Source organism: Heloderma suspectum, chromosome 1 (genome assembly GCF_057233095.1).
Source record: "Heloderma suspectum isolate Gila_16-S chromosome 1, 16-S_ref, whole genome shotgun sequence".
Classification (NCBI taxonomy): domain Eukaryota; kingdom Metazoa; phylum Chordata; class Lepidosauria; order Squamata; family Helodermatidae; genus Heloderma; species Heloderma suspectum.
The window spans coordinates 305,697,053-305,762,130 of record NC_139458.1 but is presented as its reverse complement, the minus strand read 5'-3'; the positions used below and the strand labels follow the sequence as shown (position 1 = coordinate 305,762,130).

At 44.5% G+C, this 65,078-nt stretch overlaps 1 protein-coding gene across 1 annotated transcript; it reads right to left on the bottom strand.

Annotated features, from left to right (window-relative positions):
- Window positions 1-5,527: 5,527 nt before the first annotated feature.
- On the bottom strand, window positions 5,528-49,920 carry HTR1E (5-hydroxytryptamine receptor 1E). Its single transcript, XM_084827056.1, has 2 exons — window positions 49,349-49,920; window positions 5,528-7,024 (listed from the first exon to the last, which is right to left on the bottom strand). Exon 2 carries the CDS (start codon window positions 6,863-6,865, stop codon window positions 5,771-5,773), a length of 1,095 nt encoding a protein of 364 aa, XP_084683182.1. The 5' UTR covers window positions 6,866-7,024; window positions 49,349-49,920; the 3' UTR covers window positions 5,528-5,770.
- Window positions 49,921-65,078: the final 15,158 nt, after the last annotated feature.

The following is a 65,078-nucleotide window of genomic DNA, read 5'->3' as shown; positions in this document are numbered from 1 at the left end:
GTGGCATGTCTACTGAAATCCTTGCTTCTATGCCCTTATCAAAAGTGATGGACCCTTGCTCTCTTTTACATTTGGTCACCCTATCTGGAGAAGGCTGAGAGGACCTGTGGCTGCAGTTTGGGGATGCTACAAATCATGACACACTGTCAGGGCCAGCCCAAGACATTTTGCTGCCTGAGGTAGAACAGTAGATGCCCCCTGCCCTCAAGTGAAGGTACATAGTACCCAAGGCTGGCCAAGTTATTTGGGTACCTGGGTACCTATTTTGTACCAATACAAAATCCCACAAGCACCTGGAAGTAAAAACACAGCAAAAATAAATTAAATAACTAACAATATGCTGCCCTTTCATGAGAGCCCAAACCTGCTGCCTGAGACAACCACCTCACTCTGCCTTATGGCCCTGCACACTCTTTTGCTCATTTTGCAACAGTATGCCCCCCGAAAATCTGAAGTCTTGCTTTATGCACTGACAAGATGCCACTAGACTCACCCACCTTGGTATGGGAAGGTCACAGCTACTTAATGAATAAGGGAATAGTCTGAAGGCACTTGAGACAGCCACCTTGCTGAAGCTAAGCAGGTTCGTGTCTGGTCAGTGCTTGGAGGCGAGACCACCTGGGAACCACATGTAGCCACCTTGAGTTCCATGATGGAAGAAAGGTGGGATATAAATGTAATGATGATGATAATGATAATAATAAATCAAAATAAGATCATGAGAACTCTAGTGGGGCTCCCATAAACATTCATTTCCCCCACCTCTGGCCCTGAAACACCAAAGAATCAGATGCTTCCAATATTTTCTGTTTTCTTCCTCTCATAGCAGCATCAACCCATTTGGGGGAAAGGATTCCACTGTAGTTTCAAGACTTGCAGTAACTTTTGCAGAGTGAAAACAACAAAGAGCCCTGTGGCACTGTACAGACTAACACATTTATTATGGCACAAGAAGCTTTTGTGGTACAGACTCATCAGATGTGGAGTGATTCTCCATTTTGCCCAATGGAGGACATCTCCTCTCCTTCACTCCCAGTGCGCTGCCATATGTCTAGTTCAGGCCAGCTACTCAATTTTGGTATAACTGAGAGGATCTGCTGTCACGGGCATACAGAATTCCCTTGGCAACAGCTGCTGTGAGTTATGGTCACTCATATGAGGTCACTCAGGCAGCCCCAAAGAGAAATCCCAGCTGTTGCGCGCCTGGGGCTTAATGGCTATGTATCGCACGGGCTGTATTGATTCTCTCTTTAACTGATGTCAACATAACATTTTAATGACTGAATCCTGAATATTAACTGGCCCTGCCATTGTTTGCTTTGATTAACTGAATAGGGCCAGTGTTTATTCTCAGTAGCTTGAGAACACGTCAAGGCATCGTCAGTAAATACTTCAGTCTGAACAAATGGAGGATGGTCTTTGTTTTAGGGTAATCAAATAGCTGTTTTCAAGGCAGAATCAATGGAAATGCATCATTCCATGCTAGTTTTCTATTTCAGCAAGAATCTATATGTCCACTGTTTGTTTATTTTTAAAGCTCATCATTAGATCCCATGGAACTGAGGCCAAAAGCTTGATTGGGTCTTTCTTTCCAGAAAATCAGCAAATGCTCTACATCATATGAACTACTACTACACAGAAAATGTGTACTAGAGGCTGAGCTGTTGTACATCAGAAGTCTCAATCCTTTTGGGTCAGTGGGCACACTGGGAATTAGTGTCATGGTTGCTCTCACAAAATGGCTGCCATGTGGGGAGTTGCCCATTCATAAAATGACTACCATGATGGGCATAGCCAGTCACAAAACACTAATTTCCCAGAAGGCAAACTGGAGAGACGAGAAGAAAAGTAACTTGTCCCAGAACTTAAATACTGTCAGGAGCGCCCTAGCTGCTTCTTGCAGTCCCCACCAATAGCCAACTCAGGACACAGACGACGAGGAATTTTTTCCGAGACCTTATTCCTTTATTACTTTATGACTCTTTCAGATACTAATCACTAGCGACAAAGCAAGGAACAGCACTGGGGAAAGATAGCAGAGCAGCCTAAGCTCCAGGTAAGGCAGTTGGTCCCCGTTTGAAGGAGAACCGCGGGAAGACCCTGAACTTATGGGCTAGGGAGAGATCCTCCCTCTTTCCCTTGGGTCCTCGGGATGCGACCGTTGTTTGCGCGCCAAGCGAGCGCTACACCTCCTTTCTACGCCCTCCATCTGTCGTCGCTCCCTGCGTCTGCGCCGACCGTCCAGCAAGCCCCCATCCAGCACTCTCTCGCTGCCAGGGTCACTATCTCTCCCAGGAATGCTGGCAGGAGGAATATCTGCCAGCTGCTGTGCTTGTGAGAGATGAGCGAGCTCCTCTCCCACAGATTGCTGTTCCTCCTCAGAATCAGAACTGCTCTGAAGCTCTATTGGCTCAGTTGCCACCCTGACAAATACATGGAAAAACTGAGCCTGAGCTCCAAAACGCAAAAATACTCCTTTGAACTCAAATAGAGATGGTGCTTGAGGGCAACTCTTTCTTATGCAGCGTGCCAGCATCCCAGTTAATCCCCCCACCCCAATCTTAAGAAATAAAATTAAAATCAGGAGGGGCAGGGAGACAGGCAGGTGCCAAGAGAGGTGCCCACAAGCACCATGCTGGAAACCTCAGTTCTAAGCCAAGGGAGCTGTCTGTGGGCACATTGGTGCCAATGGGCTCCACGTTGGAGACCCCTGTTTTACATAATCTAGAAGCCTTCCCTCAAGTCGGCGACTGTGTTCTGGGCATCTTGGCTTAGATCTGAAGATCTAGAAGTAGCACTCCACACATGCAATGGGGCTTTTCTGCTCTCCTCCTCATTACAGCTCCCTCAGTCCCACAAGAGCTGCTTCTGAGGGTCAAGATACCCTCCAAAATGGGATGGTTGCAGGGGAGTGGGGAATTGGCAACAATTGAAGGACACTGCGTGTGAGAGGAAGGCTGCACCATCCATGTTGTCATTGGTGTAGTGGTACATTTGGAAGTGCAGGCACTCATCATGCCAGTCCCCATGGCCACGCCCCCAAGGATTGCCCCCAAATCCAGGCAGCTGCATTGAACCATATCAACAAACAATTTCCAGCACTTTTCATCTCCATCAGGAGCAGGTCTTTTGTAAAAATGATGGTCTTAATTGCCCATTCAAGACCAGGCCATCTCCAAATACTTTGCATTACTACAGGGAACAATATAAAATTAAATACCCCCCCCACCACTACTGTGAGGATGGCAGCTAAGCTCAGAAGAAACAGGGGATTCTGTGTGTGGGGGGGTGGGGGGTGGCAGATGACATCACAGTCCTGCTGCTGGCACTGTGTTCTTGGCTCCAATGCGCGACTGCATGTTGTAATCCTAACATGAATGCTAACCTGCAAAGTGGGGACTCACACAGAGGCTGAAACATGGTAATCTGGAGAAAGGATGGAGAAAGCCCATGTGATGACTATTAGTTCTGGTGGCACATCTGCATACTTTGCCTTGAGACTAGCTACACTCATTGCCAAGGGGTTCTTCAGACTGTGACCCAGTTTGCATGATCGCATGATTAACAAGACATGGCAGGCTGTTAACAAGCCATAGGCTGCTGTTGGGTTACTTGAAGGTTGCTGCCTGCCCCCCCCCCCCGCAGCCATGCTGCCCAGGTTCAGATAACATGACACTCTGCACCAGAGAGGCTAAATAGGGAAATCTGGCTGGCAAGAGACTTACTTCCCTCGCTGCGATCACGTGAACTGGCCCTTTGTCTTGAAACAAGTCATCTCTTCTCTTAGTCTTCCTTTTGCATGGCTGAGCAGCACACCAAATGTCATGTGCCAAGGTGTACCCCACTGGATCTGGAAGGTTAGCATCCCAAATATCAGCCAGGCTACCCTCCAGTCCATTATGTGCAAACTAGATATAACCAGATGCACACACCCTCCCACCATCGCAGAAGGGGAGCAGGTAGAAGCCATGAAGGCCCCTCCTCCCTCAACTGTCACCACCAGCAGCCATTCCAGCAGGCTGTACAGAGCGAGATGTCAGAGAGCTTCAGCTATTGGGTGGTATAGAAATGAAATAAATAAAAAGCAGCGCCATCCCACCAGCCTGGCTGAAAAGCTGTTTACGTTCTCCTCTTCCTTCCTCATTCCTTTTTCCTTGTGTGTCATGTATTTTTAAATTGTAAGCCTGCAGGCAGGGACTGTCTTGTTTTACTGATTGCATGTAAGCTGCTCCAGGGGCATTTTGGACTTAAGACCAGGATAACAATACTATAAATAAATTAAAAACATAAAAATAATACAGTAGACCCACTGAAATCAACGGGACTTCTGTTAGTCATGACTGTCTGAAGTCCTATTGATTTTGATGGGTCTGCTCTAGGTATGAGTAAATCTGGATCTAACCCACTTTGCCATTGCCTTTGACTCAGGAGGACATGTATAATGTGGTAGTGGCACACTTTTAATGCATCATCTGGGTTAGCCCTTAGAGGTCATGCCTAAATAGTCCTTTGAAGTGTTTCTTTTGATAACTGGTTTGGACTGAAGCAGTCAGAAATGAAGATGTATCATCCCATTGTTGTCATGCTTTTTAGAAAAGGCGGCGTTGTGCTAAGCTGGTATTTTAATCAGGTAATCTCAAGCCATCTGGCAAAGAATAAACATCTCCTTAGTTTTAATTATGTACAGCCTTAGGCCCAGTGCTAATTAGCAGTTTGAAAGGAGGTGGCGATGCCAGAGAGGGGGAGATCAAAGATTATGGCGTTACTGAATATTACAGTTTACATAGCAATTGCTGAAGCTTTTGGCACAGATGTGGAGGCAGCTGTAAAGAACAATTAGCACCATTTCTGAACCCACAGTAACATTCCTTATAATGAGTGAGGATTATCCATGGCCTTTCAATATTCTGTATCAGATCCTTAATTCTGCAGGAGAAATGTGACTACTCTCTCCAGAGGGTGGTAGCAACTTCATATTTCTATCTTACAATTGCCATGACTTGATGTGTGTATATGTGTAAGTCTTCAGTAATATCCCATAATACATTTATATTGATTTTCAAAAATCATAATATATCATTTATATTGATTTTCAGAAATCTATGTGGTCATAATATGGTCATATGCATATATGGCAGGGGAGAAGAACCTCAAGCCTGGGGGCTAAATCCAGCAATCCTGCAGTCCCAATTCAGCCCTCTGGGGTTTCCCAGATGGCCACGCCCTTTCCCTGGGCCCACCCATCTTCACTCCCCCCCTCCCTGCCAGGTCTTGGTGCACAGCAGTTGATATTGGAAAGACAGTGCAGGAGTAACTTTCAGGCCAGGGCTTCATGGAGGAGAGAGGAGGGTGGATTGATATACAAGATGAGTGCATCAACCTCCCACTGTAAATAATGGCTAATGTTCTGGTGTATGCATGCCTGAGATCCATTATTTATTGGAAGTGGTTTAAACACATTTTTTAACTAGTCCTTTTATTTTGCTTGTGCTGCATTAAAAACAGAGAAAGAGAGGATGATACTGTGTAATAAAATGTATTTGAAACTCATGGCATAGAAACTCAAGTACTCATGGTACAAAGAGGTAGAAATCAGCACGACAGATTTACAGGCTAAAGAGAAATTAAGCTGAAAGACAAGCAAAACAAATCCTTTTTAATGAGCCACTCCCCTCAAACCCTAAAAACAAAACCCGCAAATGAGCTACTAGGTTCAGTCCCCCACTCCTATTTAAGGCCAATAAGTCACACTGTAGCTGCCGGAGTCATTTTAAGAGTGTTCCCAACACTTGACGAGCTTTTTAAAGGCAAGTTTAAAATCTTCATTAAAGCTTGTGTACAACAGGGGATTGATAAGGGAATTCACATAGCCAAGCCAGGTCAAAAAGTGAGCCACTTCTGAAGATACGGTGCTTAGCCCGAGGCCCACAATGAGCTCTTTAATAAAAAATGGCAACCAAGACAGAATGAATGCACCTAAAATGAGGCCAAGAATACGCGCGGCCTTTCGTTCCCGTATACTGGAAATCTGTTGGCGGTCTCCAACCAAATCCAGGTCATTGTCAAAGGGAGGGGTCCTCACGGAAGCATGCATCCTGTCAAATTCTGTGGTTGGATCAGATGTGGAGAAGTCTGAGACACAGAACGTCTGTGTGAGCTTACAGCTGGCAAACGAGTTTTGGCTGTCAGTGCTCCTGCTGCTGAGATGTCGGCTTGAGCCACGTTTTTGGTAAAGGCTCTTTGCGGCATGATAGATTCGGTAATAGACAATCAGAATGAGGGTCAAAGGGATGTAAAACGCCCCAAATGTCGAATAAATGGTGTAGATAACATGGCTATGTTGAATCTGACACTCACTGGAATTGGTGTTATTGTGGTGGTTTCTCCAAAACAAAGGAGGCATAGAGATGAAAGTGGATATCGTCCATACTGTGCCGATCATAATGCCAGCTCTCTTAGCAGTCCTCTTCCTGGCATATTCAATAGCATCTGTAATCGCCCAGTATCTATCCAGTGCAATGACGCAAAGATGAAGAATTGAGCATGTGCAGCAGGTCATGTCTATGCTCAGCCATACCTCACAGAGAAAGTAGCCCAAAGTCCACCTTTCCATCACGATGTACGCAATACTCAAGGGCATGACCAAAACAGCAACAAGCAAGTCTGTGACAGCCAGAGAACAGATTAAGTAGTTTGCAGGCTGGTGGAGTTTCTTCGTGGTGCAGATTGCTGAAATGACGGAAGAATTCAGCAGCATTGTCAAGGTTGTAATTATGGAGAGACTCAAGGTAATAAGCATGTTTTCAGTGATGGTTTTGGATCTGACAGCCACATTGGCTTCAGGAGTGAAGTTTGTGTGATTCATCTTCTCTGGCCCACACGAATTGTTCACTGCCTTCTAGGTGTTGATAATGTCAGACATAACATTCCTCCATTCCAAGGAATATTTCAGACTTGACATTTGAAATCTTTATATCCCATCTTTTCCAGATTTAGGCTCTTTTCCCGCTAGCTTGCTGCTTTCCTGGAAGATGAAATATATATCTGTTAATAACAGATCTTCTGTTTTATTGACTGATTTATGAATTAATTAATGAAATGAAAGCAATACTTAAAATTAGTGTAAAGAAAAGTAATTAAAAACAAAAGAAAAAGAACATAGAAAAAATCAAACTGCATTGATCAGCCAAAGGCCTCATCAGTGTCTCTACAGAAAGGTTTGGTATAACAGGAAAGATTTCTCAAGCACTTAAAACTAAAGTGAGATGTAGGGTGCTTCCAGATGAGGCTTTTCTTGTGCAATTGCGCTGCCTTGTTCACAGAATTTTACAAGACAATGTAAAGACAAGACTAGACATCAAGACAATGACGCCTTCAACAGACCAGTCTCTATAGAAAAAGTAAATGGACATACATCAGACATCAGAACTGGCAATATTCAAAAGCCAATGGAAAAACATGTCAGCTTCCCATGATACACTGTCACTGACCCAAAAGTAGCCATTGTAGAGCAAAGAAACTTCAAAGAGAGATTAGCGTGAGAGACTGCTAAATTAGAATTCATCAACAAATTTGATTCTATCACCAGAGGATTGAATCGGGATAAAGCACTTCAATCACACACTGTATGTGTTAATTGGCTTATCTAATTCCAGGGTGTTTGTGTTATCAGCAGCAACAGTACAGTGGATGACCACTCTTAATAATGTGATTGTCACTGTCAGTACTTTCTGTATTTAATTTCCTTCTAACTGCAGTGTTCACATTTCTTCCCCCTGCACCACCACCATATATACTGTATTTATATCTGAAAGTCTCAACAGTATTCTGTGCATCTTATGAACTGGGCTATAGCCAAGAAAGCTTGTGCCAGAATAAATTTGTTAGTCTTCAAGGTGCCACAAGACTCTTTGTTGCATTTGATAATTTTGTTTCTCAGAAGAACTTTAAGTTGTGGCTGTGTTAAGAGATTTTTGCAAAACTGTGCTATTTAAAGTGCTCATTTTGCTTGTGCTGTCAACATGGTGATGACATGCATGATTCTCTATAACATATCACTGATAGCTATACTACACAGTAGTGTCTACAGACTTGAGTATGGTGTCACTGCAGTCCGGAGTGATGACATGTCACAGTTATACCACGTAACACAGTGGCTTGGATCTAGATCTTGTCTTCCACAAACAGAAGGGTTCTTGCTGTCGACAGAAGGTTTTTGATCCAGAACAGCACTTCCACTGGTAGAATGGGGAGGAATCAATGTTCACCAATTCCCCCACCCCTGCAGCCCCCTATGTTTCCCAAGAAACTGCTCTGGAGGGTTGGGGAACATCATGGGAGGTTGTGCTGGTGGCTGCGGTGGGGGCGGGGAGAGAATCATCAAACATCTTCTCCCACTTCCTGCTGGCCAGAGCATCCTGAGTGTGCTCCCATTGGCAGGAGCAAACTCTGGATCCAACCCTGTCTCAGGTACATATTTTCCTGCTGACCAGGCTGAATGGGAGTGATGTAAGCACTGAAATGCCAAATTTTTTAGCCAATGTTCAATGTAAAGTAGATTAAATTGTCCTGCAATGCAGCACAACATGACCAACACTAGGGAGCTATCTATATATAACCAGTTCCCACAGCCACCTACAAATTTATTACAACAGCTGCAATGGCTGGTTTTAAGTTTTGATCAAGGATGATCCCTCCTGGATTCCTTTCAAATTCAGCTCATTGAAATATTCTTTGAATAAGCCACATGAAAGATCCATTCAGATGTAACATTTTCCAACTTATCATGAGTGTTATAACATGTGTACTGTACAGATGCAAGACACGATGTCTGAACTGGTCTTTGATCCTTAACACATTCATACCAGAGTCAAATCTGAACCGCCTCCTTCAATGCCACACAAAATCCAAAGTATTACAAATACATTCCTGCTTTTACTTCAATAGGTGTCGTCAAGTGAAAAATTGTTTTAGAAAAGCATGCTTTAGGTAATGCATGTTAGCTTTTCATAGTGCGCTTTCACATTCAGGCATCAGTCTTTTTTTTTTTTTAACAATCTAGAAACAGTACATTAAAATACCATTTTTATAATAAGGTGCTCTCAAGAAAAGATTTTAAAATATTTTTTAATAATTAATTTTTATGTACCCAGCCCATTAGTGATTCAGGAGCGTATGCAGTTCCCTCAAATTATTGCTGATATGCCACTTATCCGGCTGGGTGTATATTGGCAGAAGACAATCATACACTTTTTGTTTTTAAGTTTATTGTTTTTCTTGTTAGACACGCACAACTGAAGTGAAAGTTTAGCAAACACTAAAAAAAATCAATCATGTTTTAGAACTATTATGTAGGGATTTCAGAGAAATCTGCAACAGAATCAAATGAGTTTGGATTTTTATGAATTTGACTTTTCCCGTCAGGCAGATTCCACAAATCTGCAGACCATTTTTCTAATCTTTGGGAATTTTTTGCAAATTTTGTCATAGAAAAATATGCAAAATTAAAACAACAGCCAAAAATACACATTTTCCCCATAGGCTAGAGCATGAAAATGCATATTTTGGGGGGGATTTATGTATTTTGCTGGAATTTGCACATTTTTGCACATGTGAATTTGCACAAATTTGCATTTATGCTAATTCTGAAACTTTAAAAAAATCCAATTCCATCAAAGGGCAATGGCAGAAGGTGCCTGACAACCTGTGAAACACAGACAGAATTGATTTTACATGATCTGTACACCCCTACTATTATGTGACTTTGTGCCTTCGGATGCAATCCTATGCAAGTTTAGACAGAAAAACATCCTACAACTTCCCAGCATTCCCCAGCCAGCATCCCCCAGTTGTGGGATGTTTTCTGTCTAAACATGCACAGGATTCCATCCTTCATATTTGATTTTGTACATGACTAGGAATTATCACTGTTACCAAGGAGGTCCAGCATCTGGATTCTGAGCCTTGTTTTAGGTTGTCTTATTCTAAAAATGTGACTTCCCAGTTGTAAATCTTCAGAATAGAAGCAAAAAACAGGGGCTGCGTTAGGATAGCAGAAAGTGGCCAACTGGTTGCTTTTACATTTTACTGAAGATCTTCCATTGCTTTCAGCAGGGCCCTTGCAAAAGCTGCACAGGGAGGAGAAGGCTATCAATGGCTACTCATCACAATGTCTGTGTATCACCTCCAGTGTCAGCCCTGGATTCAGAACTGAGTTGGGCTATGACCAGGTTGATTTTAAATGTCTCCTGGCAAGAAGTGGCAAACTTAATGAGAACTGGGTGAATCCTAAACACTGTGGCACAGTTTTGTGGAGGGACTAGATTGAGAGGTCCAGGGGCCATTTATGCCCCCCTCCATGGATGCCCCCTGTGGGGTGCACTCTGCAGGGTGCTGCCACAGTCTGGAGGGTACCCTGAAGAAAGAAAAGATGTGGCTGTTTGCCACCTAAACTTAGTGCTACAGAGAGCTAGAAGAGCCAAATTTAGCTTGCAAGCAATCTAAATTTGACTGTTTTAGTGCTTGGCAGTGCTCAAACCATCATTCCCCCACCCCATTTTTTCCCGTCACCAAATTTGGCAGCACTGCGGGAGCAGTGTGGGCCACACAGGAGGCAGTGGGGGCCACATCTGGCCCATGGGCTGTGTGTTGTTGCCCACCCCTGGACTGGAAAATCAAACTCTTTAGGGATTAGAGCTAAGTTCTCCTGCATAACATTGCTGTATTCAATATATAACTAAGGGTGCAATCCTATGACCACTAGACAGTGGCTAGAGGGCCAGAGGATTGGTCAGTTTCTGGAAACCGACCTCAGAGCGCGTGCTCTGAGGTTGGTTCCTGGAGAACTGCCTCCGCACCTCCTCCCCCACTGCTTCGTAGGTGGCCTGGATTGTCCCTGTGCTCTGCACTCATAACAGCAGGGCGGAGCAAGGCAAAAGGAGGCGTTCCTGGGGGCGGGGCAGGGAGTGTGGAAGTGCCAATATGACACTTCCTATGTGTCATACAGCCTCCCCACCCCGCGCTCCAATGTCTTGCAGCTAGACAGCCAAAAGCAGCCATCTAGCCATGAATGCAGGGCAGCTGGAGCGTGGAGACAATCCCCTCCACACTCTTCCCACTGTGCATTGGATAGGTGGTCACCTCTGAGTTCAGGGGTAGCTGCCTATCCACAAAGAATTGTTCCTTCCCCCTCTTATGATCCTGAGGTTTGGTATGGTGTGTTTATATAATGACAACAAATTATTGCAGTTCCTTTATGTCCTGGGAAGGAAATAATTATTTTGGGCTTGGCGCAACAGCGTGATTTGCTATTGATAGGAGGCTTAGTGGAAAAATGGGCAGGAACTTGATGTCAGACATGGCTGTGGACATGGGCACAGTGTAAGGCAAGGCAGATGTGAGGCAAGGCACAGCCAGAGGGCCAAAAGGCACCACGAGAAAGTCAGGAAGTATCACCTGACCTGCTCTGGCCTACTGCTGTTAAAAGGGTTCATAGTTGTTCAGACAGTTCCTTCCTTTGGTCAGAGCTGGATCATGGTAGTGCATAGGCTGACCTTCTGCCTGACAACTCCCTACAGCAGTCTTTCCTAACTTGGTCCGCTCCACATGTTTCAGACTACAACTGCCAGCAATCCTGAGCATTGGGCTTGCTGGTTGGGGCTGATGGAAGCTGAAGTCCAAAACATCTGGAGGACACCAGGTTGGGGAAGACTTCCCTACAGGGCCCACTGTAGGCTCAAATCCCAATACCTGGATGTGCTTCTATAGATTTTGGATCCAGATCTTATATAAAAAAGAAGGGCTCAATAAGGAGCTTAATGCATCAGTTGAATTGTTTAGGGTTGTCACTGATGTTTTAGTTGTTCTATAGGGATGTGGTATTTTACTGATAATTGTTTTTAGCTGTTTTAAACAGTTTTAATTTTTTCTGTGTTTTAATTTTGTTGCAAGTCACCTTGATGATGATGATGAAAAGCATGAAAAGCAATACTGAAGGGCAAATCTTCAAAAGTTCCCATAGAGCAGTCTGTAAAAGACACCTCTGAAATGTATTTAAATCAAACACAGTTAGAATGGTTCTACTTTTCCTCAGGGAAGCATGATCTTTAAGACACAGCACTTTTTATAGAAGGAGTTAAAAAGAATAAATTGCCCCTAAGGACGGAAGAGCGGAAGCATGTGGACAGCCAGTTCTTAAACAAGGGAGTTGCTTTCAGTTTACTCACCTGTAAATCAGGATGGGAGAGATTAATCTGGGCTGCAATAAGCACTGGAATTCATTTTCAGTATAAGAAGTCAAACACGAAATAGGACATTCATGTACTTCAGTCTTTGCTAAAGAAAATGTGCCTTTCCTGCTTGTACTTTTTCTAAAAGTTGTCCCCAACCAGTCGTGTCCGACTCTAGGGTGCGGTGCTCATCCCCGTTTCTAAGCCGAAGAGCCAGCGCTGTCCGAAGACGCTTCCGTGGCCATGTAGACAGCATGACTGAACACCGAGGTGCACGGAACGCTGTTACCTTTCCCGCCGAGGTGATACCTATTTATCTACTTGCAATTTCTTGCTTTCGAACTGCTAGGTTGGCAGGAGCTGGGACTGAAGACGGGAGCTCACTCGGTCAGGCGGCACTCGGGTCTCGAACTGCTGACCTGCCGACCTTCCAGTCTGCAGTTCAGCGTCTTAACCACTCAGCCACCGTGGTCCGTGGTACTTTTTCTAGAACCCTACTATTTTGTATTTTATAATAATATGCTGGAATCTAGAATTAAATTCACACTTCCTAGTGGTTAGTCCCCTCCCATGGGAACATAGTCAAATTGCATAAACATCATGCCATCTTTCACATGGAAAGTAGCAGGCTACTCAGCTCCAGCTGCTTCATTTCGACTGTGTTAGCCTACAAGGATCTGTTTAAGAAGCTGAGACTTCCGTCTTGCAAATCATGCATAATTGGGAGCGCTTTGTCTCTCTATCTCTATAGACTGTCTGAAGGGGACTGTACCTCAGAAAAGGTACAGCGTGTCTCTCCCTTTTCTGGGTTTATGGGTCAGAGGCCATGCACATGGAGCACTGTGACCTGGAGACAGAAAACTGGATAAGGGGATGGTGGTCGCACATCATTAGCTTTGAGTACTGTAGGCAATGTAAATTGGTATGGGCTAACTATACCAGCTGGCTGGCTCATATGGACCTTGACTTGACAAAATGAATATTTTACTTGCATGTCCACTTTCAAAGTATTTAATTTAAACATATAATCCTGCTGTTGTTCAGGCCTATGGTTCGAAGCAGCATTCCACAACCTGGCGCCCTCCAGGATGTGTTGGACTACAACTCCCATCATCCCCACTGCTCATAGCCATGCTAGCTGAGGATGATGGGCAGGGCTGGCATCAAGGGTAGGCATGGTTGGGCACCTGTCAAGGGCACACACCGCAGCAGGGGCCCACTGACAAGAGCCCCCTGGAACTGCTTCTCCTTCCTCACCACTGCAACTTCCTGGTTCACCTGCCTCTCACTCTGGTCCAGGCAATGATGGAGGTGAGGAAGAGGAGGAGCAGTAGATGCCACTGCCTGCTTGCTCATTGGCTCCCTGTCTGTCAAGCAAGCAAATGGCAGCAATGATGAGAAAGAGGATGAGAAGCGATAGCAGCTGGTGACAATGGCAGTGGGGAAGCACACTCACCGGGGGAGGGGGCCCATTGTGGGTGTCTTGCTCAAGGGCCCTCCAAAATCTGGAGCTCGCTCTGACAATGGGCATGTGTTGGACTACACATCTCGAGGCCTCCAGGTTGGGGAAGGCTGGTTCAGAGCATGCTCTTTCTTGCTGTCCAAGGTCCTGAAGCTTGAACTTGTAGCCGCCTATATTTACATTACCTTGACTTTCTTTAACAAGCCATGCTTCTTGAATTCAAGCTGTATCTCCTATATCCATTTCCCATTGTCTGGGAAATGTAGGTTTCATGGCTAAAACCTTGCTGCTATACCTTCTTCTAAAATGCAAACATGGGGCTGCCTATATTTTGAATAAAATTAAAGACAACTACACGAGAAGCCTACAATAAAGGCTATTTTAAAAGGAGACTGCAAATTAAGGACGAATAACCCACTTTAGCCTTGCTACTGAAGGCACAGTAGCACAATTACTTTACACATCTAGAGCTCTGGGTGTTTTGTGATACACACTCATAGAGATCTCCTTCACAAACCCCCCACATTTATTTCAGTGGAGGAATCACATCCATGCATGCATCACTTTGCACGTTCAGAACTGCCTCCTCCTCTGAAATGAATGGGGAGCTTTTCTGAGGGGGGATCCATAGAGATTGCTGCTAACCTAGACTTCATATGCCTGCTTTCTATATTCCCCTTCTATTTTAACTGAATCACACATTGTGACCCTTCCCGGACATTGCCTTGATCATAGTTTTTCACTGGTGGATAGAGCCTTTGATGTCACTGTCCCCGTTGGGGGAATTTACACTTAAGACAGATTTATAATGCTGCCTACTGGCAAGCCCCTGGATATTAGAAGAGGGCTCCTGGAAATGGGAAACTTGACGATTCCTTTCAGTTTTGTTTTTTATGTTTGCTGGCATGGAACCCTTCCTTTTGGTAAGGTGCTCCCTTTAAACCTTTTCCTAATTTTTCAGCACATCACAAAATGTATTAGAACAAGGGTGTTGAACCTCAGACTTGGAGGTCAAATCCGTCCCATTTGGGGTCTCTATACAGCCTCCTGGAGTTTCCCAGATGGCCACACCGCATGCTCCATGTCACCAGGCGGTTCCTGCTCCCCCCCCCCACATATCATTTAGTTGTTTCTTGGCTTTTCTGAATTTTTTTCACTTTCTAAAAAGTTGAAATGCCTCTCTTAAGGCTTAGTTGCTGGCGGAAAGAGCTCTAAACTAAAATATGCTGGTATTTTCAGTCCCACCCCTTTTGCCTTTGGCATCCCCCCCCCCCCCCGCAATGCAGCCCCAGAGTACTTCTCCCAAATTGAATTTTGCCCTTGAGCTGAAAGAGGTTCAACACTCCTGTATTAGAACTTGTAAAGATATGCTGGTGCAATTCAGCACTGAGAGGCAGGGCAGAAGCAAGAACAGTGAACACACGATTCTGAGACAGGTAAGCAAATGAATACAGGATACGTGCAAAGACTATCTGGGGTCAATTGGAGAATAAAAAGTTCAATGAAATTGGATAAGACTGCTGGTGCAGACAACCAATATGTGGGCAAAGCAGTAGACACAATAATGCAGCATCTGCCAAATAAATACTATTACTGAGCAAGGTAACTTCAGGGCCGCATCTATATGGCACTGCTTTGACCACCGACCATGTTGCAACTGTGCAGCAATGAGGCTTCAAGTCAGCATGCCCTGTGATACACTCGCGATGTACTGCGCACTTCCCTTACAGACTCGCCGTGCCTTTTTTGCTATTTTACTGAAATGTGCAGCTGGGCAGTCCCGTGGGCGTGGGGGTGCAACACTCCAATGGCTGTTTTGTATTTGAGGGGTTCTGCTGTGTCTTTCCATCCCTTTTTAGGGAAAAAGTGGGTGTTTTGTGCTCCTTCATTTCCGCACCATCAGTTTGTCAGTTCCCCAGCCTGAGACTCTTGCGATGGTTCGCATTCACATGCATGAGCGCTATGTGCCTAGCCATCGCTCCAAAATGGTGGCCAGAGTGATGTTGGTCCTTTCCCAAGACACCACCTGCCCCAGCCCTTGGGTACTGAGTCCACAACCGTTGCGAAGATCCGGAACTGCAGAACTGTGCGAAAGTGTGATTAAATAGATGAAAACGCCCCTCTGTGCCTCTGTACCTGTGCAGCTGCGAAGGGATAAGGGGAGTAAAGGGGCATCACAGAGTGATGCAGGCACTATGCATGCATATAACATGCCCACTGTAAGATACAAAGTCAGTTCGGGGAAGGAACAGACAGGGGACCCTGCAGCAAACCCCCAATTGCAGTAAAATGACTGCTTGGAACTCTGCATTTTCTGGGCAAAAACCACGGATGGCTGCGAAGTCGTGACTACGTCATCTATCATGAGGGACCTCAACTTGCACCCGCCATGGAGTAAAAGTGCAGTGTAGATGGGGCCCAGGAGGAAACGTATTCTCTACATTTACTCTGTGGCCTGGGCAACCGATGTAGTAAAATATGGTAGGATTGAGATACTAGAATCTTGAGGTAGTAGAATGGACTGTACCATTTTCGACAGCAGGTGAGCAATATGATTTTTAATGCCCCCCCCAAAGTGTAAAAACACTCCCACCTAGAAGAAAAGTAACATACCAGGCTCTTGCTCAGCTCTCTGTCTGCTGTGCTAGTTTTCTATGTAGGGAAGCATTCAAAATATTATTTCCCTCACTTGCAGTCTGAAGTGGTACAGTCCACTCTGCTACCTCAGGATCCTGTCACCTCATTTTCAACTCTACTGCACGTGTAGCCTAGCTTCAGTTTCAAACTGGATGTGATTGAAGACTGACTTGAGTACACATACACGCACCGCACATAGCATGCCAAGTGAACTAACATGCATGTGTTAAAAGTGTCGCTTTGGACAGACCTGGATCAGGTTCATGGAGGGACAGCCTGGAGCTGATTTTATGATGCATATGTGGGGCAAGTGGGTCAAAAAGGTAACTGTGAGGATATATGGAGCATCTCTACACCAGCCTAAAATCCTGCATTTAAAACGGGGCTTTCTGCTTCCGTTTTAAATGCAGGATCATGACAGACTCCCTGTACATGCACTTCGCCCCCTTCCCCCCCTTATCTGAGTCTTCCATATGTTTCATTTGTCTAACTTCTCTTATTGTGCTTTTCCTTTTCCACAGAAGGAGCTCAAGCAGAACTCAAGCATGGTAATTTGATAGCTCATTATCTCTGATCTTTTAAAAAATGGAATAAAGGTCAGTGCAGGAGACAGCCTGGAGGTTAACAACATCATCCAAAGGGCCTGCACACTTCCATGAGTAACCAATCTCAATAGCAGGATAAAAGCTCCATGTGAAGAAGCCCATAGATTGCTCCATTCTGAGGTGATTGGTGATACACATCCATCCCATATTTGATAGTATGCATTTGCTGCATGACTTACTGACATTTTGAGCTTCATCCAAGAAGGTGCAATGACTTCAAGTGGGGGTCCCTTTTTTCTTAGCGCCTTCCCACAAAGTAGTGATAACACGTATGTGTCAGCGCAGAGTCAGTGGTTAGCATTGTTAATCTAGAAGCCATTTAACATTTATTAATGCCAGCAGTGCAGTATGTACTGTACACATAGCACAGATGTGTCGTAGTCCCTACCCAGAGAGCTTACAAAGTAAGTATTTGCTTCTAATTCTACTATCTTTGACTTATATAAACATGTCCTTAGTTACATTCAACATAATCCAGAAGCTGAAAAAGATGGTATCTATAAAGCTCAAAGATACTTTTGACCTTTTCAGACAACAGCATTTTAAATATGGAGGTCACCTCACACCTATACATTTTCTACTTCAGGCCTTATATTGCTGCTTAGAGACGTGCCAAGCACTAATATTTACCTCAGAACCAGGAAACCTGACATATTCAGCTTTGGGAAAAATAGCGCTAGCTGAATTAACACAGAGATAGCCAAACTGAACAAGTTAAATGTCACTCAGTACAATCACTTTTCATCTGAGTCAATATTTGCATCTTTGTTACTACTCTTCTGCTAATAGGGGCCATTCCCTTTTGGCGTCTGCTTTTCTTTTCTGAACTACATATCCCTTTATTTTATTTTCAATACTTTATCCCATCTTTCTAAGATCTATTTCTGATCATCCAAATGGGGATGAGGTAGGACTAGGCAATGAGCGTTCAGTGGGGCATAATGCTAGCCAGGCAAAAGGGCTATGAAGGAAAACATACATGCCAGAAATGTTTGGAGAGGGGCACCATATGCAGTTTATATGCTGTTGCTAGAAGTCTCTGAGCCAAAACGGGGGAGTTAGGGTGCTTGGTTGTAAAGGAGAACATAGATATAGTGGGCATAACAGAAATCTGGTGGAATGAAAACAACCACTGGGATACAAGTCATGTCTGGATACAAACTCTACAGCAGAGTGTTGAGCCTCTTTCAGCCCAAGGACCAAGAGAAGCTTTTGGGATCACAGTCCAGTGGTGGGTGGGGATGAAAGCAAAAGCAGTGGGGTCAAAAATACTCCAGATGTCACCATATTGTGCCTTAAAGCTCTTATTGCCAATAGCCAAGCCTTAGGGGAGGCATTTCAACCTTTTAAAATGCAGAAAAACGGTGCAAGTGCTAGGAAACAACCAAATGATTGAGGATTGGGGGAAAGGGAATGGGACCAGGGCAGGGATTGATTTGACTTGATTTATACCCTGCCTTTTCACCAAAGAAATGGTGCTCAAGGCCATTTCAAGGATATCTGGATCAGCCTAGCTAGCATGATACCAGTACCAAATACTAATACTACAAAGATAGTATAGAATCAAAAAGTGGTGCCTAGGTTGGTCCCTAAGGCCACATCAACATGGGAAATTTAGTCCTTGTGGCTTGCAGTGATTGGATGCCCTGGCCTGAATGGGTGGCTCTGATAGCCCCTGTGAGGATGCATGTGCAAAAGAGACAGAGCACGTCCCTTTCGCAAATTCCGTCATGCACACATTGCCAAGAGCAGAGCATCCAGCAGCAGCACCTGCTGGTCCCAATCAGATCTATTGTGCTAAGCAAAGCTCTACAAAAACAGGCAGTGCTCTGGGTACATGCTTTCCTTCTTTTATTCCTTAAGCACTGGATTCCCAAGGAAGAAACTTTTCCTATGTATACCTTATGTGCACACTGGTGTCATTGGAAGCTTTTTTTCTTATTTTAACCCCCATGCATGCTGCATGTGTATGATTTGGAGAGGGGAATACTGTTGTTGGTGGGAAGGTTTAAGCCTCCCCTCCCAGTGTGCGGTGGTCCTGATCCAAATTGGGGCCATGCACACTTACTCTAGAGTTTTTTGTTTTTTAAAAAATATCCTCAGCATCACACTATGCAATAAACGTAACATGTAGTTTGACCTTTAAGTCACCTTTGGAAACAAGTACCTAATCTTCTGTAAGGCAGATTCCTGAATCAAGGGACTTTTCTGTTTAGGTCTGTGCTATGTGTACTTTAGCAATATTGCACTGACCAGGTGCAAAGGCAAGACATGAAAGAAAAATGAAACAGGCTGTTCTTATTGCCTGATGCAAACAACATTTTCCCTCGTTAATAATCAGTGGAAAGAACAGATGATCTCAAACTCTTAAAATAAATGTCCCACATTTGTCAGGAGGCTCCTTGGGTCTTTCATAACAAAATGACCAAATTCAAACAGGCAAAATGTGTTGTGAGCCATTAATATAAAAAGATGAATGAAGGGCACATTGCTATCCGCTTGTACATAACACTTGTCTCTCCCATCATATAACTTAGTCCTAGGCTCCCTCTGTAATATTATAGATATTTCAATGGTTTAATTTCTGTAAACTGCCTAGAGAGCTTCGGCTATGGGGCAGTATACAAATGTTGTTGTTGTTGTTATCATTATTATTATTATATAGATATATTCAAACTAGGATAGCCACATTGGCCATGTTTGTTTGTTTAGATATATTTATATCCCACTATTCCACGTTATTTCTAAAGCACCCAAAATGGTGTTAATCTTCATATAAAGACATGAATATTACGGAAAGCACAACAGAAACATGTAGGATGGCCATGTGTCCTCTTTTACAGAGGAGAGTCCTCTATTTGAAGTGTTCTCTACTTGAGGGGCTGTTCTGCCCAATTCCAGCTCAAAGAACTATAAGAATTTCTGTCCATCAGGAGTTAGCATCCGGACAGCAGAGTGAATAGGCAGGCCCCAGTCTTCTGCACCAATGGTGGGACTTACTGTATTTCTATTTAAATTATAATAAGTGTTTCTAAATTTGCATCAATACCTATAAATGAGCACATGAAAATTCTATGCAAAGCTGTGTCCTCTTTTTTGGTAATGCATTTCCTGTTTTGTGGATATTCATAAGTGCCCACCCTAGAAACATGGCAGATAAAAGACATCTGAGGAGAAGAATGTATTGTCAGCTGGCTGGGACAAAGGTTTGCCAAAAGAACCACGTCTTTCAAAAGCACCTAAACACCATCAGGGAGGGGGTCAAGTGGATTTCCAGGGGTTGGGAGCCTGGCACTAGCACGGAGAACAGCCTCCCAGGTGTCCTAGACAATCCCACCTCTCTTGGTGGTAGGATGCACAGAAGGGCACTCCCTGCTAATTTAAGCAGACAGGCAGGTTCCTGTAGCAGGAGATGGTCCTTCCAGTTTCCCAGGCCCAAGCCATTTAGGGCTTTAAAGGTAACCACCAGCACGTTGGGTTGACCCTGGAAATAGCTGGAAGCCAGTGATGATGAAATAATAATGGTGTCCTCGCATGCTCAAAAAATGCTCTGGTCACATAACCCTGGCTGCAGCGTTTTGCACCAGATGGAGTTTTCCAAATGTTTTCCAGTGGCAACCCATGTACAGCATAAACAACAAAGAGTCCTGTGGCACCTTAAAGACCAACAAGTTTCTTATCACATAAGCTTTCATGGACTATTGTCCACTTCATCAGAAAAGCTTATAGTCCATGAAAGTGTATGCCATACAGTGGGAGCCTCAAGACTACATGGAGAACAGCTTACATTGCCTCACCCAGACCCAATTAAGGCATGTGTGTGAAGGCTGCCAGATCCACCTTCTCCAGGAAGTATCCTCTGTCCTAATCCTAAATAGGTTCTGACATTCCTTGCCATATAAGGTCTATGACCATGAGCATTTTACATTTTGCTACTGCACCTAGAATCGAGGCCTAGGGTAAATGCAAGCGAACTATTTCTGCCCCTACCCCCACCAGCACTATTCAATAACAGATCTGACAAATTGCTCCTTTCATATGGCTTTGAACAACCATGCATTGCTGTTCTTTCTTGCTAGTCATGAAGTTAGGTGGGAGTTCTGCCATTTACTTGACTAAAGATTTAGTACTTAAAGGCCACATTCAGAAAATTACAGAAGCAACCCACGTTAGCTCTTTCTCTGTTAAAGCAGAGCCCTTTTTGACTGGTTTTATGATATCTGAAGCTATGTGATTCTTGGGAAAGATACAGCAGCTACCTGAATGGCTCAATGTAAGTCTCTTCTCCATGTCCACCCTGAACAATAGTCACAGAAGAAGAGTATGTCCCAAACCAGCTAAAGTTGCTGTAACTAACCCTCACCCAAACCATAGAACTAGCAAGTTGTGGCTAATTCAACCCCTGTAGCTTTCAGTGGGATTTAGGCTGTAATCTTATACACTACACACATTTACCTGGGAGGAAGCCCTATTGAACACAGTGGGATGTACTTTGGAGTAAACAGAGAGGCTTGTGCAATGAGTAGGGATGTTGGAGAAATCGTCGATGAATTGAAAGGTCATCGGATTCCTGGGAATCCGACCTGTGGAATCCGTAACAGACCAGCTCCCCCTGCTGGTGTTGTGGCACCGGCAGGGAGACTGGGAGGGTTGTGTGTGGCTTGCAGATTTTGGCTTTATTTTTTTTTCTAAAAATGGCAAGATGCAACTTTATACACAACTAAGCACTTTACGGCTGCCATGTGTGCAAATTACACTGTTTACAGCTGCAATTTGCCCAAGATACACAAACTGCAGCCGCAATTTGCATATCTTGCCATTTTTAGAGAAAAAATAAAACCGAAATCCACAAGCCAAGCCAGGGGCTCCAGGGAAATCCGTCGAGCCCCAAGAGGACCAGATTTCCCCGCGACAGACATCCCTCGGACCAGATGTAGGAGGATTCATGCATCCCTAGCCATGAGTAACAACTAACCTTAGTTAGATCATGGCCTTTATGACCTCACTTGGCTTAGTCTTAAGCCAGGGTTCAGAGCCTGGAACCTGCTTTGAATGCCTTGGAGAATGTGAATCAATACTGAACCCCTCTGGAGATGTATAGAAGGCCTCCCCATGCCCCACCTGGAGAATATCTACAGCCCACCTCCACACGTGGCAGACCAGAGGTTAAGCACTGGTGATTTTCCCTGTAAAAATGAATGACTCTTCTCAGACCAAAGGCATGACTGAGCAGAGCAGAACAAAACTAAGGCAAGCAGAAATTGCAGCATCAAATCAAACCAAAATAGCTGGGTAGAAGCAGATGGGGTGGGGTGGAAGAAGACTTTATTCCTTCCTTCCAGTTTGTGTTGTTGTGGCCAGTTGTGCCAACAGGGCCAGGCCATGGAGTGCAGGTCCAGGGCCCACAGTCCAGGGAGGCCCCCAAAGAACCCCCTGAGGGGGCTTTCTCCTTCTTTACTCTTCCTTCGGGTTCGGCCAGCCCTGCTGGCAAAAGGAAGCATCACAGTGGCTGGCCAGGCAAGCATGCAGGCTCTGCAGTGTGCCATTTTAAAAGAACTATTCTTCGCCCTTATGTTTTGAGCAGCAGCAATCTGAACCAATCGATGAGGGCACGGGGGCGACACATAAAGTCCCCATTCACCGCTCCTGTGCCCTCACTGGCCATGTTCCTCACAAAGGCAACATTTGACTGGTTCAGATCAATGATCCTCAACATGTAAGGGAGAAAAGTGTTCTGTCTTAAAGTGGCATGCCAGGGCATGCAGTCTCCCCCGGCCTGCTGTTGTGGAGCTCTCTCCACAGCAGGGACAGCTGGGCTAGGAGAAGGAGCCGTTACCACCACCACCAGGCTGAAAAAAGAGGGAGGGAGGACTGGCCATAGAGTGGCCGCTCACCCATTGCCAAAGAAGAGGAATTACATCACCAAAAAAGGGGACACAAATTTGCATGTACTTGCATATGGAAATGTGTTTGCATAGGTGCAAATTTAGAAATAACGACTATAATTTACATAGAAATACAATACATCTCATAGTGGGGAAGGCAGACCTGGTGACCTGTGTGCCTGCTCACTCTGCTGTCCAGGTGCTCTGTTGATAGGCAGCTTCAGGGCCCCAGGCTCTCCTTGCTTAGGGTTCTTTAGGTTTAAGCCAGACTTGGACTGGACAGCCTTTCAACCAGAGGACGCCTTCGAAGAGAGGAGTATTCCCTTCCAGCTCTCCAAAATAGAGGACTGTCCTCTGTGCAGTAGGACACCCGGCCACCCTACCAGCGGAGGCTGGTGAGGGGGCCCAGGAAAGCAACTTGCCCAGGGCCCCCTCAGAGCTAGCAGTTCTCTGGTTGTGGCAAGTTTCAGTGTAGGAAAGCTCATAGCCTGCACAGATCGATGAGTAGGCTCCTCAGCAAGAAGGTACAATCTGTCCTGACACTTTTCTTGGAAGAGCTTAATTTTTGAAAAGCAGAAAGCAACCTTTAGCCATAACCACCTTTAGCAAGTTAAACACAATGAGTCATCCTTTATGTACTGCAAACAAACAAATAAATCTCTTACAGAATCTTTATGGCAAAAAACTACTTGCCGCAATAAGAAGTTGTTCTGGAAGCACTTGATCTCCAAGGTGGCCATGTCTACCCAGCAGTTCCCAAATATCAGTTGAAAGTACTTTCATTTTTGAGTCTTAGCTCCAGGTAAGCCAGGCAACTCAATGCTTGGTTAAAGCTCCAGTAGTGAAAGCAATGGGAGATAAAAATGCTCAGTGGGTTTAGGCTGCAATCATATACAGTCTGAATGGCTTGGGACCAGGGTATCCAAGGCAACATTTCCTCCCATATATACCTGGATCCTTAGGACATCTTTGGAGGCCCTCCTCTGGGTACCCTGAACACACTTCGGCAAGGGGCTACAAGAGACAGGTCTTCTCACTTGTGGCACCCTGTATACAGAAGTCCCTCTACAAGGAGGCTCATCTGGGGCCTACACTGTTATCTTTTCAGTGGCAGGAAAAGACCTTGCTTTTCTCCCAAGCATTTTAGACTTACTGGCTGTTTTTATAAATTTTATATATTTTCCCCTGTGCTCTTTGTTGCCTTTTGTATTTTATTCCATTCTTTTAGCTTTTTGTAATTCTTCCAGAGAACATTATTATTGGGTGGATTAAAATCATCTACACACCTGCATACCCTGCCCAAGCTAAGATTCGGAAGATAAATAAGCATTGTAATGAATAGGTTTAGGCTGCAATCGTATACCCACTTATCTCACAGAGTCTCATTGAATGCAGTCAGTCTTACTTCTGAGTATTAGTAATATAGTGAGATATTGACATCAACATTAACGTCTCTGTTTTACAAAAACAGCCATCCAGGCTTACCTAGCTGGCTAAATAAATAAATAATAAAACCCTTGGCACAAGCTTCAGCAAATATCTAAGATGCCCATAGGCCATCCTAGCTGCCCTTTCCTTGATCAGTACTGGAGTTTCATAGGACAAGTAGGGCCCCATGCGGTATGGGGGGGGGAGGATCCTACATGGTGTATGTTGTGCACCTTGGGGGTCAGGGAGGGTTGTATTTCTTTACTAAGATGCAACAGCAGAACCAGACCAAAACGTTTTGCTGCCTGAGGCAAAGGACAAGATGGTGCCCCCTTCCATTCCATGAAGAAAATCTAACCAGACTGGCAGTTGAATCTTACTTCAACACTGGCAATGGGCCAACATCTCCCACTACACCTGAGGGCAACAGGCGAGCTCAGAGGATTCAGGGCAAGCCATGTAGCATACACAGCTCCATCTGACAACATGCCACCACCACTCCCAGATCCATGGGATCTAGGCCTGCCTTCACCAACCCAGTCCCCTCCTGATGCCTGGGACTACAAAGTTCATCAGCCCCAGCCAATATGGCCAATGGTCATGGGAACTGTAGTCCAAATCATCTGGGGAGCACCAGGTTGGGGAAGGCTGATCTATACAAATGATGCAGTGCCTGCCATGTCTCAGTACAGCCATAACCACTGGCAGCTGTATAGCCCCCTGAGGGAGGGGTCTGTCCATTCCTGAGCGGGGCCTGCCCCACAGCAGGGGGAAGGCATATAACCTCATTCCTTGGTTTATTAATCTCCCTTAGCTTCAGACTGTATGCACTGCAAAGCTATATGCTGGTTAGGAAGGTCTACCTCTTGTGGCTGAAGATGTTACTGCAAGCTGTGTCCACATGGACACATTTAAATTAATCAAGATTAATTAATGCATTCTAAAAACAAAATAACCCTGAGGTGCACACCCCTAGGGTCCTTTTAGTATGCTTCTGAAGTTTAGATGTCTAGGTTTCATGGTCTTGGTACTATGTCGTGGACAGACAGACAAATAGACAGATGAACAGACAGACAAACACACATCTTTTTTTTATTATAGATGGATTCATTCTGGGGGTGATTCCTGTGGATGGACAAACCTCCATGAAAATGAATTACATTGCTTCCTTCATTCAGCTTTTAAATCTTTAAAAAGAGTTTTTCAGTATATCTGTTGATACAAAAACTGAAGACAAGGAAGATTCTGTATTACTATGAGTGTCTTTGCCACTTTACTGCCTCAGAGGCCTTCTACAATCCAGCCAGATGTGGAAAGCTGTTATTAGCTGGGCTGCCCCCTCCTCTGTGCACTTTGTTCTGATGTGCAAACTGCTCTGACTTTTAGCCGTTCATTGTGCATTCTTTCACTCACTGTCAGCGAACAGACAGCAGTGACATCTGACTTCTTCAAACTCCATATTCTCAAGGGCTAAGCATTAAAGCATGAAAATAAAGGAAAAGCAACATAAAATGACAATACAGTGAAACAAACATGGAAATTACCAGCTCTCACTTGAAGCACTGTGGTTTGAAGGAGTTGCCTTATATTGAGTTAACTCAATGACTTTCTACTAGTCCTATCCTGTGAGCCCTGATTCTCCACAGGTTTGAAACAGCTAACCTAGAGTTTCACATCCAACAACAACAAAAACAACCTATAACATTTGGACTCGTTTAGTTAAATGCAAAGCAGTTCAGTCCAGGGTCTCACACAAGGAGAGCATTTGTTCTACCACTAAACTGTAGTACCCATACAAGTACATTTCACTTGACAGTAGAGCCAAAATGGATTTATAACAGCACTTCTGTAAGCAGGCCTAGGTTTTGTTTATACTTGGGCAAACCTAAACACGCCTTCATGCATGGGCCCCTGAGCCTTGAATTTTATTTATTCGTTTATTATATTTATATAAGCCACCCAATAACAATGTTCACTGGGAAGCTCACAAAATGGAAAATATTAAAATACAACAACCAAAATCAACATATTCCATCTGATTATTTACTTGATATTGAGCAGGCATTTCGTGTACCAAATGGACCCATCATAGTCCAATTTGCAAAAGTCTCCACAAAGAATTATATCCTGCATTTGGCAAGAGAGGGTGGAAACCTTTCCTGGAAACAAGATAAAGTTATGTTATTTCCAGATTACATCAAAGAGGTGGCGAATAAAAGAAGGCAATTTATCAAAGCAAAAAATATGGCAAAACAAATGAACTTACAATACTACTTAAAATATCCTGCTACACTTTATATCGTGTCTGAAGGTCAGATGAAGAAGTTTATAAATCATGAAATGGTGGAGGCATGGCTGAACGTAAAAATGTGTGAGATTCCTGTTACAACCCCATGAACTGGAATCTTTAAACAAGCTTTGTTAACTGTTTGTGTTTAGTCTATATGATCCAGGCTAGGTCAGAAGATAAATGATTATATATATATATATTCATTTATTCTCTTTCATCTTTTGTTTTTTCTTGCTTTTCTTTATAGTTTTTATTTCAAAATAGATATGATATGCTGTATTTAAATTAATTGTTTGAGGATACAACGTGTACTTATATATTTAGTATAAAATATAAAATATATTACTGGCTGTTGAAGGTTTATTTTAAGTTTTATTATTATATAACACCATATTCCTTTTTTAAAATTAGTAGTAGTAGTAATAATAATAATAATCTAGGCTACTGGGAATGAACTGTAGACCTGTTTCATGGATATAAGATTGATGATATGATATTGAAATGTAAGGTTGTTTATTAAACTGTAAGATTGTTAAGGTTATAGATATAGTTTGTAAAATAGAATGGCATCGGAGGCTGGGGGGTATTGGAGTTTAAATTTAATTCTTTAAGGGGGAGGGAGAGGGAGGGGGAAAGGGGAAAGAATCTTCTTCCTTTTTCTTCACCTCCTTTCCTCCTCCCTTTGCCTTTTTTCTCTTTCTTTCTTTCTTTCTTTCTTTTTCCTTCTCTTTTTGTTATTATGGTGTCCTCATCAGAACATTGTATTGTTGGGAAATTCTAGTATTGATCAGGTTGTTGATATGTTTGGTATTGTATATTCCATTTATAAATATAAAATAAATAAAATATATATTCAAAAAAGAAGAAGAAAATATTAAAATACAATAACCAAAATAAAAAATTGCAGCACAAATAGCTGGCAGCGAAGAAAATAAAGCCAAATTATATAGCATCAGTAAGAAAAACCATGATGGATAAAAACAGTGGATTAAAATTAATAACTGTCAAGATCACAGATTTTTAAATGCTAGGCAGAATAAAGCAAATTCTTAATCTGGCACTGAAATGACCATAAATCTGGCATCCAGTGAGCTTCTCTGGGGAGGACATTCCATCGCCAGGGTGACACCGCTGAAAAGGCCCTCTCTCTGGTACGCACCCACATCATTTCACATGGCAGGTGCACATGTAGAAGGGCATCGGAAGAGCACCTCAACCTTCAAGAAGAAATACATGGGGAGAGGTGATCTTTCAGGTCACCTGGTTCCAAACCGTTACGTGCTTTCAAAATCAATATGTTGAATATGTACAGAAGTTCGGAAACAGACTGCAAGCCCATGCAGCTTATTAAGCACTGGCCTAATACCATAAGAACATAAGAATATAAGAAGCGCCATGCTGGATCAAACCAAGAGTCTGTCTAGTCCAGCATTCTGTTGACACAGTGGCTAACCAGCTGCCCACGGGAAACCCACAAGCAAGACATGAGTGCAACAGCACCCTCCCACCCATGTTCCCCAGCAACGGGTGTACATAGGCATACTGCCTCTGATACTGGAGGCAGCATATAACCATCAGGACTAGTAGCCATTGATAGCCTTGCCTTCTCCTCAATGGATTTGTCCAATCCCCTTTTAAAGCTATCCAAATTGGTGGCCATCACTTCATCTTGTGGAAGTGAATTCCATAGTTTAACTGTGTGCTCTGTGAATAAGTACTTCCTTTTCTCTGTCCTGAAGCTCCCAAGGATCAGCTTCATGGGATGACCCTGGGTTCTAGTATAAGAAGAGAGGGAGAAAAATGTCTCCCTATTCACTTTCTCCACATCATGCATAATTTTGTACATCTCTATCATGTCTCCCCTTACTCGCGTAAGCTAAACAATCCCAGGTGCTGTAGGGCTTCTCCACATGGGGCTTTTATCCTGCAATTGAGTTTGGTTACTCACAGAAGTCTGTGGGTCATTTACACAACATTGTCAACCTCCAGTGCCTCTCCCATGGTTTCCAACCATTTCCACGGCTTAATTTGAAATGGAAATAATGATTCTAATTTAAAAAGTGGCTTGAATCGGTTGAATTTGTCCATGTAAAGACGACATGGCTCTATAACAACAGTGCCATCTAGTGGCTGTATAATGAAATGTACAGAATCCACAGATAAAGGGGGGAAAGTGTGGGAAGGGAAGCACATGTAAAGGGCTGATCTTAATCCTGCAAAGAATCCAGAAGGAAAAGCCCCAGTAAAGTCACGGATTAAAAAGCCTCTGTGTCAAGAAGCCTGTAATCTTTCCTCATAGGGGAGTTGCTCTCCCAGGCCCTGTTAATAGTCTTGCAGTCCTATTTTGGACTAGCTGAAGTTTCTGGGCCATTTTCAAAGGCAGCCTTGTGTACAATGCATTGCTGTGATAATCCAAATGGGAAAGTAGGCACTTTAAGATTAGTACTTAACACATGCATGCAGTTTGTTTTCTCCTGAAATCCCTCCTGTGTATAGAGAAACCTCTGTGTTAAGCAGGGTGTATACAAAACTGCTTTGACTGAATCTGGTCTGCAGATGCTCAAATTCCCCATGCTTCCAGTTCTTTTCCAACAATATTATATCTGAAAAACAAGTTATGAATCTCCACTGCTTGCGAAACAGTTTGTACATCTTTTTGAGATGGAGGAGTCAATTCAATGGCTGAACCTTACGTGTCATGTTGTAGAGCAGCAGTGCAGAACCGCAGACCTGGGGGCCAAATCCAGCCCTCTGGGGTTCACCAGCAGGTCATGCCCACTTCCCCTTGGCCTCACCCCTTTCTGCCAACCAGTTTGGTGGTTTCCTGATTTCCCGACTTGCTCTTCCTCCTGTTTCTCATCATTGCTACAACTTGCTTGCTTGGCAAGTACAGAGCCAGTGAGCAAGCAGGCAGGGGTGTCTACTCCTCCTCCTTCTCACCACCACCGTTGCCTGGGCCAGAGAGAGAGGCAGGTGAACAAGCAGGTTGTCATGGCGAAGAGGAGGAGCAAGTCCAGGGGGCTCTCGTCACAGAGCCCCTGCTGGGGAGCAGGCCCTCAGCAAGTGCCCAGCCATGTTCATGGTGCTAGCCCTGCATCTTTGGGGAAGATGCAGGCATAGCGTTTGGGGAACCGGGGTAAAGGATATGGAGTCTGTGAAGTTGAACCGCCCTCTGCACCTTCACTGTGACACTGAACTATAGGAAAATGGTAGAAAGTACGAGTTCAACTCATTTTCTGTTGTTGTGGGTACAACCTTCTATTTGGAACTATTGTCACAGATTATCCATAAGGTTTTGATCATTATCAAACTCAAGAGTTTTAATTTTGTGACACCAAAAGTGTTGTTGAACGAGAAAAAGACTTAAAGACAGCTAAAGCCAACACTACCAGTGGAACTCTTCAGACAGTGAACAAAATGAAGATCTCTTCTCCCTTGAAAAACAGTGAGTCTTCCCCCGTGGCCGGTGACCTCCACTTTAACACCAGCACTAGCCTCAGTTATATCCCTCCCTGGTGATACTACTGCCATGAAAAAGTTACAATAATGTCATTATTTCTCCATAGTAAGTGACAAGCAAAGAAAATGGTCTTGTTGCCTTGAGGCTTTTAATTTTATTTATTTATTTATTTACTTATTTTGCATTTCAGGTTGTCGGACTCTGAATGATGTCTCACACAAAATTTAGTAAGCTGAAGTTATTGAATGTCAGTCCCTTTGTCTTTCTCTGTGATTTGGTGGGGATGAAACGGAGGAGGGGAATCATTGCACAAGTGAAAGGTATAATGACAGCTGAAGCTTAAAATCTGTGGTTTAGACCAATCTTCCCCAACAAGGTACCCTCAAAATGCATTGGACTACAACTCCTATTTCCCAGCATGGTTGGGGAAATTTGTTAAGCTTGATTTCACTCAGGTTTTCATTTCCCAACGTTTACGTTCATTCTGTCCTGTTTTCACATTGGATTGCAAGTATTTTTAGTCTGTATGAAAATTCATACAGATTTTCATGTGCAGTTTTCAAAGTATACACATTTTAAAGTATTTTTTTCAAATGTATGCATGATCACAAGCAATTTCTCCATTAAATAAAGCATTTTCCCACTTATTTTTCAAAATATACACATTTTTGTGTGCACTTTTTATTCTTTGCAAACCGCATCATGAATTTCGAAAAAGTATGGATTTCAATGTCTAACTGCATTCCGATTCATGTTTAGGTCTCAGAAGTGTGAATGTGGTATGTTCGCACTGAAATGTGAAACAAACAAATTTCTCACCTGTCCCTAGTTGGTGAAGGCTGGTTTAGACAAGCCCTATTCAGGCATTCTGAAAGAGACAAAAGTGAATGTGTGAGGAGAGGGAATGTTCTTGCCTTGCCCCCCTCCTCACATGTTTCCATTGCCCTGTACTCATGGAGAGCAACTTTCTGAAGAAGAGAGCCTCCTGTATCCTTGGATGCTGGGCGATCAAAACTCTAGCCCTATTCAGGCTCTCTCAGTTCCATGGAGAATGTCCACAGATAACTTTTAGAACTTGCAGAATGCCTGAATAGGGCTACAGTCATATCAAAATGTGGTGAGTGGCCTTCAGTGTTTGATTTTCATCCAAACAGTATAGCCCCAAGAATGTGAGTTTGGTCTGGATTGCCACTGGTTCTAATTTTGATTGGACCCACTGGTGAAAAGGATAAGACAGACACTTGAAAATCATTTCTACATTGAGCACGTTAGTTGCTTGATGCTTTTAGAGGAGATGGGTGAGAAATAGAGGGGGGAGTAAAATACAGTCATTTTAATTGCTCTACATGAATGAACGAATGAACTAAATTTATTCTTGAGTGTGTTGATTTTAGTGTGCCCAAATAAGACCCTTTGTGTCTGAGGAAGACATATGGTCAAAACATGTTGGGTTCACAAATAAATCACTACTTTCAAATATCAGCCTGAGGTTCACATGGAAGGGAATTATAGGAGAATAAAAATAACATTAAGCCAGAAGGCAGCAAGATAGTGAGGGCTAATTGCAGTAAAGTGAAAAAGAGGAAAATGGGAGAAAAGTAATAATAGGCTGAGGGCAAAGAAGCATAATTTAATTATTCCTAATTTTAAGGATAGCTTAGAAGGGCTTGATCCATGACAGTTGAGTACCAAGACACGCAATACTGATATGGGAATAGCAGGCTATCATCCAGTCACTAGAACAGAAGGCTGTCATGTAAGGACGTGCTGGCTGGGAATTATGGGAGCTGCAATCCAACACATCTGGAGAGCACTAGCTTGAGGAAGGTCAAAGTATGGATATGAATCTGTTGTAGGAACTAGCCATGCTGGCAAAGTGGTTAGATCAAATCAGTCTGTATCTCTGTATGTATAATTGCCTGTGTGGTTCTGTGTCTGTCATTAGACAGCCAAAGCTTCCTGGGCCTTTACACTGTATATCCTGTTAGCTAATTGTTGCCCCATCTCTTAAACATCTGGGAATTGCTCTGAAGAAATGTCCTTATTTTCTGTCAAAGTAGCCTGCAGAGGTGATAATTGGTATCCCTCCTGCAGTCACTACAATAATTTCCATGTGTAGCAGAGACCTCAAATTAGCAAGGATTCCTTAATCAATTTTTCACAAGTCTTCCCTATTAAAGCCTTTCTGAGGACTGGTCAACAGTCCATTGGCCCATGTTCTCAGGGGATCGGGTGAGTACTATTTGCCAATCATTAACTGTTTCTTCATGAAGAGCAGGACTCTCAGGAAGTTCTCTCTCTTTATCTGGAGCTGCTCCTGGTTATATGACAGACACCATATTGGGCCCATTAAAACAGCAGAGCAAAGACCATTAGAGATTCTGTAATGTGCAAGTGAGTTATACCTCCCCCTTCCCCATCCTGGAGAGCTGGTTTATAGCCAGGTTTTGAAATGCTGTGTTTCCCTTGATGCTTTGAATACTGGGCAATTCTGATTTCCTTAAAATAAATGCAGTGTCTTTTTAATGACAATGTTGTGTCTCAGCTTTAGTCCTCAGTGCATACCTATGATTCACTGCTTTGCTGTGTTTCACACAACAGATAACTAGGTATTTGAAGGGTGGAGGATGGGATTGTAAGAGATGTTGGGGCAAGCGATAACTGCCTGTTTCTGTGACATTTTGAGCGTTTAAGGGGAGCTTAGGAAAGATCTCTGTTCTTTATACCATCACAATGGCAAGTCATGAAGAGGAGAGAGAAATGGAAAAGGAGGAGAAATTACGGCAGATCATAATGAAGCAGAAAAGAAAAGAAATGAAAACAGGAACAAGGAGGTATAAGTAAGAGGAATCTCCCTTCTGAGAAGGAATAGAACATATCGTTGCATACACATGGAGAGGCTTCAGCTGGATCATACTCTTGGGATATATCCCAGGGCTTGAGAGATACACCCAGTGCAGTCTATACCTGATCCTGGGTGGAGGGTGCTTCTAGACGAGACTTTTATGGCACCGTCACTCTGCCTCATTCATGGAATTCATGGGGGGTAGGGTCCAAATGACAATCTGTTCTACTCGTAACCCTCCTGTGTTTCCCCACCACTTCTTCAGTCTATTTTCTTACCAGAGAAAAATACAGAATAGGTGCACAATGCCTTTTCATTGATAGTGCTAGTGGCCCTCTGTCTGGAAGCACCCTCCATCACTGATTTTACAGATTTTGCAGATTTTGTTCTAGGAGGAGTATTCTGAGTTGTAGTCCAAAAGATCTGGAGGGACCCAGGTTGGAGAAGGCTGAGCAATTTATGGTATATTGTAATGCTTTCTCTTTTCCCTGGGTAGATATTTATATCTATCTCTTATATTTTGTACTCTGTTTTTGAAATAACAATTTAAAAAAAGAAAAAGAAAATTGCCAAGAAGATGCAACAGCCATACCCCTGACATAAGCATGGCACAGGAATAAAGAACAGGCTGCTACTAAAGTTATAGGAGAAGCACCTGTTAAATAGATCAAACTCCTAATTAAACACATCTTTGCTAATGTTTCACCAAGGGCTGGACCCATATTTAGCTTTTACACGTGGAACTGCAAAATCAAACGTCTTGCTTATGCCTGATAAAATGGTTTTTAATCCCAGTTCATCCAATATATGCATATTAATATCTTTAAACTAATAGAGCTCTGAGAAAAATGTTGAGCATCAGTTGGCCTAGTAAGCTCATCTGTCAGCAACATCCTGGCGATATATTATTTTGATCAAATGAGTCAATTTTCCTCCAGGATAACAAATTGAATTGAATAATTATAAAACCTTAGCAGGCATACTATTAAGATATAATTGTCATCACGTCAATTTGTAATCTCTCAACATTCCAGTCATTCAGGTTGTCAAGGCAATAATGCCTCATATCCCCTTTTGAAGTTCACTGTTCCTTTGATGCTCCTCCGAGAGCTTTTGCCCTTTGCAAAATAGGATCTTAGAATAACTAATAATTTCAGATAAATGGACTGACACTCCTTATGTGTTGTTTGTTTAGTCAGTTAATCACTCTGCCAATTAAAAAACAACAACCTCCTTAATATTATGGAATATTACCATGACCCTGTAGAAAGGTGACTGTGCTCTTCTCTGCCCTTCCGATCTTAGAATAATCTTGCATTCCTAGAAAAACTGCCCTGGTTGCTGCCTCCTAGGCCAGATTTGTGTGTCCAACATCTCCATCCCCTGGTTTGTCCCCACAGACTTAAGAGATGACTAATAATTGCCACTGCTACTTGCACTTCATCCATCTAGTGCTTGATCTTAGATTTTGCTTGAAGTGTGCAGCAACACATGGAATAGGAAATCCAAGGCCATATGATGTGATTTTTACCTGGGGCACAGCAAGTCCCAGTTAACATAAGAACATAAGTAGAGCCTTGCTGGATCAGACCAAGGGTCCATCTATTCCAGCATTCTGTTCACACATTGGCCAAGCAGCTGCCCATGGGAAACCCACAAGCAGGACATGGGTACAACAGCACAGTCCTGCCCATGTTCCCCAGCAACGGGTGCACATAGGCATAATGCCTCTGATACTGGAGGTAGCACAAAGCCATCAGGACCAGTAGCCACTGATAGCCCTCTCTTCCAGGAATTTGTCCAATTCCCTTTCAAAGCTATCCAAAGTGGTGGCCATCACCACATTTTGTAGTAGCAAATTCCATATATTAACTATGCACTGTGTGAATAAGTATTTCCTTTTATCTGTCCTGAAGCTCCCACCAATCAGGTTCATGGGATAACCCTGAGTTCTAGTACTATGAGAGAGGGGAAAAAATGTCTCCCTATCCACTTTCTCCACACCATGCATAATTTTGTACACCTCTACCATGTCTCCCCTCACTCGCCACTTTTCTAAGCTAAACAGTCCCAGATGTTGTAACCTTTCCTCGTAGGGGAGCCGCTCCAGCCCCTTGATCACTTTGGTTGCCCTTTTCTACCCTTTTTCCAACTCTACCGTATGCTTTTTTAGGTGCGGTGACCAGAACTGTACACAGTATTCCAAGTGTGGGCACACCACAGATTTGTATAAGGGCAGTACGATATTGGCAGTTTTATTTTCAATTCTTTTTCTAATTATATCTAACATGGAATTTGCTTTTTTCACAGCAGCCGCACACTGCGTCGACATTTTCATGGAGCTGTCTGCTGCAACCCCAAGATCTCTTTCTTGGCCAGTCACCACTAGCTCAGATCCCATCTTGTTATACTTGAAGTTAGGATTTTTGCCCCAACAGTCATCACTTTACACTTGCTTACATTGAACTGAATTTGCCATTTCGATGCTTATTCTCCCAGTTTGGAGAGATCCTTTTGGAGCTGTTCACAGTCCATTTTTGTTTTAACCACCCTGAATAATTTGGTGTCATCAGCAAACTTGGCCATCCCACTGCTCACTTCTAATTCCAGATCATTTATGAACAAGTTGAAAAGTGTTGGTACCAGTACAGATCCCTGTGGGACCCAATGGAACATGCAACTGAGTAAAGAAGCAGACTATCAGGCTCCATAGCAACTTAAATCCAAACAGAATTACTTAGAGAGCAATCCTATGGCTGCTGGACAGCAGCTGGATGGCCACAGGATATGCCGTTTTCCCGGAAACAAGCTCGGAGCTGCACTCCGAGGTTGGTTCCTGGAAAAGCAGCCTCCCCCCACTTCCGCACTGCTTCCGAGGCAGCGCAGAACAGCCCCATCCTCCGTGCTCGCAAGAGGAGCGTGGAGGGGCTGGAAAGGGGTGTGGCTGGGGGTGTTCCAGGGCAGGGAGGGTGGAAATGCCTGTATGATACATCCTATGTTTCATACAGCAGCCTCCTTCCCCACTCCGTGCTCCTGTGGCTAGATAGCAGCAATCGGCTGTCTAGCCAAAACAGCAGGGCAAGGGAAGCGTGGAGGGCATGATCCCCTCCATGCTTCTCCTGCCCTGCTTAGGATAGGTGGTTGCCTATCTTGATAGGATTGCGCCCTTAATTACTTAATTGTAGAAAGGACTGAGAGGTTTTGGAACTTCTTCCAACTCATGGAATTCTTTATAAGACAATGTTTTTTTTAATAGCTTATGCTAGGGGCAGGCAGAAGGTCGATCTCCAGGTAATTTATCATAGAATCATAGAATAGTAAGGTTGGAAGGGGCCTACAAGGCCATCGAGTCCAACCCCCTGCTCAATGCAGGAATCTAAGTCAGAGCATCCCCGACAAATGGCTGTCCAGCCTCGTCTTGAAGGCCTCCAGTGTGGGAGAGCCCACCACCTCCCCAGGTAATTGGTTCCATTGTCGTATTGCTCTGACACTCAGGAAGTTTTTCCTGATGTTCAGCTGGAATCTGGCGTCCTGTAACTTGAGCCCATTATTCCGTGTCCTGCACTCTGGGAGGATCAAGAAGAGATCCTGGCCTTCTTCTCTGTGACAACCTTTCAAGTACTTGAAGAGTGCTATCATATCTCCCCTCAGTCTTCTCTTCTCAAGGCTAAACATGCCCAGTTCTTTCAGTCTCTCTTCATAGGGCTTTGTTTCCAGTCCCCTGATCATCTTTGTTGCCCTCCTCTGAACCCTCTCCAGTTTGTCTGCATCCTTCTTCAAGTGTGGTGCCCAGAACTGGACACAGTACTCCAGATGAGGCCTAACCAGTGCTGAGTAGAGGGGAACTAGTACTTCCCGGGATTTGGAAGTGATGCTTCTATGAATGCAGCCCAAAAGAGCATTTGCCTTTTTTGCAGCCACATCACATTGTTGGCTCATATTCAGCTTGTGATCGACAACAATTCCAAGATCCTTCTCGCTCGTAGTGTGGTTGAGCCACGTATCCCCCATCTTGTAACTGTGCATTTGGTTTCTTTTTCCTAGGTGCAGAACTTGGCATTTGTCCCTATTAAATGCCATTCTGTTGTTTTCTGCCCAGCGCTCCAGTCTATCCAGATCACTTTGAATTTTGTTTCTGTCTTCCAAAGTATTAGCTATCCCTCCCAATTTTGTGTCATCTGCAAATTTGATCAGCATTCCCTGCACCTCCTCCTCCAAGTCATTAATAAAAATGTTGAAGAGCACTGGGCCCAGGACTGAGCCCTGCGGTACCCCACTCGTTACCTCTCCCCAGCTTGAGAAGGTCCCATTGATAAGCACTCTTTGAGTCCGATTCTGTAGCCAACTGTGGATCCACCGGATCGTTGTTTCATCTAGCCCACTTTGAGCTAGTTTGCTCATCAGGATATCATGGGGTACTTTGTCGAAAGCTTTGCTGAAGTCGAGGTATATGATGTCTACAGCATTCCCACGGTCTACAAGGGAGGTTACTTGATCAAAAAATGAGATCAGATTTGTCTGGCAGGACTTGTTTTTGACAAATCCATGTTGGCTTCGAGTAATCATGGCATTGTTGTCAAGGTGCTCCCAGATGGATTGCTTTATGATCTGCTCCAGAATTTTCCCAGGGATTGATGTCAGACTGACTGGTCTGTAGTTCCCAGGTTCCTCCTTTTTACCCTTTTTGAAGATAGGGACAACGTTAGCCCTCCTCCAGTCATCTGGCACTTCCCCCATCCTCCATGATTTCTCAAAGAGAATAGACAGCGGTTCTGAGAGTTCTTCTGCCAGTTCCTTTATGACTCTAGGATGCAGTTCATCTGGCCCTGGAGATCTGAACTCATTCAAAGTAATGAGGTGTTCCTTGACCATATGCCTGTCGATCTCAAGCTGCAATCCTGCCCCTTCAGCCTGTACTTCGCCTTTGCCAGGGGGGTCATAGACCCTCTTTTGGGAGAAGACTGAGCCAAAGTAGGAATTGAGCACCTCTGCCTTTTCTTTGTCATCTGTTATCATTTTTCCATCCTTATTTAATAGCTGAACCACCATTTCTTTCCTCTGCCTTTTACTATGCACGTAGCTGAAGAAAGCCTTGTTGTTTTTAACATTCCTTGCTAACCTCAGCTCATTCTCAGCTTTAGCCTTCCTGACGCCATCCCTGCAATTCTGTGCTATCTGCCTGTACTCTTCCTTTGTTACTTGGCCTTCTTTCCACTTCCTATATATGTCCTTTTTTGTTTTCAGGTCATCCCTAAGCTTTTTGTGAAGCCACATTGGCTTCTTCTGTTGTCTTCCACCTTTTCTTCTTGTTGGAATTGTTTGTGATTGTGCCTTGAGAATTTCCTTTTTTAAAAGCTCCCACCCATCTTGGACTCCTTTTCTCGCTAGCATCGCTTGCCATGGGACCTTACTGATCATTGTTCTGAGTTTATGAAAATCAGCTTTCCTAAAATCCAGGGTACGCATTTGACTACACTCGGCTTTTGCTTCCCTTAGAACCAAGAACTCAAGTACAACATGGTCGCTTTCCCCCAGAGTTCCTGTAACTGCTACTTTATCCACTAAGTCATCTCTGTTGGTTAGGATCAAGTCAAGGATAGCTGATCCTCTAGTTCCTACCTCTACTTTCTGTAGGAGGAAGTTATCCGCCACACAAGTCAGGAATTTCCTGGAGGGGCCATGTTTTGCAGAATTTGTCTCCCAACAAATATCGGGGAAATTGAAGTCCCCCATTACTACTACATCATGCTTCCTTAAAACATTGGCTATTTGCTTTTCAAAAGTTTCATCCTTGTCTTCTCCTTGATTGGGTGGCCGGTAGTAGACTCCGACCACCAGGTTCCTTTTATTCTTTGCTCCATTTATTTCAACCCAGATGCTCTCGATGGGGCTACCAAGCTCCTCCTCCTGTATTTCTGTGCAGAGATATGTATTTTTCACATACAGTGCAACCCCACCCCCCTTTCTGTTCCTCCTGTTCCTTCTGAACAAGTTATATCCTTCAATTGCTGTATTCCAGTCATGAGAGTCATCCCACCAAGTCTCAGTTATACCTATCAGGTCATAATTTCCCTCTTGTATTAAGAGTTCAAGTTCGTTCTGTTTGTTTCCCATACTCTGGGCATTAGTATATAGACATCGAAGACCATGTGCTTCATAGTCTGGCTTTCTTCCTACATGTGTCTGAAGACTATTATTGGGCGCTATCAGAGCTGTTCTCTCCATTGCAGTGCATGCGCCTATGTCCATTGTTACCCCCAACATTACATCTCCCTTCCCCGTAGAATTCAGTTTAAAGCCCTCCTGATGAAGTTCTTCATGCTGTGGCCAAACACATTCTTCCCAGCCTTTGTGAGGTGCAACCCATCCCTAGCCAACAGCCCATCTTCCAGGAAGTATAGCCCGTGGTCCCAGAATCCAAATCTCTCTCGTCGGCACCACCTTCGTAGCCAGTCATTCACCTGGAGTATTTTTCGTTCCCTTTCTATCCCTCTTCTAACTACTGGAAGGATGGATGAGAAAACTATCTGGGCCCCAAAGTTCTTGAGTTTCCTTCCCAAAGCTTCAAAGTCTGACGTGATCTCTTCGTAGCTCCGCTTGGCGGTATCATTTGTTCCCACATGGATGAGAAGAAAGGGATACCTGTCAGTGGGCTTTATGAGTGCAGGCAACCTTTCAGTCACGTCTCTAATCTGTCCTCCCGGGAGACAACATACCTGGCGAGTCCATGGGTCTTCGCGACATACTTGGGTCTCGATCCCACGCAGCAAGGAGTCTCCCACTACTACCACTCTTCTCTTCTTCTTCTTGTAGGCCTGGGTTTCATCGCCTCTGTTTGACTGACCTTTAGCCTCTTGCTCACTCTCATGCAGGTTCCCCTGTGATTCTTCCTCTGCAGGCTGTCCTCCAGTCTCATCTGCAAGTACCTGGAATCGGTTCCACAGCTCCACTGCTTCCACTGGTGCAGAGTGGCGTCTAGTTCTTCTTCTCCTAACTGTCACCCTTTTCCAAGGAGTATCCTCTATTCCATTTTTCTTCACCTCAGCATTTCCCACTGCCTCATCTTGCTGTTGCTCTTCAAGCTTCTGGTCTGCCCTTTGCTGCTGTAGTTCCCCCATTCTGTCCAAGAACTCTTCGTGTTCTCTTATTCCCCGGAGGGTCGACAGTCGCTGCTCCAGTCCACTTACTTTTTCCTCCAGCAGCGTGATCAACTTGCACTTGTTGCAGGTGTAGGCCATGTTGTTCTCAGGCAAGAAAACAAACATTGCACACACCTTGCAGGTCACCACCACTGGAGAGTCTTGTCCTTCCATAGCCTCTTTTCCCTTTTGTGTCTAGCTTTGTGATTGTTCTTGACTAGCCTGTGCCTGCTCCTCTACTCAGTAGAGGTTAAAAGCAGAGTCCCACTGGTGTGGAAGTGTGTGCTACAAGTCAAATAAATGAAAAAAAGTTAGTAAAAAAAATTAAAACAATGTTAATAAAACAATTTGCAGTGGATCAGCTAGAGTTTCCAACTCCCGGTGGTTTAACAATAGCGACAACAAAAAGATTCTCCCCCTCCTAAATTAGGCTGCTGAAATAAAGAGAGCTTGGAGGAAAACAGGAGTGGGTTTATATATGAAAGAATGTGTGGGCCTGATCCAGTACTGGTACTGAAAATAAATTCCTGGGCTGAGCATGTGCTCAGAGAGAGGCACCTTGATCTGCAATTCTAGGTCCATCTTCTTGAGCTATTATTTTGTACCTGGCTCCAGTTGGTGGACCTCAGAGGTCCAGTGAAAAACAAAGTCGATCCCATGAGCCTAAAGCAGAGGTGAGGAACTTCCTGTGGGCCTAATCCAGCCTGCAGAAGTTCTCCATCCAGCCCGTGGGGGCTTGGGCTCCCTCCTCAGGGCCCACCACACACCCTAATCTGTGAGCAGAGGTGATCAGGGGATCCCCCTGCATGCCACTCCCCCTCCCAATAGCCCTAAAGTCTGCAGCTCTGGCTTATGCTCTTTGGAACATAGCAGATATTACGATGCAGAGCAAGCCCTTCTGATTTTCTTGGGTACTTGCTCCGTAATGAATCTATCAGACAGTGCAGTGTGGTTTTTAGAAGCTATTTTGTAAACCCTGAAATTATTTTCCAAGGACTTGACAGACTGCTGTTCAGCTCAGCAATGAGTATGAGAGTTAGCAGATTTCTGGCAATAATAATAATAATAATAATAATAACAACAACAACAACAACAACTGAGGCACAAAACAACTACTTCTGTGAAAGGTGGGATGGTGGAATTAATACTCGGAGATCTGCGAGAAGAATTTGTCACCGGGGGCTTTTAAAGTGTCAGAATAATTCCACATGCTTATTGTAGATATGCTATATCTTAGGACTGTGAAGGAATCATACTTACCTAAAGTTAAGCAAATAATGAAAGCAATTCAATTGATGCCATTTACTTGACAAAAAATAGTTCACTTGACAAGTGGAAAAGTGACATAGTAAATAACCTAAACATTTACTGATATTACAGCTGAACATTTTATATTTGTACAGTATAGTAACTGTGAATGCTTTGCACATTCATTATATTTATTTGCACAATTTCGTACAAACTTATATAATATAATGATTTTTAGGCTGCCTTTAAGGGCTTAAACACCAGTTTCTCTTGTGATTTTCATGATGATCTCTACATTTGACTGAGAGACCCCCCCTACCATCCTGTCCATGGGATAAATTCATATAGTGAAAATGTACAGAGAAGTGCTCAGAGACCAAAGTCCAACTGTCCCAGACACCAAAGTCCAAGTCTGAGTATATTCCAAAAGCCAGTAACAGTACACTAACATTCTACCTGCTCACTCAGAAGTAAGGCCCAGTGAACTCACTGGGGCTTGCTCCCTGGTGACTACACTAGTAAGGATACACTTACTAGAACTGTAGCCTTAGAAGACTTCCTAGATTGGTTTGGCCTGGTTCGGTGCCAGGATTATGCTGGTATATAAGTGGGATCTGTAACAAAATATTGCAGCATAGAGTATTCCTGTTCAGGATTTCAGCCAGCCTGCAATATCTTCTTCCAGGATACTCCAGTCCATTCCCCAGCCCAAGCTATCCAATCCCCCCCCCCCCCCGATATTCATCCTTCTTGAGCTTGTTCATTCCTCACTGGGCTGTTTCTCAGTGGTCATGCTTTTGGCTACAATCCTGTTGGCACTTAGCAGCTGAGTTTGCTGTTAGAAGGAGTGATTGTGGCAGGACAGAGATGGACGGACAAGACGGTTTGAAATATTAATCCCTTTGATATTTATCTGTTTCATATGGTGCATTTTGAAGGATTTTAACATTTGGAAATAGTTTGTTTTGAGCGTGTGAGAATTTGGAGTGTTTAACAAGGCAAACACTCCTGCTCAAATTCTTGTGAGCAAAATCAAGGCTAGCACAGCCCCCTGCTTGAACCCTCAATTCTGCTTGCACCCCCAATTCTGTTAGTCAGATTCTGCTATCTGGAGTGCTGTCCAGTCTCCCTCCCCAAACGGCAAAAGCCCTATGCACACTATTTGGGAGCAAGTCCATTTGAATTCACTGCTTTTGACAAAGTCTGCATAGGATTTGTGCTGCGTACCAGCTTTGGTGAGCAGAACTAGATTTCTAGCAAGGCTTAGACTTTCTGGAGCCTGTGACTTTCTGGAGACTGAACCATAACCTTTTGCCAATGGATATAACATGCAATACTTTTTGACTGGTTTCAATATTCTTCTTGATCCTTGATATTAAGCAAGGGCTTAATTAGCAGTTGTTTTATTTTGTTTGTGTGTGTGTGTGTGATTGTATTTGCTGCCCATTATTTATGGAATAATTAACAAAAATTAATTAAAGGAAATACTTCTTCCAAGAGGTAGAAGAGGTACAAATATGGGAATTGCTTGAATGTATTAGCATAGAAAGGAAAAATAACTGCAGCCTGGGTCCAAGCATATTGTAAAGCACGATAAGGTTTAGACTAATTGTTCTGGACAAAAATCTGTTCTTCCACTCCCCTGCATCCAAATAAATTACATCAGGAACAAAAATGTTGCCTGATAACTCAAGTGTATCTGTGATTCAGAACTCGGAGGCACTTCTGACTACATGCAATCTCACCAGGAACCATGTTCAAAATAGCACTGTACTGGAATAACTACTGGAAGGGACCTTACGTCCTATAGGATTTGTGTTTCTTTAGTGATAAAGATCCTGCAACCCTTATACCTGTATACAGTAAGCTCTGTTGAAAAATGAGATATGAACCTAAGTAGAGCTGCCCTGGAAGAGACCAAGGGTGCATCTAGTCCAGCATTCTGTTTGCACAGTGGCCAACCAGATGCCTATGGGAAGCCAACAAACAGGACATGAGTGCAAGAGCACCCTCCTGCTCATGTTCCCCAGCAATTGGTATACAGAGGTAGCATATAGCCATGGCTAATGGCCTTTGATAGCCTTCTCCTCCATGAATTTGTCTAATCTCCCTTTCAAGCCATCCAAGTTGGTGGCCATCACTACATCTTGTAGTAGCAAATTTCATAGTGTTTAACTATGGACTGAGTGAAGAAGGGTTTCCTTTTATCTGTCCTAAATCTCTCACCATTCAGCTTCACAGGATGACCCCAGGTTCTAGTAGTATGAGAGAGGGAGAAAATCTTCTCCCTATTCCACTTTTTCCTCACCATGTATCATTTTAGACACCTCAGTTATGTCTGAGATACATTAATGAGTAAGGATGGTTAGGATTGTGCTGCACATCAAATCTTTCAAGAAGACTTAGAAGAACAGTGCAGAAAGTTTTATTAGTCAAAGTACTTTCTTCTGTCCGCCTCCCAGGCAGAAAAAGTTGGCCAAGGTGTCTTTTTATTGTCATAGTCCCAGGTCTGGAGACTTGTCAATCAGCCCACAAAGAACTCTAAACCCACAGAGGTGCTGGTTGCCCCAACTCCAGGAAGGACTCTCAGGAACCCTTGACACATCCCCTGGACCTAAGAACTCAGCCCTCATATCAACCTCAAAGAATGGCTCCGCCAAAGCCGCCCAGGCCCCTCAGCAATGTAGAAGTTGAAGGCTATGAAAATGGATGTGGCTCCTTTAAGTCAGGACCCAGTGGGAGGTGGAGCTTCTGAGAGACCTGAGCTGACTGGCCTACTGAAGCCCTAGGTTGCTGGAATGACAACAGCTTCTTTCGACTACCCCAGCCTAGCACCTCCTGCAGAGAGCTGTCCAAGGTGCTATTAGGCCCTGCTTTGCTGTGCTCTTGTTTATGTTTACATGGCATAACTGTTGCCCGAACATTACCCTTGCCTTACTAGTCGCAGCCTCCTTTTGGCAGGGCCTCCTCAAGCTCCCAAATGACCGTCTGCTTCCTCTTATCCCTGCCCCAGACACTGATCTCCCACAGAGTTTCCATCACTCTCTCCCTCACTTTCTACCATGGGTACTGCTTACTTTGAGACACATTATAGTGTGTGGATAAAAGAATGAGGTAGTTACCAGTGAAATCACTGTCAAAAGAGAATAAAACAGTATTTGAGAAAACATTTTTTAGTGCCGGTGGTCAAGAAATGTGAAAGCAAAGTACCGTTGATGGTTGAAAAACACTTCCCTCATCCATGTTGAAGATGCTGCTTCTGATCATTTGTTCCACCATTTTATGATTACATTCAGGGGGATGTTTTAAAAATGTTAAACTCTGCGCCTGCTAACTTTCATACCCTTTAGCTGCCACTGTTGATATCATCATCATCATTTTATGCAGTGTCTCTGCCTCTCTGTCAGGAAAAGGAAATATTAAAATAATTAAAAACTTCAAAGAGTCTTGTAGCTCACTGAAGAGTAAGCTTTCATGGATTAGTCCATTTCATTAGATGCATGGAATGTTATCCTCAGTTGGCAGGTATATATATTGCACTCTTGCCAGAATAAGGATGCAAGAGGGCATCCCAAGGGCCATAGGAGATGGCAGACCTCACCCTCCATAGGCGGAGAGGGAGGTCCACCCACAATGGTCCTCCCTAGATAATGGCGGAGCTTTCTGTTGCTGTGGCTGCCCTGCCAGTGGTGCTCTGCTTGTGGTAAGGACAAAACGGGGGCACTGCAGGTGTGTGGCACGGTGGATTGGGGGAAGCTTTTGATCCAAAGTTGCCTCTTTCCCAAGGCACACCCTTAGAATGGCGGGAAAACTACACCAACCCTGAAGCTGGCACATTTTCCAAAAGAAATGTAAAAGGGGAAAAAGAAAACAAAACTGTGACCACATAACTACTACTACTACTACTACTACTACAGAAGAAGAAGAAGAGGTGAAAATCCACCCACCCCCTGCACACACACACTGACTGCCCTGGCCATCAAGAGCCTGGCAAGGGCTATCAAGTGATGGTTCCTCTGTCATGAACACACACACTCCACGCACACCATCGGATTGCTCTCTGAGTCATGTGGAGCATCTACATACAAATTCTGTAGAGCTTGGCCTGAAAATAGTATCTTCTCCTCCCACCCAATCAGGAAGACAGATCTCTGCAGTGTGATGAATGGAAGCAGAATCCATAAAGCACTAGAATCAGCTTCTCAGCATCTACAACCAGAATTCTGCATGCCTGCAGCATCACTTAGCTAATATTGGAACACCACCAACACCCACATTGCAGGAACGCCCTGGAATTCTTGGGGAAGCTGAGCTGTGTTTGAATTCTTGCTGAAGGCTTAGTTTCTGATCCCAAGTTTCATCTGCTCTTCATGAGAAACCATGCTGTCAACTTCTCATGGACAGAAATGGTGGGTTGGCATGCCCCTTAAGCATACACTATTACCACTGCATTAGTGTAGCCTGTGCTTGCAGGGTTGAAATGCCAAGACTTTTTTATTTGCGGGGATGATGACATCATCTCCCCCCCCCCCGGGCCAAGCTCCTCTGTTCTCCCTGAACTTAGCTGCAATCCTCACAGTAGCTGCGGAAATGGATTTTCCCCACAACAATATATTGCTAGTGAGCTATCCCTGTTGTGATGCAAAGTATTTTGGGGTAGTTTGGTCCAGAATGAGCAATCAAAATCTCTTAGCTTTTCAAAGACCTGCTCCTGGTACAAATGAAAAACACTAGAACTGGTTTGTTGCTATGGATCAACACAGCTGTCTGAATTTTTGGATGCTCCTTGTGGGCGTGGCTATGGAGACTGTCAGGATGAGCGCCTGTGCCTCAAAATTTACCACTGCATCACTGACCATTTCCACAGGGAGGGTTTTTAGATAGTGATGTGCATGGTGAATGAACTATCCGGGCAGCATTTAAGACATGATTCAGCAGCACATGCTTCATGCTCACTAGGCTAAGAATCAAACTGAAGTCAATGATGTGCTTTGCTTTACAGGCCTAGAAGAACCCAAAAGTGATGCTATCTTGCCCCATCCTTGGCAGAGAGGCAGAACTATCCTGGCCCTGGCCCAGCTGTTCTTATTTGCAACAACTACTGATCTCATAGGGGGAGCTGCATTGTAATTTGCATCAAAAGACACATCTGGCCAGTTCAGTAGGGCCTGGATGAACATCATAATATGGGTGTGCATCTAGATGCACATTTACATCTGTAGCAGTTGCACGTGCAGCTGGAACAGGGTGACTTCATCCAGTGAGTGTGGTTTCATGGCTGGAGTGTCAGATGTGGATTCAGGAAATCCATGTTCAAGTCTCCATTCAGCTATAAAGCTCACTGGGTGGCCTTAGGCTAGTCACTCTCCCTAGGCCTGCCCCTCCTCACAGGGTTGTTGTGCAGATAAAAGGGGACGGGATACCATGCACATGGCCTTGAGCTCCTTGGAGGAAAAATGAGATCTCAATATAACAATAAATGCAATGAGTAAATCTCTATGGATTTATCAAAGGACTGTGTAGGTATTGCAAGACTGCTACAGTTTCACAGCATCTTCACTGAATTTGCAATAGGTGACGTTTTGGAAATGCACTTGCTTCAGGAGTCATGCGAATGCACTTGAAGAAGACAGCCTGCATCTGATAAATCAACAAGAATAGGATGGCTGTCATTTTACAAAATGCCTTTGATCTCTTCTGGTTTGGGCATTTGAAGGAGATGGCTGGCCAGCGTTCTTAAATGCCAACACACTTGATAACACTTAATGCAGAGCTATTACTTTCTATCTGTCCGAATACCTGCCCCTTAAGATATTCATGTCACCCAGAATCCTTGGATTCTGTAACTCTAGAAAATGGTTCCCTCTGTGCTATAATGGGAAAATGATGAAGATGCCCATGTGGAGCAAGTGGCATTATGAGAACTGCAGCCCAATCCCAAACATCCCTATTTGGGAGCAAGTCCGGTGAGGACTGCAGCCTTAAACTGCATTGGAGCAGGGTTTTCCTTTTCCAGAGCTTCCTAAGCAGACTTACTAGGAAATAAGCCCCACTGAACCAAGTCTGAATCAACAGGATATGGCTGCATACTGGGAAAACAGGCAGGGTGGCATCGTTTGTGAGCAGTACTTATGTGTGCCTCTTTCCTTCATCATTTGGCCAACTTTCCCACAGAGGAAAAAATCATGCTCACACATCACAGTCCTGATGGCATTTCCTTGGATTCCAATGGAAATGCCAACCAGGTAAGTGTGCTTAGGAGGAACACAGGAAGGGCTGCTGGTGCTACTGTTGGAGAGGACATTCCCCCCCCCCCCGACATTCTATATAAAAGCACAATTTGTAAAATGTGGATCACTTTGTACTCAAAAGAGGTCATGTCCTACCTATGTTGATCTTTGAAACCATCTGGGGAAATTAGAAAACTATGAGCTGGAGAGACCTACACAATAGTGCAGCTTTCCCCAACCTTTGTGGGCCCTTTCTGCTGTGGCACCCCGGCTGAGGAATGAGCTCCCTAGTGAGGTTCACCTGGCACCTACATTGTATTCCTTCCAGCGCCAGGTGAAGACCTTTTTATTTTCCCAGGCATTTTAGCATTTTAGCTTTCTAGCCTTTTAGCTTTGCTGTTTTAAATCTGTATTTTAAATCTCTGCATTGCTGCTAGGTTATATTCTGGCTGTATTGTTATACTGTGGTTTTAATGCTTTTATATTTTATATTGTTTTACTGTATGCTTTCTGGTTTCAATTTTTGTGAACTTCGCCTATTGGGCAGTATAGAAATAAATAAATAAATAAATACCCGGCGCCCTCCAGATGTGTTGGACTACAACTCCCATGCTGGCTGGGGAATTATGGGACTTGTAGTCCAACACATCTGAAGGACACCAGGTTGGGGAAAGCTGAGATAAATGAAACTGACATATCTTTCATTAGTGAAATTGATATATCCTCCTCCCCACCCAGCCCCTTGGCAGAAATTGGTGTCATTGAAACTTGGAAGGGCTCCCTTGGGTTGCTCGTTCTCCTCAGGCACGGAGGGGCAGAATGGCTCTAGTTCAAGCAGGTTGCTGTTGCTCCATTTTTAACCTGGTTACTGCTGGCTGAAATTGACATGACATTCCCACGGATTGCTCGCCCAGTGACGCAGCTGAGAGGACATGGAGGTGCACCCTGCAATTTACATTATTTGGGTGAGGATTTCCCTCCCCTATCATAAATGTTATCTTCCCTCATACATTTTAGTCTCAGCGAACCAGATCCCCAGCACTGAACTGTAAAAAATAAATAAATCACAAATCGACTGACCCGAGTCCACCTTCCACGTCTGTTTCTTCCACTTCCAGGGACTCACTCTTCCTGTTGAGAACTTATCAAAGGCGATCTCTTTCTGATATGCCTGCCAGTGCCTTCAAGCGTTAAGGTGAAGGACCCAGGAGGGGCATCGGAGCGGAGGAGCCAAGGACTTGCTTTGCCTCTCGGTCGGCACATGCTCCAGATACTCAGGGGAAGAGAAGCAGACTTGGAGGAGAAACCTCTCGCCTCTCTCCTGCAGCCTTCCCCAACCTGGTGCCCACTAAGTGCGTGGGACTGCAACACCCATCATTCCCATGGCAGAATGGACATGATGGGAGTCGCAGCCCCACGCATTTAGAGGGCACTAGGATGGGAAAGGCGGCTGTACTTATTCAAATCCCTCGATTAGGTCAGTAACTTGGGTGATAGGATGAGGAGGCACCCGTTCCGGATTAACAGCAGTCCGCGGTTTATATCTCGCTTTTAGTACCGTCCACACCAAAGCGCTTCGCGTCCACTATCCCAGTCATATTTAACCAGCCCTGTATTACTACTACTACTACTACTACTGTTATTATTAACCCGACGCTGAAGGAACGGGGCCGTGGCGGGATTCGAACCCGGGGGCTCCCAGCCCGCGCAGCCCGATCCGACGGCGCGTCCGCTTGGAAGCCAGCGCCACCGATTTCCACGGGACGTGCCATCCAAGTGAAAGCGCGCCCCGGACTGCAGCGCCGCTCTGCTCCAGCGGAGCCCGTCCCCAGGTCGCCCCCGCCGCTACTGCCCCAGAGAGGGCCTCGGTCTCTCGCCTGCACGCTACTCACCTGGAGAAAAGTCCCCCTTCGGCCCCCCGGAGGCGCGACGCGGGCCCAGGAGCCGCGGCGCATTGCCCAGATCAGCCCCTTCCCACGGTCGCGCGGGCCGCCTTCTCCTGCGCCTTCGCCTTCGCCTCGTCGCAGATCCCGGCCCCAGCCGGCCCGGGACGATCCCTCGGGGCGCGGGGCCGCCCCCTCGCCGGAGGGGCGCCCCGGCCCTCGCTCAAGCGCGGCGGCTCCTGCGGCGCGCTGCCCAGAAAGTCGGCAGGCTGCGGCGGCGCGGGCGGCGCGGAGCCTTTGCAATAATCCACCTTCGCGTGAGCGGCAGCGGCTCGCCCGGCGGCGCCCCGGGGAAATCCGACCGGGGTAGAGAAGGAGCGCCGCCAAGCCCGAACGCCGGGCAGGGCAGGGGCCCGGCGGAAGAAAGCGAAGCTGCCAGCTGCAGAGGAGAAGCCCGAGAGTCGCCGCGCAGACCAGGCGGCAAGTCCGGACCGCGGCGGGGGAGAAGTCAAGAGCGAGCGACTCGACGTCTGATTCCTGCCTCGGGCTGTTTTATATGGCCAGCACAAGCCCCGTGGCCTGCCGGCTGCAGCCGGTGGCCGCCAGGGGGCAGCACTTTCCCGTCAATGCCAGAGCAGAGCCCGGCCCGCGGCCAGCGCCTAAAAGTTCGGGGGGGCGGGGCGCCAAAAAAGTGTTGGGGGGAGGAGTTCATCTGGTTTGCAGACCTTTAAAGACGAAATTGTAAACTGTTTTTCAATTATTTGTTTGTAAAAAGAGGGGGGCAGAGAAAATGTGGGGGGGGGGGGCAGCCCTCCACAGCCCAGCCCTGGCTACAGGCCTGGAGCAGACTTGCAATGCCAGGATCGTGCCTGATCCCTCCGGGAAGGGGACGGCGGGGGGCTGAGAGCCTTCGAGGCCTCGCTGTCAAAAGAGGCGCTCACCTTTCTGCGAAGCTGGCAACCGCACTTCCTGTGAAGAGGGCCGGTCAGTGCAGCTGCACTCTGCAGCATTTCTCGGCCCTGTATCTGCAGGGGACTGCCCTGAGCATGGGGCGCAGGCCTCACAAAGCCGTGGGATCAGGAGATGTCCCCTCTGCCACATCTTGTCCAGTTTTGCCCTTAGCTTACTGCCAAATGCATCCAAATGCCTCTCTTGCAGCCTGGTGTCCTCTCCAGATGTGTTGGACCACAATTCCCATCAGCCCCAGCCAGCATGATCAGGGATTTTGGGGTTTGTAGCCCAAAGCTTCAGGGGGGCACCAGAAAGCCTACCCCTAAATTCAGAAAAGATAGGTATTTGGGAGATGTTGTAAATTCTCTGTTGTGTAAAATCACTGCTTTTGCTGCTAAAAAAAGAGATGCTTTCTACTGGCGGAATGATATTTTAAAGTATTGCTGCTTGCTTTGGTAATTTGTGTTTATGTGTCCAAGAATTAGAGATTTTAATGTAATGTCACAGCTTCCAGATGAGACTTTTACTGTGCAACCGCACTGTCTCATTTACAGGAGGGCCAGTCATCATTGTCCATTTCTAATCCACACGTGTTTTCCCACTGCTCCTTCTTCCATCTTTTTCTTACCAGAAATGTGTGTGTGTGTATGGAGGAAAAAATGACGGAATAGCTGCACAGCACCTTTTGGTAGCTCTGAGAGCCCTCCCATCTGGAAGCGCCTTGTGATTTTGTTGTAATTTTCATATGGTTGCTCACCACCCTGCGAAGACATTGTCCAGAAGGGTGGCCTATAAACAGTTAATATAAATACAGGACTCAAAATATTCACTCCTTAAGAGGTAGCCATCCCCCCAGCAAATAACATGTTTGCAGTTGTGTCTTGCCCTACCCAATTAAATCTCTATCTGAAAAAACAAACTTAAATGTTGGTGCTATATCTTCATTGCATAAGTAACAACAAACCTCTCCCATCACCCCCCCCCCACATTCTTTATGCTTGTAAATTGAATGGTGAAATTGCTGTATTGACTCTCATTTATGCTTGATTTAAAAACAAAACAAAAACAAAAAACAGCCCCCTTCCATTTTTTTGTCTCACCTGATCATCATTCACAAGTGAATGAATGAATAACATTTATTGCATTAGTCCTTAGACCACAGCAGCACAGAACCAAGTAACAAAACTTACAAAAACTTACATAAGAATACAGTAATCACTAGCTAAACTAATAGTTAAATTATTGAAATTAAAAACATATTCTTAAAATAACACACTGTACATATAAAATACATGACATTATAGACTTATATAAGAATACATTTCTCATATTTTCAAATCCCCCAGGCAATTCACAGCAATGGAATCTAGATACTTTCTGCAGCATACTCATTCACAGCAATGGAATCTACATACATTCACAAGTGATGGATTCCAGATTAAATGTTTATTGCAGCACCACATGTATGGAAGCACCATAGGACCATTTTGAAAACAAATAGTCAAACTTAACATTTGAATGGATCCTTATGTTTTTAATTATTGTCTCAAACTAATGCCAAACTCCAGTTTCTAAATTCAAGATTGGTTTGATCCTACCCTCCATACTAATATCCTGTGCTGTGATCATCCTCTGTGCAAGCGTGCTAACAAAAGCTAGGGGACATAACATCTGAAATCTACCCAATAGTGACTATAAATCACTGGTAAATCACTGTTTTAATCCTTGACCTAAGACTTTTTAAAAGAAAGATATCTAGTAAATTGAAATAACAACAACAAATAAACCCAGCAATCCCATTCCAAAAATGAATGGGAGTGAGGATGTAGTTTCAGTTCTTCTATAGCACCCTAGCTCCAGCCACAGGGAGGTAGTGAGAGAGCAAAAAACAGCAACCCTCAGCTCTTTAATCATTTCTATCCATAGTCCCTAAGGGTAGGTTTTCAGATCCATGTTATCCAGATTCCAGTGCATCAGGTAACAGAATTATATAAAGGAGAGAGAAACACAAGGAAAGCAGGTTAGCACAGAATACAGATCCAGGAAAACAGAGACCATAGTGTAGAGCATGCGATTTGTTTGCAAAAGGTCCAAGGTTCACTCTCCCGCTTCTCCAGGAGGTAGCATTGGGAAAGACTCCTGCCAGTCAGAACTGTTGCCAGTCAGTGTAGAGATAAGAGATTTCCCCCACTGGGGGAGAAGGGGTGGAGCCTTGGGAGAGGGTGAGGGGCCTTGGTATTGGCAGGCCAGATAAGAAAACCCCGTGGGCCATATCCAGTCCATGGGGGCCAGAGGTATTCCATGACTGGAACAATAGTAATTAAAATGCTGTTTTAATGTTTTAATATAATTTTAATTGTATTGTTGTTTAATTTATATTTTAACTTTCGTATATTTTCATATGTTTTAACTGTATAGGTTTGAATTTTTGTAAGCCGCCTTGTGTCCCAGCACTGGGGAAAAGGCGGGGTATAAATAATAATAATAATATAATACTGAGCTAGATGGACCAATGCTCTTGGTATGAGGAAGCTTCCTATGAGAGCGATCAAAAAGAAAGGTGGACTTTTAATTTTACTAAAAAAAAATTATTTGATTTGTGCCCCATCTTTCTACCAAGAAATGGCACTCCAAATGGCTTGCAGACACCATTAAAATGGATTAAAACTATAAAACAATACATTAAAATATAATCAAAACAAAACACACACACTCTCTTTTTATTTACTCAGCTTCTGCTGGTGGGAGGACACAAGCTCTACCATCTTTACAGGCAGAGTAAGAGCCTCATCGTTGTAGACATGTTTACCCAGAAGTAGAGAGCCTCGTGTGGCGCAGAGTGGCAGGCGGCAGTATTGCAACCGAAACTCTCCCCACGACCTGAGTTCGATCCCAGCGGAAGCCGGGTCTCGGGTAGCCGGCTCAGGTCGACTCAGCCTTCCATCCTTCAGAGGTCGGTAAAATGAGTACCCAGCTTGCTGGGGGAAAGGTAGTCACAACTGGGGAAGGCACTGGCAAACCACCCCGCTATAGTCTGCCATGAAAACGCCAGCGCAAGCGGCATCCCTCTAGGAGTCAGCAATGACTCGATGCTTGCACAGGAGGAACCTTTCCTCTTGAGCACACTCTGGGACTTGAGCACACTCTGGGAGCCTTGAGCACACTCCGGGAGAGAGTGGAGGACAGGAAGGCGTGGCGTGCTATGGTCCATGGGGTCACGAAGAGTCGGACACAACTTAACGACTGAACAACAACAACAACAACAACAACAACCATGAGGAACAAAGTGGGAAGCACTCCTATGGATATTTACTCAGAAGTAAGTCCTATTGTGTCTAGTTGGGCTTACTCCGTAGTAGGTGTGTTTAGGATTTCAGCCTTAATCCCAAGATAGATAGACAGACAGACAGACAGACAGACAGACAGACAGACAGATGAATAGATGACAGGAGCCTTAGAATGCAAAGCTTGACTCTGACCCACCTTTCCACACAAATTAAGCAAAATCAATTGATAAGGTGGCCATTTAGTTAAATATGTGGCTGGCCCAAGGACACCCAGAGCTTTATGGCTGAGTGGGGGTTACACACTTGGTCTTCCTAGTTCAGCCTTCCAACCTGGTGCCCTCCAGATGTGTTGAACTACAGATCCCATTATCCCTACAATATGGCTAGTGACAATGGGGTTTGTAGTCCTGTGCATTTGGAGGTGGCCAGGGGGAGGGATTATTTTAGTTGAACATTCTAACTGCTGCACCAAACTGGCTCACACAACTGGTTAAGAATAACCTGAGGTCCCATCTGTATCTTTGAAATGGTTGGCTTTGATCTTTAAAACCCAGAAAAGAAAATGGGGACACATCATTTCCTATATTTTGAAATGATTAATTTGAGGTGCTCCATTGCAGTCCCCAACTTCTTCTCAGCTCCAGTTCCAAAGCCTCCAGCAGCTACTCTCTGATGGTAGCTTTGGAGATGAACAACTTCCTTCTCTCCCAGGTTGCATGTTTTGTTCCAAACTTCCCTAAAGCATCATTTCTAGTAAAAAATGTGAGCTTTTAGCAAAACACTTTACCGCTCAGGTCCATGCTTGATCAGAAAGTGATGCCAAAGGATAAACATTCTTTTAGAAAAATTCCAGTTGCAAACAAAACCCTTAGCTCTGTCTTTGATAGCTGTTTCTGAGGTACAATGCGGTCAGTGCTCAACATCAAAGGCCTGATATGCGCCTCAGCAACAGCTATCAACAACAATGCGCACCTCTTAGCTTCTGGCTACTGTCATTACTGCTTGATGAAAGATTTTTTGGTGTGTGTGTGGGGTGGGGGAAGGTGTCATGGGAGATCGCATATAGAAACATTTCAATTTGTGACATGAAATCGATGAGGGCTGCAGCTATTGGTTCAAAGAAGCCACATCGATAGTGTCAAGATGTTTCCAAATTTGCTGTCAGAATATGTTTCATTGCTTTTATTCCAGCATCACCAATGAACAACGGGTTTGATGGCAGCGGATCATGAGCCAAAATGTCCTAGGGATGGTATTCATACACCAGTTGCTGGGGAACATGGGTGGGAGGGTGCTGTTGCGCTCATGCCCTGCTTGTGGACTCCTGGTTGACAGCTGGTTGGCTGCTGTGTGAACAGAATGCTGGAGTAGATGGACCCTTGGTCTGATCCAGCATGGCTCTTCTTATGCTCCTATGTTCTTGTTCTCTTCCACATGTGATTTCTAAAGCTTGATTCAGCATTTTTGGCATCGTTACGGGCATGGTAGACTGTGTATATTGGTTTTACTGCTGTGTGGTGGTATAGTGGAGAGGAAAAGCTGTATATTTAGTTAGTATAATCATTATAACTACAGCAGTGCTATCAAGACAGGCCAATAGTCACCTATTTTAAGCACAGAGATTTGTACCTTTGGCAGATATTTTAGGCCTATTTAATTGTGTATAATAATAACCCATGTGCAGAATGAGTGAGTTGGCCAGAGATATAAGGCTGTATCAAATGTTAGTCCTACTTAGAATAGACTCATTGAAATGAATGGGACTTAAGTTAGATTAACATCAGATACAACCCATAGGGTGCTTCCTGGGCCCCATCAAGAGACACTGTGCAACTATTCCATCTTTTTTCCTTAACAGATTTTCTGTAGTAAGAAAAAAAAGATGGAAAGGACAGTGGGACAACAAGACAGGGTTATGAGTTGAAGATGTTGTCATCTGGATCCCCTGTACAATTCTGTCAATAAGGCAGGGTGATGGAAGATTAAAAGCCTCATCTGGAAGCACCTATAGAATGCCCTGAGAGCTCCTGATCTGAAACAGGGTGGGAGGAATTACTGCCCACGTTCCTCTATGGCATCCCTTGATGGGGGAAGAAATTAATCCAGATGAGTAATTTGCATGCTTTCTGAGAGCCTTTCTACATGAGGCTTCTATTGTGTGCTCTTGATTGCTCACTCATGGTTGTTTGTGAGTCCTTTACATGATGATGTCATCCTCCAGGGCCTCTCCTGTGCTTTGCAAACATTATTGTGTTTTTTTTTTTCCTAATGAGAAAAGTGTGGTATTTTTTCCAAATGGTCTCTATAACACCACAGAAATCTCTTGTAATTGTGCAGTTTCACTATACCACAGCACCACTTAGTGGTTGTATAATGGAACATATAGAAAACCAGAGAAAGAAAAACTCTGGGGAAAAAAACATGTAAAGGAGCCGATCTTAATCCTGCAAAGAATCTGGAAGCAGAAGCCTCAGTAAAGGTTTGGGATATAAGCCTCATGTAGAAAAGCCCTTAGACGGTCACTATTTTTCCTTGGTTCAGAACATCATGATTTCAATGAACTTTTATGGTACAAGGCTTACGTTTGATCAAGAGCTGGTGAGAAGCAGTGATTCGATCAACATTTCATGAACTTGCTTGAGTTATTTTAGGAGAAATGGCTCCCCACCACACTTTGCTTTGGCAGTTCATTTTACTGGTTCTTGAGCATGTTTACTCGCAAGTAAGTCCCACTGGGGCTTAGTTCTGATTACACATGCAGTGGCCACATAGCCGCACTGTGAATCTTAAATTCCACCCACCCCCCACATGCAGCATGAGTTAGCTTTTAGTTGGCAACATGTAGTTCACAGGCTACACGTGGCCCAGCCTGGCCGTTTGTGCTGCCTCCACCCAGTCCCTGCTGCCACCGCTGCCACCCCCCAAATTCGAGCAATTCTGCTGGAAAACAAGGGGCACGGGGAGCGTGTGCCTTGTTTCCTGGCAGAACAGGGCTCCTGACAGCCCACCAACCAACTGTCAGGAGAGCGATTCTACTGGGAAACAAGGCACGTGCTCCTTATGTGCCCCCCCCAGCAGAATGGCTGTTTCTGCAGAGAAACAGTGTGTATTTGGTCGGCTGTCAAGAGCCCCATTCTGCTGGGATTCTAGTGGCACAGCTACTTCTGACAGCAGTAGGGAGGTTCATTCGTTCATTCATTCATTCATTCATTCATTCATTCATTCATTCATTCATAGCTATTTATTTATTAATTACATTTATATCCCACCTTTTTTCCTCCTTAAGGAACCCAAGGTGGAGTACATAATCCTCCTCCTCTCGATTTTATCCTTAAACAACAACCCTGTGAGGTAGGTTTATTTATTTATTTATTTATTTATTGCATTTATACCCCGCCTTTCTCCCTCTCGCAAGGAACTCAAGGCGGCTTACATTATCCTCCTCCTCACCGTTGTATCCTCACAACAACAACCCTGTGAGGTAGGTTGGGCTGAGAGTCTGTGACTGGCCCAAAGTCACCCAGTGAGCTTCCATGGCTCAGTGGGGACTAGAACCCGGATCTCCCGGCTCCCAGTCCAACACTCTAGCCACTACACCGCACTGGCTCTTGCCGTGTTCCAGGACCACATTTCAAGTGTGGAGACTGTGTGTCTGTATGGACAGGGTGGGGGTTGAACTGCTTCTCAGGTAGGCACCATGAGGTATAGAAGTGAAGCCAAAGAGAATACTTCTATAGCTCCATATCCAGGAGAGCTGGCATTTTGCAACCAAAGTAGAGAATGCTGGGAAAAGGTGCTCCCACCAGGTATGTATGTATGTGTCAGGGTGGAAACTTAGCCCATAGAGCCTCAGAGCAGTTCTGATTCTGAGGAAGAACAGAAATCCGTGGGAGAGGACCTCGCTCATCCCTCACAAGCACAGCAGCTGGCAGAGATTCTTCCTGCCAGCATTCCTAGGATAGGTAGTAACCCTGGCAGTGAGAGAGCACTGGAGGGGGGCTTGCTGGACACTCAGCGCAGACGCAGGGAGCGGCAAGAGATGGAGAGCGCCAAAAGGAGGCGCTCTGCTCGTTTGGCGCTAAAACAACGGTTGCGTCCTGAGGACCCAAGGGAAAGAGGGAGGATCTCTCCATAGCCCATACGTTCAGAGTTTTCCTGTGGTTCTCCTTCAAACGGGGACCAACTGCCTTACCTGGAGCTTAGGCTACTTAGTCGCTAGTGATTAGTATCTGTAAGAGTCATAAAGTAATAAAGGAATAAAGCTTTGGAAAGAATCCTCGTCGTCTGTGGCCTGAGTTGGCTATTGGAGGGGACTGCAAGAGGCAGCTAGGGTGCTCCTGACAGCATGTATGTATGTATGTATGTATGTATTTAAGTTTATATGAAAATGTAAATGTAAATGCTGCCCTTCTACTCAAGGCAATTAGCAACAACTGAAATCAAACATAAAATCCCTAAAACACACACACACACACCAAAAACTCTATAATAAAAATGGAGACCTTAGGGTGGATCCAGACTTAATCATGGGACTTTACTTAAGTCACATTGTTTTCATTGGCTCTAAGTATGATCCAACCCGGTTGCAGGAAATTAAACAAAGGCATCATATAATTAGTTAGCTATGGGATAAAACAAAAGCTTGCCTAAACAGGAAGGTTTTTGCCATATGATGGGACACCACAGGAGAGCTAAGGACACCTTGAGCACCGTGACTGTCACAGGAAAGCTGGATGAAGATGCTGAAAGCATGGGAACTCTCACACGCAAACGGGCCACACTTCATTCCCATGAAATGCATTTTTATGAAGTAAGGGTACATGGAGTAGACTCGAATGAGCCTACCACAAGAAACAGATACCTTGCGTTACTCGTTTCAGCATTTGGGGTTTCAAAAAACAGTCATGCATGTTTAAATATCAATGATCCCTGAAGATGTTAAGGCTTGCATGGACGCAGTGTGGATTTTTTTTTTTTTTTTACAATACCAGCTGCTAAGCAGTGTTGGTAGTTAAGGTCACCTCCACAAATGATGCTGAGGCTGCATTTTGCCTCTGCTGCATCTCTCCCCACCCCAAACAAAGATGTTTAAGAAAATTCTAGTGCAGCATGTCGCTGTAGGGAAGCAATTCATTGTTATTGGAAGGATGATCCCTAAAAAGACGGTGAGTGGGGCTTCCATTTAGGAAGATGGGGCAATCCCCCCCCCCGTGTTTCAAACTCCATATGACTATTCCATGGGAAACCCTATATTTCTACCTAATTCACTGGTTTTTGGGGTAGCCAAACTCAGAGAGCATCACATACCTTTAACCCTTCCAAGGTGGCAGGGGGAAAGGATGTGCAGCTTCTCCTGCCAATTCCCTCCCTAGTCTTGTCTCTCCAGGCCCAACCTGCTCTAATGGATCAGGTCTCCAGGAATAATCTGCCACACCCACAGCAAGCAGGGGAGGCTGGTTGTTGACTGGGGTGGGAGCAAGCAGGAGAAGCTGTGTGTCCTTCATCTCCAGCTGCACTGGGAAATGTAAAGCTATGTGGCTCTTCTCCAGCTCTGAATCTAACAACCCTCTTGGTTTTATACTGTGTGGCAGGTTTATGCTTGAACTAGGTATGGAAACTGAACACACAAATCCCAGTGCTTTCCTTTCTTCAGGGTGGCTATTTCACTTGTGGTGATGACATTGCTATGGTTACTATGAAGTACAAAAAAATAATTGCAACAAATGATCCGAAAATACATGATTTTGTTGTTGTTCAATTTAATCCTGAATACGTGCAAGAAAAGGCATTGAACCCCTCACTGAGGCGGAAGCGGTGTCCCCTAAGACTAGTTAATGCTGTTCTTATGAATACAAGACTCACTGTTCTTGTGAATACACAAGAACAATGGCTTTGTATTCTGCTTTTCTTGAGAACGAACACACACACACACACACACACTGACGTGAGGTGCTCTAATGGTGTCTTGAGCAAGATCAGCCATGCATGCTTCAGAAGTAAGTATGTTTAGGACTGCAGCCAAAAAGAAACAAGGGGAGAAAGTACTGAACATTTATAACCTCCCCAGCCAGATGGTTTGCTGGTGACATCAAATATTGTTAAGGAATAGATTCCATTTGTAGAAACCATAGACTGCACAGACTCTTCTCTGCACACTTCTTGAGATAGGAAGTAAAGCATTCCAATCAGCTTGTTTTCAATCTGCTCATATTTTTCTAAGCAATCACGAAAAACCCACCCTTGGTCAACCCACCCTCAGGTGAACATCTGTAGACAAATGTGGAGTGCTGCAGACTGGAGTGGGACAGAGGGAGCTTTTAAAGGTTTTGCTTAACACATTTGACAGTATTTTCCCAAGAACTGCCATATGTCAGTTTCTTCCAGGTAAGGGCTATTGTGCCAGAGTGATCCCCACCCCACAACCAACCGCATTTCAAATTAAGAGCCCTATTTTTATTTTCTGGCAAATACCAACAAATCCTCAACTCACTTTAGCCACTTCTCAGAAACTCCATGTTTCTTCCAGTATTGGTTGGAAAGTATGCACGCATAGACTTCGAAACTATTCTCCTCTCATCTTCAGGATACACACACACACACACACACACACACACACACACACATATTCAGGCCACCGGCATTGATGTGTATAGAGCTAGCCACCGGGGTGAGAAGGCTCTAGCTAAAGCTTTTCAGGTACAGGGCCCTTAAGTGGGGAGCAACTTCTCTTCCTTCTAACTGGGGCTTTCCCCCCTTGGGCTTGTCGGAGTCAGAAAGGAAAGGCTAGAGAAGGCTCAGTAATTTTCATAGGATAAATGGTTCGATGCACTGTTTGGTTGCACAGCTATCAGATCTGCTTGTGGAATTAGACAAGGGAAATCCGAGAGCACGGAAGTGAGGTGAGAGAAAACTTCCACCTTGTGGGGCTGTGCATACATTCCCCACCAACAAATTCACTTCTTCTACACTCATAACGTGGGCAAATATTAGTAGAGGGCAGGGCTGGCCCTACCATTAGGTAGAGTGTGGCAGGCTCAGGCAGCACAGGTGGCAGATGCTGGGGGCGGCAGCAGTGGCAAGGTGTTGGAGGTCAAACTAGCATGTGCCCTTTGCTGCCCTCCAATGCAGTGAAGGATGCTGTTCTGCCACCAGCATTGAACTAAGATTCAACTATCATTCTGGTTGGCTTCTCTAGATGGAATGGAGGAGGGTGCCATCTTGTCCTTTACCTCAGGCAGCAAAATGTCTTCAGCTGGCCCTGATAGGATCCAGGATTTACAAAATTCTCCCAGCACAGCCACCTTTATCTGCAATGGCCATCGATTTGCTTAAATTTGAATACTTCACGTTTACTAGGTTGTGGATTTTATTTATTCAATTTTATGTTATTTAGTACATTTTTATCCTGCTTTTCTTCCATCATGGAACTCAAGGCAGTGTGGTCTTAGTTCCTAGGTGGTTCCCCATCTAGGTACTGACAAGACCCACACCTGCCTAGCTTAGCAAGTTTGCATCATCATGTGTCTTCAGGGCATGTTGGTAGAGTCTCCTAAAAGCCATCAAAATCTTGTCTCATTGTGTGGTATCAGAATAATTAACCTTATATGCATACCACACATCATCATCATCATATGCAATCGGCTTGACATGACCTTTGTGCTTTTCTATGGGCATGATATGCCTTCTTAATGATGCCCCTAGGTGAGTACCACCCAGTAAATTCTACAACATCATCTGCTCTGTGCCATCAAATAAATTGGCATAGAATGAGTGAGACTTTGATATCTTCCAGGTAATATTTTGTTACAATTTAATTATAATGAATTGCCATGACTGTTGCTCAGCTGGAATGTTAGTGGTGTGCTGTGGTTTTATGGTGGCATTTTAACTAGGTATTAAGTTGGTATTAGATTCTAAGTTGATTATTTAATTCAGGAGAAAGATTGTGAATGCCTCTAGCTCCTTGACACTTGTGTGCAATGAACATAATTATTCATGTCTTTCCAAAGCTTAATAGCTTATTCTTCTCTCTCACCAAGTGTCTACTCAAACTATTAGAGAGTATTTCATCAAGTCTCTTGCTGGTGGAGGTATTTATTTGTTTACTTATTACATGTCTATACCACCCATCAGCCAAAGCTCTTTTAGGTATGTTGTTTAAAGAACTCAAGAGGCATTTCTTTATTGTATTTCAACCCCTATCAGTGTCATGTTCTCCAGCCTCCATCTCCCCTCTGGCTCAGAGGGGGACTCAGAAGAGGAGGAAGCTTAATCAAGTAACCCATCATTTGCTACTCTGGGACCTCCCAGGCTGGAGGATATGGCTTTACAGACTCCTTGGACTCAGAGGTCTTAAACATGGACTCTGGTGTATAAGAAAAAGAACCCTAGCATGAAAGTCTTATCGTTAGCAAATGTTCAGGTGGAGCCTTGCATTTCATACATAGGGGAAGCAGCTCAGGCAGGCATCTCATTAAATCCTATTTTTACCTCTCTGGTCCAGCAGAGCCTAACGATTCTGCAGACACAGCTCCATAAAGTGAGGCAACCAATCATTTCCTTTCAGTTGCAGCAGTGTTCTTACTGACAGCCTTTCACAATATTTTTGGACTGTGGATCTGAAAGTGCAACATGTGATTCTTCAATTTTGGGGAAAGGTTGTACAGGTATAGTTTTTGTGATAACTGAAAATCCCATTAGGTACCTAGTCATTAACTGTTTAGAAACCATGTGAGAACTTAGCAGCTGTATGGGAACAGCATGCTGATCCCCATAATGGCCCCATAACCAGCCTGCTGGTAGAAGAGCTGCATGGGCAAAATTCTCACCCATCTGTGCCAACCAAATTCAGTAGGTATAGCTCTCCTCAACATGGAGCGGATGATGTTATACCTGCCTGCCATGTTCATTTATTTACATTTATACCCCTCCTTTTTCCCTCTTGCATGGAACCCAAGGTTACTTATATAGTCACAGAATAGTCACAGAATAGTGGGGTTGGAAGGGGCCTATAAGACCATCGAGTCCAATCCCCTAGTCCTCCTCCTCTCCATTTTATCCTCAAAACAACCCTGTGAGGTAGATTAGGCTGAGAGTCAGTCACTGGCCCAAAGTCACCCAGTGAGCTTCATGGCCGAGTGGGGACTAAAACCCGGTTTTCCTGAGTCCAAGCTCTAACCACTACACCACCATTAGAAAAGAGAGGGGGCGACCCTAATTCAGCACCACAAATACTTGTAAATACACAGAGATTCAAACCCTGACTTTTAAGAGTTAAGCACTCCAAGCCCTGGGTCTGGATGGAGGAATCTGTCAGTTTTGGTTTCTCCCACATTAATTTTTTTTTTTTAAAAAAATCATAAGTTCTTTCCCTTCTGTTGCTGAAGACATTTGTGAAATTCTGTAAGTTAATCTATATAAATGAGCTGAACAAAATTCTCACCCATTCCTACTTCTGTGCTGAAGGAGATTACCATTGGGAAGCATCTTTACAGTTGTGGTGCCCCGGGATGATGTTGGAGGTTGGTGCTTCGCTAGGAGAAGGGTTTTGCTATTCTCCCAGGATTTTTAAACTGTTAGGACTGCGTTAGGAAAACAACGGCTGTGTGCTGCTTTATTATTGCTGGTATTGTTATTCTTATTCTGCTGCTTTGTTGATTTTATGTGGTTTCTGCTTTGTATTTATTATGGTATTGTGAACAGCCCTGGGTGCTCTGGTGTGCTGAAGGTGCAGGCCAGGCACGTCAAAAAATGAACAAATAATATAGAGCTGGGCAAAGAATGCCTCCCCCCACCACTTTTGCAGCTCCCACCATAGGCCACAAAAGTGGGAGAGCATTTTTAGTGACTTTATCTGGTGCCAGGATAAATTCAAACACTTTTTGAAGTGTGGTGGGGGTGGCTACTAGTAAAGGCAGGGTCAGCAGTGCATTTTTTAAAGACTGTTTGGTTTCAACAGCCATTTTCTGTCCCACTTCAAGCGGTGAGGAGCAGCTGCCATTGGCAGCTAGCCATGTTTCCTCACAATGCCTTGGCTGGAGCGAGGAGATGTCATGACGTTGCATTGTTCCAGATGCATTGTTGAGTGTGTGTGTTTGGAGGGGATGGCACTCCTGCTTTTACTGGTAAGTCCCCACCTCTGAACAGTTTGCAACTTTTTCCTGCACACCCCAGGTTGATATCCTCTTCCAACTTTTGCCCATCCCCAGAACCTCTGAATTTGGCAAAACAATTCCCAGCAAAAATCCTAACATAAAGGTTTCAAGGGTCCTGGACTCACAGCTGAGCACCCCGAAAGAGGAGCACAATATTACTCAGTGCTGTTAGACTCTACATTGGGTGGAGTGGGGGCACGAATGACCCCATCCCACTCAGCCGTCCACAAGCCACATGACATTTATTTTTTTATTCTGTACCCCACCTTTCTACCAAAAAATAGCACTCGAGGCCTTGCCCCCAGATATCCTTTGGTCCCCAGACAATGGGTCAGGTGAATCATCCACCTGTGGGTGGCCACACCCCCTGAATCACAGCACACCCAGAACTCAAATTTTAATAACATTCCCCCCTTCTGTCCAGCTTGCAGTGGGGCAGTGACAGAGCTCCAGAGAACTGAGAGCTAGGCTATTAGGGAACTACAACAAGGCAGGCATCTAGGGGCCAGAACACATACATGCTTTCAACTCTTTGTGCCAAGAACTGAAAGCTTTTAGTCCTGAGCCTTCAGAGCCCTACCCAGACCACAGCTGCTGGTCATCAGTGCCTCTGAGGAATGGTTTAACTGCAAGCAGAGCCTTGCTCATGAGTATACCCTTACTCATGAGGAGTCCTTATGCCTCAGGCAGGCACTTCTGCATTGGGGAGCCGGCTGAGTCTGAACCTTTAGGTACCTGCGCTCCCTGAAGCTAGGTAGCCATAAGGCACCTGCCTCCGAATCCGAGAGTGGGCTAATTATGTCTTGAGGGGAGGGCTCAATGATCCAAGGATCCCCCCACAATCTGCCTCAGGATCCCTCAACTCCGGCAGCAACTCTGTGATATTTGGCTCTGGGGGCTCCAGGCCATGCATTGCAGAGGAGTCCTCCAGAGGGGCAGGACACCCTCACTGCTGGCAGCAGCAGAATCAAAACCAGCAGCCATATTGTGGAAACCATGAGGCGTGGAACTGGCTGCTGAGAAGAGCCCCTCCAACCGGTAAATTTCTGAGGGAAAAATTAGTAGACTTCACCAGCACCATATTATGAAAATCATGGGTACTGGCCTGGGCCATGGCCTTGTTTGCCTGTTCAATCATCCAGCCCTGGTCTGAACAGCCTCAGTCTCCATTAACAGAAAAAATAACTCGAGTGCTGGGCCAAGAAGAGATATATTTGAGGTGGATATATAGTATTATAACTTGTCCATTCCACCATTTTTGCGATGGACTTTCATTTTAAAAAATCCAATGAATTTCCTTTTGTAACATGACACGTTATGTATTGCCAAAGAAATATCACAATACCA

Excerpts from the sequence above, each read along its gene's own strand:
- HTR1E (XM_084827056.1), bottom strand. The coding sequence starts at position 6,865 with ATGAATCACACAAACTTCACTCCTGAAGCCAATGTGGCTGTCAGATCC.